Raw genomic sequence first — 72,089 nt, forward strand, 5'->3', positions numbered from 1 at the left:
CTTAGACCTGATAAACTCGTTTGACCCGTGTTTGGCCTGTTTGGACCGTTTGACCAGATAGACTCGTTATGAGTTCGTACATGATAATTAGAACAATTTGTGTTATGATAATAAAGTGAAACAACACATGATTTACAATAATGACACACCAAGCTTGTTTTCATAAAAACGGATTATCAGGTCATCCCTATTCATACGGTTCAATCGGGCAAACCCGTTTCATACGGATAAAAATACAATATCGGTCCAAAGTGCGGTCCAGGATCTATTCTATTTTCCGAGCATTACCGAAAATGCACAGTAGCCCGAAACGGCTCGGACGTAAAAACTATCATATTATTATTATTATTATTATTATTATTATTATTATTATTATTATTATTATTATTATTATTATTATTATTATTATTATTATATTAATAGGAGAGAAAATTACTTGTTGAATGACGTGTACGTATTTTATCCCTATTTTAAATGGTTATTCTGGTTTTATGTATCTGCTCATTGGTTTGCAACACTTAGTAAGAATAGTTCGAGACTTCATTGTTTACCCTGGCGACAGGGAGAGCGGCTAAGCTTTTGTAATACCGGCAACATCCAACTGGTTGACAAACCGTACATGGCCGCTAACAACCATATGACAGTTTTACTGCTGATAAGAAAACTTGGTTTAGCTTTGAAAACCACTATAGTATTTGTTTTTAATGAAACATTTGTATATGAAATATAAACAAAACTGCTTGTGTCATTTTTCAGTAAGTCCTAAAATAAACTCGCCCCTCAGTACTAAAATGATGCAGATACACAATACCAGTGTTTTATCCAAACATGTTAAGGGGAGATTTCCTCCAAAAGCTCTAGAATCCCCCAAAAGTTTGAAGATAAAGGTTTAGAATGTTGGGGCCTTATGCAGAGTCGTTTTGACGTCTGATTAATGACCTACTACGGGTTTGATTAACGGATGGTTATCAAAAGTGTATTCAGTCTCTGATTAGAACTAGTAGTTGACGAAGTTAATCACATGTCACTAATTAATATAGAGGAGAGCGCAAGGGCGCTGATCCTGGGGGGCCAAGGGGGCCCGGCCCCCCCAAAGCTTATGTGAGCTCCCCTACTGTATTTGTGAATATACAATATTTGGCATAATTTGACTGCAATTTGTCTTAAAATCTTCATATATATAGCTTCTGCTACTGAATCCACCTACCCCCCAAATTTACAGAGAAATCGGCGTCCTTGGCAGAGGGAACCCTTTTAGCCACGGTTTAGCTTGTGCGAAACATTTCGGATTTCGAATTTTATGTATTTTCATGTTTACAGGCTACGCATGCGCATATCTTCGTTTCCGTTGTTGCCACATTTATTTTTCTCACCCGATACATTGAGGTTATATTAGTTAATCATGCCCAAATCAACTTTTTAGTTGTATTCAAAGTAGACTCTGAATACCAAATAGTATACATTCCTTAGTAAAGAGCTAGTATGCCACTAACTAGTCCATGACTAATCCATACTTACGAATTCTCTTTGAATACCGCCCTAAGTGTTTAAGATGGTCTTTCCCTGGAACTTCAGATTCCTCCAACCCCTCGGAACCAAGAAGACTAGATAAAAACACTGCTTAAAATCATTTTGTTTGCAACATATTATAGACAATTGTGATTTCAAATTTCCTTAGGGAGACATTCATAGTATGAGAGTGAAAATAGTACTGCGACTATAGTGGTGGTTTGCATTGAGTATGAATAGAGTTAGTTTCCAGGGGAAATTAATTCCCGAGTCACCCTTCAAAACCACCACTAATTGTAGCTATAGTTCGAAATATAAATAGGTATATTTTAAATACATATTTCATAATTTCGGAAATTTTTATAAATGGTATTTCAGATAATAGTTACCAGGTATATCATTAGCTTTCCGTCCTTCATTTACTTTTCCCCTGGAAAATCAAGAACATAATTTAGATCGTACGAGAGTTCAACCGAACTCATCCAATCGGGATTAAATTTGGTAAACCTTGACCTGCTATAAAAAACATCTAAACTATTATTGTGTAGGCATTCGGTTCGCTAATTAATGGGGTTTCAAATTCTAAATCTAAGCCAATAGGCCTTTTAAAGAAATGGGACTCATCTGATCGGGATCAAACTCGGCGTGATGATAGACTTTTACCTGTACATTCACGTCCAAAATAATTGTCACATATCTATAACTGTCTTATTATAAGATTACAATTTGATAATGATTTTGCAGGGTGCTTTTCATACTGATACTATGTGTATAATCGGAAAATGTATATTTGTGGTAAATTTCATAGGAAAAGAATTATAAATACCAAAATTAGAATGAGTAAAACGAAATGTTGTTCTTATTTAGGTTACTGCTCTTTTGACATGAAATTTGCCACATATATGTCTTTGCCGATTATACATGGCGAATTCGTTATCAAATTATATTCCTACAACATATTTATAGACATGCGACAATAATTTTGGATATGAGTATACGTAAACGTTTGAATAGTATGTTGTGTTCGTGTGTAGTCACCAACTGTGCCCATCTCCTCAACTGTTTGGGCTCAATCACCCAAATTTACATTTTTTCGTTCTAAAACATGGCAGAGGAGACCGGAGTTGGTTGTGCAAAACCACGATGACTTACTTTGTAGATTAAAATCTATTCAGTCCTCGTTCTGAAACATCATTATACTATAAATAATGTTCGATTGTGCCAATTTCAATGACAAATTAGTCCTCCCTTAAAAAAAAAAAAAAAAAAAAAAAAAAAATATGATGGACTAATCTACACCCTAAAATTCGCCTGTGAACACTACTGCTGGTCTAGCTCTACATCAAGTCACAGAATATAATAATAATAATAATAAAACATAATAAATATGGTTAAAATAGCAATTATGTCAGACATAGGGAAAAAATATAAATGAAGCGAAGAACGATGTTTTACTACTATGCGTAATTCATTTGTGAAGCTAAAGGTAGAATATCTTAAGTAAAAAAAAAGTCAATAGTCGTTTCAATGTTGTAGATTTTATATAAAAAAATCTGTTTAAAATCAACTATAATTCTCATAATACAAAATAAAAATGCAATAAATTTATATAAAAATACTTCTTCGTGCTATAGGGATTTTGTGAAGAAAAAAGTACGCGAAGAGTTGCAATTGCGCTCTGCATATTTGCGCACGATATTGGGAACCAAACAGATGCGAGGTGATTTCCGCCGTTTCCCTAATTCAAGTATGGCCGACAGTTCATGGAAAAAGTTGTTATTGTGACTTCAAAAACAATGTAAATATTGCTGGTTTCAAATGCAATTTTCTTAAATAACTATTGAAGCTAATAGAAAAGCTTCTATAGTTTATTGTATGGCTGTGCAACTATTAAGTTATACGTGTGTGACGAAGGGCACGGAAGATTACTGTAGCTGGAAGTGTGTACGTGCGAAAGAACATCATATTGAGAAATATATAAGTGTAAGAAGGTGAAATGAGGTAAGGCGAAGCATTTTGACAGTTCCTTTTCAGAATTTCTGTTATGTTGTACGGTTGTTAACCTCATGGAAACAATGTTCATGTTATGATTTTTGAGTAAAAACATTAACGCATATATAATATTAATAAGTTGGATCCTGTTGACATCCTTCAGGCTTACAACAGCTGGGATTGGAATGCGGAATGTGTGTAGGTTGATGTAAACAAATTATGCTTCATTGATCGACAAAAGCAAACCTGATAATTAATTGGTAAATTTAGCATGTAATACACAGTGAAACGTAAATTATAAATTGAACAGCTATATTAATGCATTTCTTGCTCATTAAATAAAGTACAGTATTGTTTATTTGGAATCAAATTTTGTTAAGACATCAGTCCACTCTGTTACAGTACTGAAAGAAATGTTTGTTAAGCGGCGATTGCCAAAATCAGTAAATTGTTTTATATATTGTGTGGAAATGGCAACAAGAAAGCTTTAAGTACATTTTTCTTAGGTAACAGAACGAATAATTAGTCATTTGTTGTTACAAAGTTTGTAGATGCATACGTGTTTCTAGCATCAGACTAAGTCACGTTTGTACTATAAAACTTGTAAAAAGATGCTCATATGTGTATGTATACAAAGCTACTTCTAATCAGTTTCTGTAATCGATATCTGCCGTCCACTAAATTGTAAAAGCATTTAGTTTCACATCTTTACTCAGCATTCACTGTTTTGCTGTGGTCCAGAATGGGCAGAAGGTTATCTCCATTTAACAGTTTATTTAATTTAATATAATGGTTATAGTTTTTTAAAGATGTACCCTTGCACTCATATTATCGTAAAACTAAGTACAGTATTTGTCTTCTAATTTTGCTATAAGATACGGAAATTAACGTTAGTGATTCACTGATAGGGCTACTGACCCCAACTAAACATAACATCTGAAAGTATAAAGGCGCATCCTATGATAGGGAAAAGGGAACGCCGTTGTATCGCCGGACCAATATTAGAAAATTTACTGGGTGAATTGGAGAATTTAATTTGGATTGTGAGGAAGGGTGAGTGAAAGTCAAGTGAGGGAATAGTTGAAATTAAGAAGGTGGTGGTTGTTGGGTGCTGGTTTACTTTTGGCACATGTGTTTTGGAAGATTTACAGTAAATTTCAGTACTTTGCATAATGTAAAAAGAACAAATTTTTGTAGGCGATAGAATTAAGTACAAAGTAATACAGCTGTATTTTAGGTTTACAAGTGCAGGGTTACTAGTGTAAAATCATTACGACGGACATATGAAAGTTACTGTATTAAATACTATTTTGCACCTGTGATGTATTTCTGCACCTTGTACAGAAGCTGTATTTTATGTTTACAAGTGGAATTCTACTATTATGAAACCATGATAAATGCTATTGAAGTTCGTATCCATGCCAAAATCCACTTGTTCTCACTACCCTCGTTCACGAGTATACTCACCGTCGCTGACGCGCCTGCTCCCTTCGGACGAACTCCGGCGCATTAGCGCCAGCTTCGCCCTGTCCTGCGTCGGTTAGATAACATTCATATTTTTTTAGTGGCTACCAAGCACATTTTGGTTTGTTTTTTGCCCTGGTCATACATTCGGACGTAGTATTTATACGCAAATTGTAAAATAATTGTAATTATTCACCAATTACTTCTGTTGGGCCCTTTGAATATTATCTATGCCAAATGAGATATTTTTATGTCGCTCAACACAAATCATTTAGGAGACAATAAGAAGTAAATTAGTGAAAGAATTATAATTTTTTATCAATTATTTCGAGGGGTGTGCCAAAACTAAACATACCAGTGTTTTTTTTTTTTTTTTTTTTTTGTTCTTTTTGATGTATGTGGAAGCGATTCTGTGGCGGAGAGGTAGCCTACACTTCTTACGATTTAGTGGCGGGAAAGACTGTGAAAATGGCGCATATATGTCAAGATTACGACATATCGTATAAATTGAGTTGTATCGAATTGTAGAAAAGTTACGAGCGTGACTTGTTGAAATAGTGTGAAAGACACAATCTACTGAACAGACGAACAGTTTGTCGTAAGTATGTTAAAAGGGTACGTGGCATTTAATGTAAGTGGCGAAACGCTGCTACGAAAGGTATTTCAGGAATATGGTGACCTAACCTAATCTAATTTAGTATGTTTTGATACTTTCTTCGATTTTCGTGTGGTCTGACGATACAGTCGAAATAGAAGGAAAAGAAAAAATGGAGATTATAAAGATATCAAAAGCAGGATTGGCTGGTTTAAACCAGGGTGGTTTCAACAAACAAACAAACAAAAAAATACGTTTATCTATTTTTCACCTTTTAATCAAGGGGTCCCGTGTTCAATTCTCGGCCGAAGCACAACCCATCTTTCAAGTGTAAACCAAGTAGCGATTCGACGTGTTCCTCTAAGTGAAAGTCTTCGTGATAACCTTGGTGTTTCATAAGGATGTTAAGCCTAAACATACGAAATGAAACCAAATTATATATTTCTACTTGAATGAATGCCTGTTGTTTTACAAAGAAGCCAAGGTTGCTTAAATATATTGATAGAAATTGGCAAAATTTATCAACTGCCTACGTAGCTTCCAACATTAGTTTGGATTTGACTTTGTTTTAATTTTATTGAATGATATCTACATACCAAATTTGTAATTTAATACCTCAGTTTTAGCGTAGTGATTATGATATGTTGACCTTAAAATTTTACATACAAATACATTTAAAGTAATAACAGGATTTTCCCAATGGCTAAGGCGGGAGTTTCCCGATTTATATATGATTCTGTATAGTGTTTTTACTTGTGAAACTTTTTATTTTTTTGTGCTTCTGAAATAACTCTTGACAATTATATTAACAAGTAGGCCTATGTAAAGATCAGTAGAACGTGTTTTTATCAGGAGTCCTTCGTGAGTGAGTCGGCAATCGCATTTATGACCAATTAGTCCCAGTTTCGTGTCCAGATGGACAATTTCTCTTGGATGTAAGTCGAGAAGCGGTTTGGGTTCCGCTTTAAGCTTATGTGACCCCTTCCAGCATAACCTTGTTGTTGCATAATAACACTAGAGCAAAGCAAACTAATTTCTGTTCATATCTAATATAAATACATAGAGTAAATTATTTAAACCAAAAAACCGGGTTTAAACAACAACAACAACAACAACAAAAAACCCTGGTGTTTTGGTTTATTCAATAAAAACCACGGTTTTTCCCAACCCTGATCAAAAGTATCCTATAAGAATCGATAGGATTCGTTTCCCGGCGAGAGCTCATGTGGTTCGGATTCCACGTTAATTAGTAGATCTCGTCTCATATAGCCTCGCTGCTGAAAGGGACGTTAAACTCAAAATTAACTCAACTCGATAGGATTCGTTGAGAAGTGATCTGTATGATCGCCTAATGTCAGTAAGTTAGGTTACTTTTAACTTACATCCAGGGCAATGTCTCTGTAAACCTGTAGCCATATTCAGAATGCAAATGCTCGTCACTTTGTCACAGTCCAACCATGCGGTAACCTTGTGCCACGTAGTTCCCTCCACTTGTGAAATAGTTCCTTATTTTATAACAGCTTATGAATATATACACACAGAACTTCTGGTTTCTGTATATTATCAAGCACATAAACAAGCAAATTATCCATTTTTCTTGGTAAATTTTCAAATTTTTGCTAGAAATGGACGAGCAACTTCGGAATTTAATCCCAAATAAAAATACAATGCTACCAGAATCTACAATACTGTGAATAAAATATGTTAAAGGGCGTTTGCATGTACATATGTTTCTGTATATGCATCATTCACAGTATGACACGTTCAGTCCCTGTTGAGCATGAGAATGTAGCAGTACCAATTGCCTCGTTGGGTTCTTACTTTATCAGTTTAACACGATACATGTAATGCCTTTGATAGAATCTCACAAGAAAAATTCCAATGGTGTGTTGTCGAGGCACCGTGACGTTAATCCATTGATCTCAGAAACTAACACCCAAAACATATGAAACAATACGAGCAAAGTGAGTGGATGCCCCATCATGCTGGAAGATAGTTTTAAAGGTAGACGTTTTCATGGCTTTGATTGGTGAGAAAACACAGTTTCAACATGCCAGTGACATATTTGAAGTACTAGTCTGTTAGGTGAAGAAAAACGGTCCAAAGATAGAATGTTTCATTAGACCACCCAGACGTTGGCCTTAGGGGAGAGAGTACTGTGTTTATGACATATGGTTCTCAGACCCCCCACATGCGATCGTTTTTACTGCTAACATACCATTGACGAGGAAGGTAGTGTGAGACAAAAATTGATCACTGGCATTAGTTCTCTAAAGGATGTTCACAAAATATTCATGTCTTCGCTGTTTATCTTCTGCTTTCACTTTCTGTAATAGTTCGATATTTTCCTCAATTCCATATATTGTAATGATTTTGGTAGAGTCAATGATGGACCGAGATTTATCCCCTTCACCAATTTATTATAAAATTTGTTAAATGCAAAACATCTTTGATTACAAAGATTACAATACTGTTTTCTCGTTAATGTCCAAGTAAGAGGAGAATAGGTGTTTTGCACGGTGCCCCTTCTCTCAAGGCAGTCTCCAAGGCACCTGCTGGTTCCGGTGAGTCTTGAAGGATAGCCCCCTCAGCTCAAGGCAGCTTCGCAAGGCTTTGTTGTAGAAAGGACCCCTACTCCAGTGCGACCTCGGGAAAGGATAGGTGTACTCCTAGTCCAGTGCGACCTCAGGGCGGTGTAGGTGATTTGATCAGTTGGACGACTGACGCTGGGTCCCTCGGTGGTCCACCTTTTATTTGTCCTCCTCGGGTCCTTCCGTGAGGTCCGTCTGTTTTCGGCGTTCCTCGGTGTCCTTCGTGTCGGCTTCTTGTCTGCTAGGTTGTTTATAAATAATAGCACGTGTTGAGTTGACCCGTGCGTCTGTCGTGATGTGGGGATCCTTACAATATCTATAATATTCAAGGAAAAGTACGAGGGAAGTTCAGAAACTAAGGTTACAAGGCTGAAATTTTTTGGAGTTTCGTCTGTTATAGAGTAATGCGGAGTGTGCGGTAACTGTAATACATGGAGTTGGCAACTATGCAGAGTTTCGGCCACCCGCCACCTACAGTGCTAGTTATAGGTAAACACAAATGTCTTCTCGTGTAGAAAGCTGGTCTGTCGAAGAAGTCTGCTTAGTTACTCGATTTTTGTGGGCACAGAGACTGTCGACCGTTACAATTGCACGAAACAATATGGCAGAAACGACCTAGGACTTCTTACCGAAGGCGTCATTTTCTTTCACGACAACGTGCGCCCGCATATACCCCACAAGACCACCACACCATTGAATCAGTTTCGCTGGGTCATTATCGACCACCTCCCCTACAGGCCGGACCTTGCTCCAAACGACTTTTACCTGTTTCTGCACTTGAAGGAACACCCAGGTGACTGTCGCTTCGCTTCAGACGAGGAAGTGAAACACTTCGTGACAATGTGGCTGAACACATAAGGACTTGATTTTTACCAGCAGAAAATCTTCAAACTCATCCCACGATACGACAAGTGCCTCAACCAACATGGAGACAAAAATAACCTAATGTTTGTACTATCTGTTGGCTGTATAGGTTGTATGAAATAATATATACACGTTTCACTGCAGGCTTTGTAACCTTACTTTCCGATCACCCCTCGTATGTACTTTCTGTTGGCTGTATAGGTTGTATGAAATAATATATACACGTTTCACTGCAGGCTTTGTAACCTTACTTTCTGATCACCCCTCGTATGTACTTTCTGTTGGCTGTATAGGTTGTATGAAATAATATATACACGTTTCACTGCAGGCTTTGTAACCTTACTTTCTGATCACCCCTCGTATGTACTTTCTGTTGGCTGTATAGGTTGTATGAAATAATATATACACGTTTCACAGCAGGCTTTGTAACCTTACTTTCCGAACACCCGTCATACTTTTAAAGGTATTTGTAAAGTAAGAAATATTCCATGGTAGACTTGAAACACGTTTGCTTTAATTTTAATGTTAAAACTATCAATTTTGTTGTAGTAACATTACAGAATTTATGGCTAATATTCATAATTAATTAGTTGTGTTCTGTAAGTTCTTGTTGATAACAAATTGTTGACGTGTTTTCACTTGTTTAGTTCATGTGCTTCGTTTGTTTTTCAGTTGCCCAAAATCTCAGATGCAGAATTTGAACGGAAAGAGGATGAGTAGCCAAAGAATGCAGCAGGAGGCGCCACATCCACAACATGAAGAAATCATTAAATATATTTATGATTGTACGTAGAACATCTTTCAAAATTGATATTGTTTAGTATTAGTCGCAGATATAGTTACAGTTATTTTAAACCTGTAATTTTGCAACTCCTTACTATCTGTATCGAACACATTCCTATTTAGTGTGTGGCGTTAAGCGGTTGTATTGTAAGGACTGGGTGTTCGGCACAGTGTTCTATAATACGTAGCTCTCAGAGAAGGTTTCGGAGTGCCTAACGACGATTGTAATCTTTTTGAAGTTAACACTGCTTTTCGTGCCAGAATCCTAACTTTTATTCATACCATGGGATTAGTTTCGGTTTGCTGAGACTTTTTTTTTTTTTTCATGCCCCTATTTCATTTAGTTGCTAATTATTATTTTTTTGTTATTATTTCTGTATTAAGTATTCTGCCTTTCGGCAGGTCTTCGGACTAATGAGTTTTTCCTTTGTTTGTTTGTTTCGTTTCAATTTTAGATTTAGACTTGGGAATGTTTCTTCCACGTTTTCCGGTCTTCAGCTTCTTCTTTTAACTCCCAGTATTTTCTCCTTTTTCCAAATCATTGATCAGTTGTATTCTTCTTCTTCCTATTCCTCGCTTTCCTTCCATCATTTCCTAATATAACGGTATGAAGAAGACAGTTTCTTCACAAGACGTGTCCAATCCGATTGGCCTTTCTACAAAGGATGCTGGCTAGAAGTGTCCTCTTCTCTCCTATCCGTTTGTTACTCTCTCAGTTCATTTTGTCTTCATTTTCCTCCAACAGCACATTTCAAAGCTGTCTTACTTCCGTAATGTCCAAGTCTCTGAACCATACAGTCCAGTTCTATGTATATAGGACTTGACCAACTTCTTCCTAAGTCCAATATTGAGCCTGCTAGTTAAGAGTGATCTTTTCTTGTTGGATGCTTCTTTAGCAGTGAACAGTGTTATTAAGTATTCTGCCTTTTAGGCAGGTCTTGGGACTAATGAGGATCATTTTCTCTATTTTAAATTTGGGCCTGGAAATGTTTGTTCCACTTTTGTCGATCTTCAGCTTCCTCTTTTAACTCCCAATATTTTCTCCTATCTTTCAAATCATCGATCAGCTGCGTCCTTCTTCCTATTCCTCGCTTCCCTTCCATCTTTCCTTCTATGACGGTGTGAAAAAGACAATTTCTTCGCAAAATTGTCCAATCCAATTGGCCTTTCTACGAAGGTTGGTGGCCAGAAGTAACCTCTTCTCTCCAATCCGTTTTAAAACATCTTTGTTTCTTGCTCTCTCTGTCCATTTTATCTTCTCCATCTTCCTCCAACACCACATTTCGAGGCTCTCCAAATATTTCTTCTCTAACTTCCGTAGTGTCCAAGTCTCTGAACCATACAGTCCAATGCTCCATATATAGCACTTGACCAGCTTCTTCTTAAGTCCAATATTAAACCTTCATGTTAAGAGTGATCTTTTCTTGTTGAATGCTTCTTTAGCTATACCAATTTTTGACCTGATCTCTTTGGTGCAGTAAGCGTCTTTTGTCAAAATACTTCCTAGATATTTGAAATGGTCAACCTCTTCAAGTTCTCTTTGTTCTACTCTGACACGTCAGAGCGCGTTTCCTCGAATATTCTCATGACTTTGGATTTTACGATGTTAATTTCCATTCCATAAAGTTTTTCTAGTGTCAGCTATTTTGTCAATCATCTTCTGTAGTCATTCTTCGGTTCTAGCTAGAATAACCGTTATCATCTAAATACCTGCTCTTGTTAATGATCTGCCCTTCAATCTTGAAATCTCCAATTCTTATTAATGCTTTCTTCATTAAACATTTACTGTAAATGTTGAATAATTGGGGCAGCATACTACATTTTTGTCTGACTCCTCTTTCAATCTCCATACTATTGGTTTTCTCCTTCATTCAAGCGCAACTTTATTGTTATGTATTGTTTTAACTTGTTTCGTAACTCAGTTTGTTTCTATTTTTTGATTGTTTTGTGTATTTTAGTATTTATTACCGTTTATTGTTAAAAGGAATGTTTTCATTCAAATTATTAAAGACACTTGTTTTGTTGGCGTCTATGAAAGAGTTCCTGAATAGTTTGTTCTACTTTTTCTGTCGTCTTATTCACTAGGTAAAGTTAGTCATATGAAAATGGAATCAGTTTACAAACGTATTTTGCACTTTTTGTGCAAGGCTTCCAAAATTGAAACAAAATCTCTTGATAAACTTTTTTTTTTTTTCGGCGATATCTTCATGTACGAACTGGAGATATAAAAATTCTTCTGTATATACTAATGATGTCAAATTCGTGATGATCAATTTAACCCCTTTTTGACGACTGTCACGAATTCGCGACATACTACTAATGCGTCCTTCTGCGAGCCAATGCAACGGTGGTCGCAGATACCGACTGCAGCGAATTTGAGATTACCCACTCAACGCATCTTCGCTCTTTGTGATCCATTGACGATTTTGTCTACTTCCGTAAGCATAAGAATTTTGGCGGCAACAGAAAATGTGTTTCTGTTTTTATGCTGATTTCATATACAGTTTTATTGGAAATCAGTGCTTAGCATACTTAAGAAACAAACAAACAAACAAAAAAAAAAAAAAGTTTGACACAATTGTTGCTAGAATTCTGGAACGCAAAGCTGCTCATTTTGGACTTTTCGATCCTCGAGAAAGTATAGCAGTATGGTGAGACACTTTCGCAACATAATGGGAATACATAATAATAATATATCTTTCAGATTTTTTCAGTTAATACAACTTTAGTCACTTTTATTCATGTATAATGCATAACTGAATATTGTTTTCAAACTATTTTGAGAAATTCTATATTAAGGAGTTAAATGCTTAGAGATAAGATGGAAATATCGTCATACGTATGTTTGTGGTGAACATTTACCCCAAAACGATATGTGTCATTCCCATTATTCTCTGCCTATGAAAAATTTTGGATCTGTATCCAAGATGGTGGACTTCAAGATATCCGCCATGGGAGTAGTATACAGTTCTACCTCCGTTATCCCTATTTAAGATGCCGTTTCGATTCCCGGCGGGAGCTCATGTGGTTCGGATTCCACGTTAACCAGTAGGTCCACGTCTCATATAGCCTCGCTGCTGAACGGGACGCTAAACTAAAATCAAATCAAATTAAGATGCCGTATCACTCTCTCTAGCAATTCCAAACTTACAAGGTAGCTTTGCCTCGTATTGTATCCTGTAAAAGAATTCAAAACTTGGGGCACTATTTACAGGATTCCCACATTCTGGCAAATCAAGGAATGTCAGGGAAATCATGTATTTTGCGTAAAATGTCATGGAAAGTCAGGGAACTTAAATGTGCAAGGCAATTTATGAAGTGTAAATTTTGTTTCTTCAAAACTGTCACAGCAGAGTGTGAACCACTTTAAAGGAAATTCCAGAGTCTTAAGCCATTTGTTTGTTTCCTGTATTCAATACTTCCATTTCTTGTTTAAAAATGTAAATATGAGGATTAACATATCTGGGTTGGTAATATTAGGACTGATAGTATTAGGCACAGGGAGAGTTGGCAATATATTCTTGACTGTGTTTTGTTTTTCCAAGCAAAAGAGGGGGCTCGGTGGCTCAGTGGTAGAGCGTTCTCCTCCGGTGCTTGGGGTCCCTGGTTCGATCCCAGTTCGCGCCGCGTGGACTTTGTGGTGGACAAACACCATGCTCGTGGGTTTTCTCGGGGTTCTCCTGTTTCCTCTCGCTTTCTTCATTTCACTCATCTCTCATCGTCACCGTCTCCTTTAGCCTAACCGGCATATGCGTGGAACGTAAGACTTAAAGATTTCATTTCATTTTTCCAAGCAAAAGAAAAAAGAAAAAAAGAAGTCTAATTTGCAATGTCAAGGTATGTGTTACTGTATCATACACATATTATATACTTACATATTAAATTTTGTGTAAATAACAATTATTCATATTGAGCATAACAAGTATGTAAATGGTAATTAAAGGTGAGTGTTGGATAGCTATTAAAAAAGTGTATGATGGAAGTTACTCCATATCTTCCTATTTATATTCAAGAATTTATGTCAGGGAAAACAAGAATTTGTGTCAGGGAAATCGATCTTCACCTTTATTATGGGAACCCTGTATTTAATACCTAGTTATATCATAAATACTGTCACAAAGTTTGGAATGGCGCTGTAGGCATCCGGAGTGGCACAGTGCTGCCATCTGTGTATAAAGCGGAAGATGCATGTAGTGTGTGTCATGACATACGTTGATATTGTACTGAGTTCTGATGGAGTGGAGCGATTACGAAAATCATTTAGCAGAAATTGCACTACACAAGGTCGGGTAGACAGCAGGTGAGATTTTCAACCTCCTGAAACTCCTGCAAATCAGCAAGAGATTCGTGTATCGCACCATACAGCGATACACCGAGACTGGAACGGCAGCTGACCACGCAAGGAATGGCAGACCACGAACGGTACGAACCCCGCAGGTCCAAAAAGCAGTCGCAGCAAGAATTCGAAGAAATCCTGTTCGAACACAAAGTGTGATGGCTGCTGAGATTAACATTAGCAGAAATTCCATGTGTCGTGTGCTCAGGAGTGACCTACATCTACGGGCGTATAAGAGGCGGACTGGTCATTTTCTGACCCAAACATTAATGTCACAGAGGGTCCTTAAATCAAAGAGACTTGCAGGCGTTACGCCAACAATCTGCACAGAAAGATTCTGTTCACTGACGAAAAATTGAGCAGGCCTACAACGCCTAAAATGACCGTGTGTATGCCACGTCATCTACTGCAGCTGCTGAGGCAGCTCCAAGGGTTCAGAGGGCACATTATCCTGCCTCAGTGATGGTTTGGTGGGGAGTGAGCTAGTCAGGCACAACCCAGCTGCATTTTTGCTAACAAGGTATCTGTCAAGGTGTACCAGGACAGTGCTAACACCTATAGTGAAACCGCTGTCTGCTACCATGTTCCCTGGAGAAAAGTGGACCTTCCAGCAGGATTGCACTCTAGGCCACAAAGCGAAAACAACCGCCAGGACTGGCTCTCACGGAACGTCCCCGACTTCAAGCATCCCGGACCTTAACCCGTTGGATTACAAACTTTGGGCAGTCCTTCAGGCAAAGGTCTGCCATAAACGGGATCCATTTGTCGACAGTCTGAAACAATCCTTGACCCGAAAAGTGAACAATTTTCCCATGGACGTGGTGCGTAAGGCCATTGACCAGTGGCCGGACAGAGTTCGTGCCTGCATCAAGGCCAAGGGGGAACATTTCGAAAGATGATTCGTGCGTCAGGTGTACAACATATCGATGTGAAACGTGACCAAAATAAATTGCCTTGGTGTTAATACTCTCTGTGTTATTCACATTTAAACTTGTGACAGTATTTATGATATAACTAGGTATATCTCAATTGAGGTAATTTTTCTCATGGATTACTTTGATCTGATATGGACTCATTTTAGGGGTGAGACTCTGAAGTCGAGAAGTAAGGACCACCACAATATATATTTCATAATACCTTGATAATGACAGATTTTGCTTGGCGACAATTCGACGAAAAGAAGTGGTAAAAACATCAGAGACACGTAATCTTCATCATAAATTCTCATGTTTTTCTATGTTTCACCAAACGGCTTCTTTTTTCACTTCACTTTTTCTTTTCTTTCTTTATCTTGCACCTTTTACCGTTTTTCACTTCTTTCCACTCGTCAAACAACTTCTTTTCCACTTCAGTGTTTTTCATCTTGCGCCTTTTATTGTCTTTCACTTTTTTCCATTTCCGGGTACTGTTTAATTTCTCCCCCAAATCACTTGTTAGGGGCTCTGACTCACTTGGTAGTGATTACGGTTTGATATTTGTAATTGTGATAAGTATAAATAGCCATGTGAACACATGGCATAAAAGCCACAGTGTATAAAACACGAACCTACTTGTGCTAGGTGGCCACTAGAAAGCAGAATGTTATCCAGCCGAGTCAGGGCAGGAGCGCAGCAAAGGGACCAGAGCAGTAGCGAGAGCGTGCGTCTGTAGGGATCTGGCGCGTCAGCGATGATGAGCATACGTATGAACGATATCGTTTACAACGGCTCACTATAAGTCACAGTACCGGTTCCGGAACTGTCGATGGATTTGGAAGAGAAATACTAAATGCCATCCCCACTTCATTTCGTGTTTCCGCCTGACAGTTGTGCCTGAGTCTTCCCTTTACATGCTTTACTGTCAATTTTACTTTGTAGATGCTGCTTACGTAATCGTTCTAATGCCATTCTTTCTAAATTTTCCTACTCTTGAGGTGAGGTAGGCAGTTAGCTAAAATGTGAGACTACGTTGGTGTTACTATCTATAAGTTGGAGGCCGAAGTGACTCAGTGCTAGAGCGTTTACTTTTGGTGTGCTTGGGGACCCTGGTTCCGCCTTGGCTCTCTCCAGCTGGGATTTGTGGTAGATAAACACCGTGTACGTGAGTTTTCTCGGGGTTCTCCCACTTTCTTCGTTCCATTATGTTATCCGTTCTCATCATCATCGCCTCCCTTAGCCTCGATGCATTATCGTGGGACTTAAATATGAAAATTTCATTTAATTTCACTATTCATATGTTGTTAATCTTTACTTAGGTAGCCGATCCTTAGATGGATAATCAGTGTCAACAGGTTAATAATTTCTGTGTTTCGGCATTCAGTTTTGTTCTTGCTGGTTATTACAAGAATTTTAGGTCAGTCGAGACATGTTATATTTTATGTAGTGTGTATAATTTGTTTTAAATGTGAGGAATTTAAGGTGCCTCAGGTGTTCTGTACGTGCAGATGGAAGTTTTGGTAACTCAAGCTTAGCATTGAGCTTCTTCGTGGCTAAGCGGTTAACGTACGCGCCTTTGGCGTGGGAGACCCGGCTTCGATTCCCGGCGAGAGCTCATGTGGTTCGGATTCCACGTTAATCAGTGGGTCCACGTCTCATATAGCCTCGCTGTTGAACGGGACGTTAAACTCAAAATCAACTCAACTCAAGCTTAGCATCGTATTCTTGATGTATCATAGTGCAGCTTTACTTCAAGGAAATATGCTTATAACTTATGTGTGGCTATAAGATAGTACGTTTTTAAATGAAATTTACCTCTGTGATGTCTGTGACGTTACGTGAAGTTCTCGGATGTTGACTGCAGGGTGTAGATGTTGTAGAAGCACACTAACCAAGAACACGACAATATACTTGACATCCTGTTTCGAAATTAATCACATGGCTAACACAACACATACTAACATAGCCTAGGCTGGATTCTTAAGATACTTTTAGTTGAGAATACTCCTACTAATTTCATATCTTTTCTCGCGTTTTCGAGAATGTTTCTTGAAAATCTCGTATTCGTTCTGCGGATTTCACCGCATCATTATCCAGTCTTTCGCAGCGAAGATAAATGTGTCTCAAGTGTTGTTGTACTAGTAGCATTTTGAGTTTTGTAGGTATGTGCTTGTTCTGTCCCGTATCATATTTAATGCAATGAGGTACGTGATAATGATAAACCAAAATTAGTGATTTACTTCATACTCAGAGTACTATTTTCTGTAAAATGCTCTAATATGTGCATTTCTTATATGCTTTTATGAAACTGCATCATAACCAAATACGTCATGACTGCAGAATTTTGAATGTATTTGTCTAACAAAATCTTTTCAGTAGGGTATTATCACAAGACAGTGATTGATACATGTAGTAACGTGTCATTCTAATTCTGTTGGAATTTCTGAAATACGTTAAGGTTTTCATGTTTACACAAATTATGTATAATAAAGAAAATAAAAGTTTTTTATGTACTGTGTGTCTTATTTAACACTTTAAGCGCCATGTGCGTTGTTTTATGGACACTTGTCCTATTACTGGGGCCATATGCATGCTAGCTACTATATACACATTTTACGTATTACTCAATAGGGCAGTGAACGCTGCTGGCCCCAGAGGAAACATCTAATTTTGGTTACTTGGCGTCTAAAGTCTTAAGCTTCCTGATAATTCACTTGCTAGCTGCTGCGAGCATCTTCTGAGGATATAGTTTAATGAAGATGTAATCAAATCAGAATTCACATGTGCGTGTTAACTTTTGCACGGTCTCACATACTGCATGCTCCTACGTAAACAATATCTGAAATTTTTAACTGCAATAATTATAGGTCCTTGGTTCGATCCCAGCTCTCACCAAGTGAGCTTTGTGGTGGACAAACACCGTGTGCGTGGGTTTTCTCTGGGTTCTCCCGTTTCCTCCCACTTTCTTCATTCCACCATTTCATTCATTTCTCATCTTCAGCCTTTGCTTTAGCCTCACCCGCATAATCGTGGGACGTAAGATTTTTTTTGCAATATTTATACATAAACACAATTATAAAAATGAATTTAAAAGCACTTCCAATTTTTATGTAGAAATCCTTAATCTAGATATAATTTCGAACCCAGTCTCTGTACGTTATTGACGGTGGGTTTAGTGGTAGCGAAATGTTGAAATAGGGATGAAAATGTGAAATCTTGGTACTTTGAGTCTCTTATATGCTCTTCTACGCATGTTTTCACATTTCTTTTTCTCATACCAAGAAGTGTTTGATTACAATTACACTTCACTAAATATATAGAGCTCCTTCGTGGCTAAGCAGTTAGCGTAAGCGCCTTTGGCGTGGGAGACCAAGGTTCGATTCCCGGAGGGAGCTCATGCGGTTCGGATTCCACGTTAATCAGTAGGTGCACGTCTCATATAGCCTCGCTGCTGAAAGGGACTTTAAACTTAAAATCAATTCACAATTCACTAAATATATACCCGAAGCGCTGAGATTATCCACATAGTAGCTAGCGAGTGAAATATCAGGAAGTTTAAATGAAAAATAAGACACAAGATACATAATTTTTATTTATTTATATATTTTTTAAAAAAAATAGAATTCCTAAAGGTTTTTCTTTTGTTGCAGCGTGGAATAAAGTCTTCAAGGAGGTGGAAAACTCCAACCAGAATGGAGCTGAAAGTAGTAAAGGTATGTCAGATACTGTTCTCAATTTTAGGAGTAATTGTAAGAACATTCCATGAAAGGAGTTACTTTAAATAATTCAATTCTAGTATCGTACTGTTCTGTGACATTACGTATTGTTATTTAAAAATCTCTTTCTATTTGTATTATCCCATTACAAATTATCACAGCTTCCAGCTTCCAACGACTTTTTAGAGTTTCATTTTTTTTTTTTTTTTTTAAATTATATAGAACATGAACTAAACACACACACACACACACACATGTACATGTCTTTAATTCTTAGTTTACCAACATACTCAAAAGATCATACAAACTCAATCGAAGTTTATTTCTGTTTCTAATTTGTGGAAACTATTCACATTCACTTGACACACAAAAGAAGTACGTTTGATATTCCACACCATAGATGTAACACTATGCAAAATAGCTATATCCTGAACCATGTGTTTAGAATACTTTGAAATGGCTTCTTTGTACTTCCTAGATTCCTTAATATTCTTCTTCACTCTCGTGTGAGTATTTATTTTACTAGTGACAGTAAACAATTCGTCACACACGCAAACTATCTGATAAATGCCGCTTAATGAAAGTTCGTCAACAAAATGTGGTGAAGCCTACTGAAGTGGAAACGTTGCCCTTTCATTTAACATAGAGAACAACATCTTTCAATGTGGAGCCCAGACGGCTGGTACAGTTGAAAAAGAAATTCTCCATTTTAGATTATAAACCACTCATTCCCGTATGCTTTTCTAACGGAGGAAGCCTATGGCTCCGGACTTTCGTTACACGCGGTTTATATCCATTCGTAAATCATGCATGAACGGAAGTTGTAACATATAGCAACTTCAATAGAAGAAAATAACTCGTAAATCAACAGCGTGAAACTTGTTAAAATGACAATGTACGTTGGATTGAGAGCTACTAGTTTTCAAGTATACCATAACATGATAGACTTTCGTGAAGTGATTACGTCATTATCTTCAAATATAACTGTTTAGATTTTGCTATCACACCTGACATCAAAGAGGCAAAAGATCCGAGAAAAAAATGAGTTACTTAACTTTACTTAATAATTTTAGCTGGATTCATTACGACAGAAAACTATTTTTTTTTTTTTAAATCAAATACTTAATTCTTATGTCGAAGAACAATATCGTTCTCATTAACTAGTTTCGAATATTTCTTACTCCGATATAACTTAGAGGATCGTCAACTAAATTAACTGTTTTTTTTTTCTCCGTCCAATTGTTATAAAAAGAAAACAAAAAGTTCGTTACTGAATACTCCATTCCTCTCTCTCTCTTTCTGTCTGTCTCTCTCTCTCTCTCTGTCTCTGTCTCTGTGTATGTTATTTTTCGAATTTTTCAATTTTGAGCCCTTCATTCGAGAACTTCAAAAAACTATCAGAAAGAAGTGATGGAATATTTCTCGTCACTCTTACAGTTCTCGAGATATTGGCCAAAAAAGTTTGAATTTTGAGAGATTTAAGGAGCCATATTTTGCGAATTTTTCAATTTTGAGGCCTCCATTTTGAACTTGTGTCTTTGTAAAACAACTTATCGTAGAACGTTTTAACAGAACTTTTAAACAAAACATGTGGAAAAAATTTAGTACTGAAGGAAATTATAAATGGATAGATATATTCCAAGAATTGTTTAATGAGTATAATAATAAAGTACATAGAACAATTGATATAAAGCCTGTAGAAGTTAATAAGAAAAATTAATTCTTTTTAAGTTCGTTCTGGCATTGTTCTTGGAGTATTCTTAACTGGCTTTTATACTATAAATGGATAGATATATTACAAGAATTGTTTAATGAGTATAATAATAAAGTACATAGAACAATTGGTATAAAGCCTATAGAAGTAAATAAGAAAAATTAATTCTTTTAAAGTTCGTTCTGGCAATGCTCTTGGAGTATTCTCAACTTATTTTTAAGTTAAAATGCCTAAAAAGAACAAAAGTCAATAAGTTAATAAGGCAAATACTCTAGTACCGAACAAATAGTAGTTCGTGACAGTAGTTGTTGCTGGTAATATCAAGTTCCTTTGTATTAGGTTCTGTATACATTATACGTTTTCCGTGTTCCTCCATTTCCTTTCTCGTTGTACAGCTGACACAGGTTGCCGAATATTCCTCATCCACTTCGCATTTTCTAGTTCACAGCAGCTGTAGTTTTTACACCATTACACGTCGTCGATAACCAAACTCTTCAATACAAGATAACAGAAGAAAGGAAGCACTGTGTGAAAAATAGAAAACGAATCATTATTATTATTATTATTATTATTATTATTATTATTATTATTATTATTATGCCATTATTGGCAGGTCACTTGCTGCAACTGAGAAGTTTCCATCTCCACGCTCTTCCGCTAACCACTTTATCTTCAAGTACGATGTTTCTGTTTTGATATCGTGAATTGTAATCTTTTCCCTCTCTTTCCTGCCACCATACCCTCCAGCACATCTCTCATGATATAGTTCGTTCTTAGTCAATATTCCAACCAGTTTCTCTTCTTAATAATACCTAGAATTGTTCATTTCTCCCCTCCATTTGTAACACCCTCTCATTTGTTTTCCGCTCGACCGAGCTAAACGACTAGTGTTGTTCATTTTCCTTCAATTATATTGTAATGAAATTTCTTATCTTGTGTAGAAAGGAAGTTTTACTGTAACTATTGAACAGTAGTTTTGAAAAAAAATATTTTCGATTTATAAAAGCGACAAAAATCAGCTTATGTTAAAAGAAAGAAATGACATCATATTCATACAATATTCATATGTAGAGAAATTAATATATTTTTTTTTTTTTTTAGAAAGCAAGTTTTATGAATTCTTTATAAAATTATGTATGTTATTCAGTGAGATCATTAACGGCAAAGTTTTCATTAATCTTCTTTGTTACAAAATATGCTTCTTATATATATATATATATATATATATATATATATACAGGGTGCGGCACGTAAATCCGGCTTAAAATCTACCTTCCTACCAAGAGATGGCGTGTTGAGGTCGGGTCGATTTACGTGACCTGCAGCAGTCACGTGCAGCCGCAGCCAGTGAAACTTGTCGAAACCAGTTGAGAAAAAGGAATCGTTGTGTTAAGCCGGGTGAGTGTCAGTGTGTGATAATGCCGTATTTGATACCCGAGCGTGTTGCCATTGTTGAAGGGTTCATTCTCACTGGATCTTTTGTGAAAACAAAGAATTTGTTTCGGGAGAAATTTCCAGGACGTTCTGTGCCAGCAAAAAGCACCATTCAGGAATTGATTGAAAAATGGCGGCGTACAGGATCGGTTCAAAATGACCCCAGGAACAGACGACCATCTGTCTGCACACCTGAATTAAAGATGCAGGTGGAGGAGATAATGACAAGAAGTCCTCGAAAGTCAACCAGGAGATTGAGTCAACAGGTTCATGCGAGTGAGAGAAGTTGCAGACGTGTTTTAAGGGGACTGAAGTTAAAACCGTACCAGATAAGTGTTGTGCAAGAACTGAAGGAGCCTGACCTGCAGAAGAGGGTGCATTTCTGTTCATGGCTGTTGAGCAATGTTGCCAGTGGTTTCTTGGATCCACTAATGCTCATCATGAGTGACGAGGCGTGGTTCCACCTGTCTGGGTACGTTAATTCCCAAAACAACCGGTATTGGTCGACAGAAAATCCACACGCAATCCACCAGGTACCCTTGCATGATGAGAAGATTGGTGTTTGATGTGCCATTTCCGCCACACGCGTTATTGGGCGTTATTCTTTGAGACGACAGTGAACAGTGACGTGTATATGAGAATCCTGGAGGAGTTTTATACACACTTGACCGAAGAGGAGCGTCAGTTATGTTACTTTCAGCAGGACGGTGCAACATGCCACACATCAGCTGCATCATTGTCCCTTGTGCATGAGATGTTTACACCAGAGAGGACAATCAGCAAAGGCTTGTGGCCTCCTCGGTCACCAGACTTGTCCACGTGTGACTTTTACTTATGGGGACTGTTAAAGGGAAGAGTATACGAAACAAATCCATACACAATTGAAGAACTCAAGACCAGGATCCAGGATGTCACCAATAGCATTACAACACAAGAACTGACAAGGGTATATATGAATCTCCTCAATCGTGCTCACATGTGTGTTGAAGTGGGCGGAGGACACTTTCAGCACCTGCTGTGAAGGCTGCTGTGAAGGCGAGTAGTCATATTCAATACATTACATTTCATTTATGTGTTGTAGTTAATCATATTCAATACATTACATTTCATTTTATGTGTTCACTTTACGGGCCGGTTTTACGTGCCGCACCCTGTATAAATTTTGGCATTTGCGATGCAATCACAATGAATATTGTACGATATGGTTTTTAGGTTGCGTAATTATGAATCTAACAAGTGTCAACACGTCTTAACAGGCAGTGTACGAATACAATGTAGCTGAACAGAGAAGTGCAATTTCACTGATCGAGCACCGCTCAAGCATCAAGTCCATGTGCAAATGGGGGAAAATTGGCTTCAGAGACTCTGATAGCGTTAAAAATAGTTTAGCATCAAGGGATGTTTGGCTCTTCCTAAAGCTAAAAATGAGCCTCAAAGGCAGGGTTGGCAAAAACCATGGTTTTTATTGAAAAAAAATTTAAAAAAACGTTTCTTTGGTTTAAACCAGCTTTTTTTGGTTTAAATAATTTGCTCTATGTATTCATATCATATATGGACAGAAATAAGTTTGTTTCGCCTTGGTGTTATTATGCAATAACCGGGATATGCTGGAAGGGGTCACATAAGCTTAAAACTGAATACAAACCGCTTCTCAACTTACATCCGAGAGAAATTGTCCTCCATTTGAACTCGGAACCAGGACTAATTGGCTACAAATGCGATACGTCCGCCGACTCACTCACGAAGGACTCCTGATAAAAATTCGTTGTATTGATCTTTACATACTTGTTAATATAATTGTCACGACTAATTTCAAAAGGACAAAAAGATAAACAGTTGCACAAGTGAAACCATTATACAGAATTACATATGGACAATTTCAAAATATTGCAGAGTACAGAAGAACTAATTTAGTGCAAGTTAGTTTATTACAACTTTTATTAGTCCAAGTTAGAGAAATACAACGACTTAATTTGCATATCAGTATGAAAAGTGAATAAAGATACGAATTATTTGAGTGCACTTTGGCTCAGACTGATTTATACATAAATAGGTACCAAATATACTTCTGATTTCAATAAATGCCTCTCGTAGGGTTTTATGACCCCCCCTCCTACACACACACACACAAAAGTACGGCATTTCGATGTATTTTATCAATAGTAAACATTATTGAAACGAAACAATATTTAGAATTTTTCTTTGAATGCAATTACATAACAATAATAACAAACTATAAAAAAATCACAAAACAAACATTCATAAACTTATTAAAAGAAAGGTTGCTTTTGTAGTATAATTTTTTTGAGTAATGAATGGGGAATTTAGGTTTGAATATAATATGAATAACATACGGGACTGAAACGTGATAACCCACAAATGTGTGTTCATGAAGATTTTACAAACACTTACACTTTTACGAACATTTTTCGTTTTTGATTTAAACCAGTTGGTTATTATTAAAAAAAAAAAAAAAAAAAAAAAAAAAAAAAAAAAAAAAAAAAAAAAAAAAAAAAAGCTGCTGTAAAGCAAGGTTTAAACCATGGTTTAACCACCTTGGCTTAAACGAGCCAACCCTGCTCAAGGGTAGCCGTCAAAGAAGAGATCAAAACGAACGGGACGCCTGAACTTCGGAAGATACCAAAAGAGGACTTTCGCCGGTGTTTCCACCAATCAGAGGATCGCTGAAACAAGTGTGTGTGTGTTCCGAAGGTACCTCATTTGAACGCGAATAAGTAAATGTGTATTTATATTGTGGTGATAAAGAGCTACAACAGAATTCCGCGAACTTTTCGACTGTTCCTCGCATATATATACAGGGTGGTGGGTAACTCCACCGACAAACTTTGGGAGGCGATTCCTTATACGAAGTGAAAGAAAAAAGATCTAATAAACATGGGCCGAAAAATGCCTCTTTTCAGAGTTATGATCCATTGAAAATTCGAAAAATCATTTTTAAAACTCCCTAATTTAGAAACTATAGAACCTATCCCAAGCGGTTTAAGGAATTACACAGGAACTAGTATGTTCTCTATCTAAATATCAATGTTTTACCATCTTCCGTTATCGGTGAAAGGAACTGTGGAAAGGAAGTTGAAGTATAGGGATACTCTTTAAGTACTAATGGTGCGTTCGTTTCGCTGGTACCGGTGAATTCTGAAACATGGATATTTAGATAGAGCGTATACCAGTTCCTGTGTAATTCCTTAAACCGCTTGCGATAGGCCCTATATTTTCTAAGCCAGGATGTTTTGAAACGTAATATTTCGAATTTTCGGTAGTTCATAACTCTGAAAGGAGACGTTTTTCGACCCATGTTTATTAGAACTTTTTCTTTCATTTCATATAAGGAATCGTCTCCCAAAGTTTGTCGATGGAGTTACCTACCACCCTGTATATATATATATATATATATATATATATATATATATATATATACAGATGGTGATCAGAAAAATGGAAACACCTGTAGTTGGCAACACGTCAAATGTATGGGTTGGCAGTGGTGTCGTGGCGCCCGCACCGCCGGACCGCTGGTGGTGGTGTGTTAGGTCGGTCTCCATACTACGTCAGGCGCAGTGGAACAGCAGTGTCCAGTGGCTGCAGCAGACGGAGGTAGTGTAAAATGGGAGACCTCTCAGATTTTCAAAGAGGGCAAATTGTTGGTGCGCGGTTATGTGGAGTGAGTGTGACGGCAGTGACTACTGTGTTAGGTGAGTCGCGTGGGACAGTGTCGAAGGTGATGACGGACGGGAAAACCACATCGGGGAAGCGGAACAGTGGGCGGAAGAAAATCATGAGTGACAGGTCACGCCGGGTATTAAAGCGCATTGTAACGCAGAACCGTCGTGCCACTGCGGAGCAAGTGACGGAGGAATTCAATCAGCACCTCCCCCACCCTGTTTCGACAATCACAGTCCGCCGCGAATTACATGACATGAACTTACGGGGTCGTGTTGCACGGGCCAAACCGCTCATCAGGGACCATAACGCTTTCGCACGCGGCAAATGGTGCCGCGACCATGCAACTTGGACCGTTGAGGACTGGAAACGTGTAATATGGTCGGATGAGTCATCCTTCATCCTATTCCCAACCACGGGCCGTGTTTATGTGTGGAGAACGCCCAAAGAAGCTTATGATCTGCAGTGTCTCCGCCCAACTGTGAAACATGGCGGCGGCTCGGTGATGCTGTGGGTCGCCATATCATGATTTTCATTGGGTCCTATGGTCACACTTAGCGGACGAATCACTGCCAACGATTATGTCGCAATTTTAGGAGACCACTTGCATCCTATGGTCCGGATGTTGTTCCCGGACAATGACGCCATCTTCCAGGATGATAATGCACCCATTCACACAGCTGGCGTTGTTGCAGCGTGGTTTGAGGAACATCGGGATGAAGTTCAACACCTCCCCTGGCCCGCCCAATCCCCAGATCTCAACATAATTGAACATCTGTGGTCCGTCTTGGAAACACGACTCCGGCGACGATTTCCACCTCCATTCTCTCTCACAGAACTGGCCGATGCCCTGCACGAGGAATGGTGTAAAATTCCACTTGCTACCATTCACGACCTCTATGCCTCCACCCCACGTCGCATCAAGGCTGTTCTGAAGGCGAAAGGTGGCCGGACACCATATTAATCTGGTAAGTTGCAATCTCGTTCAGGTGTTTCCATTTTTCTGATCACCATCTGTATATATATATATATATATATATATGTGTACCTATCTTTTGCTTTTAAGTTGGTGAACTTCTAGTAAAACCAATAGTGGCACACATAGACAAGAATCATTATAAAATATTTTTTCATTCTTTTCAGGGGTCCCTCATGTGAGATACTACCAGGGTCAAGGACCAAACCCATTAAAAGGTACTTTTCTTTGTTTTTAAACTCTACATTCTTAAGATAAATCAATTAAAAACCTTATGTTGTAAGAGCTTTCTACGTCTAGCAAGTCTCAATCTTGCTTAACTTGTGAAGTAAGAAATATGGTTTATTCTTATATCACAAGATTGACAATTCCGTGTGTTTTTATTTATATCTTGTTCTTTTCTTTGTAACATTTTTATAGGGTTTCTACTGGTCAGGAAAGTCAGGGAAAATGGTGAAGGTCAGGGGAACTCAGGGAAAAAGACTGGAAATCTGGGAAAGTCAGGGAAATTTTATAAAACATATTTTTTTGTAACATTAATTGTACATGAATTTCAGCTTAGCCAACCATTAATGTACAAAGTATGGAACGTTGCTCAGATTTTTATGGGTGATACGTGGAATGTACGTATGAGCAATTGATTATTATTATGTGTCTCTATAGAATAAATGTTTTCATATATAAATATTCACCGTTATTTATTCCTTATTTAACCGGTCTAGGAATTAATTCGTGCGGGTTTTAATAAAAAAAATTGAAGCTTCATTTCAAAAACAAAATAAATGAATACGTTAACAAAAATATTGTCCATCGCTAGCCACTACTTTCACCCATCTTTCAGACAATTTACGGATTCCGTGTCGAACGAATTCCTCATCTTTTGAAGCAGTCCAATCAGAGATCCATTTTTCGATATTTTCTGAAGAAGTGAACCGCTGTTCAATCAAATCGTTACTCATGCAATCGAACAAGTAGTAGTCAGACGGAGCAATGTCTGGTGAATACGGCGGGTGGGGTAACACTTCCCATCCGACATTTTCCAAATAGGTTTTGACCGGTTTTGCGACATGGGGTCGAGCATTATCATGTTGAAAAATAAGTTTATTATGTCTGTTATTCCTTTCTGGTCGTTTTCGGGCCAGAGCTTGCTTCAAAGGCATTAATTGTTGTCGATAACGTTGTCCATTAATAGTTTCATCAGGTTCCAAAAGTTCATAGTACACCACACCTTTCATATCCCACCATATACACAACATAACCTTTTCATAGTGAATATCTCGTTTCGGTTGTGATGAACCTGGTTCACCTGGCTTTACCCAGGCCTTTTTTCGTTTAGGATTCTCGTAATGAATCCACTTCTCATCACCAGTAACAATTCGATGCAAAAATCCCTTTCTTTTCTGTCTTTGAAGCAGCAGTTTACAAACGGTTTTTCTTCTTTCAACGTCTCTTGTTTCAGTTCATGTGGAACCTAATGTGATATCTTTTGAATCATTCCCATGGCTTTGAGGCGTTTGGAAACTGTTGTTTGCTGAACTCCTAATGCTTCTGCAAGTTCGGGTCGCTCTTGGTCTTCCAAGCCGAAATCACCACTTTTAAACCGTGCAAACCACTTCTGATACATTCGCTCAGCTAGAGCATGGTCACCAAAATACGATGACTTTCGGTAGCACTTTTCTTCATGTTAAAGTAATGAATAAGAATTCCCCGCAAAAAATATTTTATCAGGCACAAAATGCGCCATTTTCAGTTGAATAAAAAAATGTTATTGTTTCTGCTTCAGTCAACTGACACATACTAAACAAGATGCGCAATGACAATAGTTTTCAACGTATGTTTGGATCAACGAAACTATGGGACAATAAGTTAGTTACGCTACTTACGAACTACTTCCTAGACCAAATATATGTCAACGTCATCCGACACCTTTCATGAAGATCAGGAGAAGTCAGGGAAATAGATTTTTCCAGATTAGTAGAAACCCTGCTTTAAAAGTTTCCTTCCTGGTGACATGATTTGCTAATATAATCTACATTTTAAGTTTATTCATATCAGATGAGGAGAGTTAGAAGAAATCAGTAAGAAATATTCTAGATTAAAAAAAAATCTTTCTTTCTTTCTTGGTTTTTGATTGTTATAAGCAGTATACGAATTAACATGAGAGGGGGATGCCAGGGATATCCTCCCTGACAAAAATGAACCACCCCTGGAGAAGAACATTCTCATTCCTAGCAGGGATAATTTTTGCACCTTTAGAATTTTTATCGAATGGTCATGAAGATAGAAACAAGAAACAGCTTTTATGTAGAAAAAAGTGTGTGTAATGGCGGGGGTGTATGTTAGTGAAATTGATCACATCCTGGAAAAAAAATTTTGAATTCTCACGCTGGTTATAAGAACTAACTCTTATGTATTACCGTGAAAAAATATAGCATAGGAAATACAGTGGGGTTCCTCAGAGACTCCAATTAAAAATAAGTAATTATTGGTGTTTTCTGCAGAAATTTTATACATATACATTTTAAAACAATGCTTTATTGCATTGCACTCTAACTGAGACTGTAATCTTCGACATCACTAATATCAACATCAAAATAGAAGAGAAATAGTTGATAATCTCGTCACCAGATAACAGGCGGAACTACAACCCAGAATAGTCATGTCATATCATCATCTTGGAATTGTTTCATGAAGTAGCGTGCTTTAGCCGTTTGAAACTAGTTTTTTAAAACCGCAATTTCATTCCCATCCGAAGATGGACGGGGCACAGAAGGTAAAGCCTTTTCTGAAGCCATGAACATTCATTTATTCGTAGTTTTATTGTTAGATGGGTATCGGGAGTTTATTTATTATTGATAGAGACTATTATTTGTTATTCACAAGCTATTCAAAAATGTAAGCTGATTTCAAGCACAGGCGTCTCTGACGGGGCGAACAAGAGGGACGCGTCCCCCCAATATTTTATATACAAAATATTCAGAATTGTATTTGAATTTAACTTATTTACTAACGACAGAATAACATATAATAATAATAATAATATTTATTTGTATTTCAATACTCAGGCTCTGAAACGATTATAACAGAGTTGTTGATATATCTCAGGGGGTCTGTGTAAAACCGAGGTATTCGTCGGGATTCGGATTACCTGTGAACATAAATACAACACTCACTTTTATTTTCTCTCTTTCTCTCTCTCTCTTTTCCCCAGCTGTGCCGCGACGAATAACGGATTCTCCAATACCTACATTCTTGTCAAACCGAAGCTGGGAAACGGCGGAACAAGAACATAAGTACCGTAAAGTGAAAATATGTGTACGTTACTAAACTAGGCACAAGTAATGAGTTAGAGATTAACTTTATGAACAAATAATAAAACATATAATACATGTAATAACACTTAGCACGAATTATTCCACATTCAGAATAATAAACAAACAAATGAACTTTCTGTTTTACAACGTTTACGGCCGTTTTAATTTATGTGTCTGTATCTAGGTGGCTGGGTGGTGCAGTTAATAGATTAAATGTTATTCTACTCACAATAGTCTTCGACCGGTCAACTCGTTCGGGATCGTTGTGATCCTAATGGCTTCTGTGTCCCATGTTGAACAATTCCACGAGTCTGCTGTCGTACTCCGTAAACAGTATCTGACAATCGTCCAAGGTGATGCAATGGCCTCTTCCCATTCGGTGATCTGGGGGGGCGCGGTGGCTCAGTGGTAGAGCGTTCACCTCTGGTGCTTGGGGTCCCGGGTTCGATCCCAGCCCCCGCCAAGTGAACTTTGTGGTGGACAAACACCGTGCTCGTGGGTTTTCTCGGGGTTCTCCTGTTTCCTCCCACTTTCTTCATTCCACCATTTCACTCATCTCTCATAATCACCGTCTCCTTTAGCCTAACCGGCATAACCGTGGGACGTAAAACTCAAAGATTTCATTTCATTTCCCATTCGGTGATCTGGAGTTAACTGACAAATGTATTTAATCGAACTTTGTCACTTAAAAAATTGAGAGTACAAATGAGTTTTGAGGTGCCAACAAATATCAAGTAGCACAGTGCCTATAGTGCGTTGTTAATCTCTACACTGCAAACAATTTTCACGGTTTCTCTCATATTTAAGGATAATTACGGAATCTCAAACAATACTTCGAGTTTTGACTCTCAACCCTGCCAAGGCGAGCTGCTCTGCGCACTCTTAAAAGAAAGAACTTCGAAGAGCACGGACGTCGAAGGTCCAGCACCAAACAGCACAAGCGCGCGAATGATCCTCTTGTCCAACTAGCTTTTAGATACAACCCAGCGTGGGCGAAGGGTAAGAGTCCCGAAAATCAGACACAAAGAAACAGTCACCAAGCATGTAGATGTCACGTGATCAGGGTCCCTATTTTTTGACCATATATGGCTAGAGGATTGGAGCTATACCCACCAACAAATATACAATACATACCAAACCGATGAGAGAATGCTTCGAGATCTTTCTTCCATAAGTTCAAAAACTAACGTTGTCTTTTCCATTTTACTTAAATGCGGTAAATAAGCTTGGGGGTCAGTGATATGTAAAGGTAAGCAGAAAGGTAACAAATGGAATCGAAGATAATAAACAGGTTGGGCTAGGTAATACCACTTTTTTTGATGTCCCCCAAATCTTACATGCCAGAGACGCCAGTGATTTCAAGTTGTCTGTTCCTTCAAATAGTAGCCTTAGGAAGAAAGAAACACGATCGCAAACAATATAGCATAATGCAAAGATGTTCTTTTTGCTACACACCCAACTTACTTTATTAAGTCAATAATGAAATAATTTTCGGGAACAATATATTAGTAATCCCTGCCATCTATTGAGCATTATGTAAACTACTAATTTTGCTCATTTGGTAAGAAGAAACAAAAAAAGAGGGAATTATTGATTACTTACATGGGTATTAACTTGATATCCTATTACGACCCCAGTGATAAACAATCATTTTTTTTTTTTTTTTTTTTTTTTTTACATAAAAGCAAAACAAGAGAAAACGATATTCTCTGATCAATATATTAAACAGACACAGGGGAGATAATACAGGAACAGATTTCTAGATACGTTCATTTAAGGGATACACTACAGTAAATATCGATTTCACTTTGTAGTACACAAGGGTTAATAATAACTCTAGCGTTACATCTCGAACTTTATGAAATAAGTAGTCATTCGCAGCAAGTTAGAAGTTAAAGTTAACGTTTTTATGTTATGTACTCGTTATAAAGTTTTATGTCTGTTTTATGTTATATAACAACTTAAAGTTTAATACCCGTATTCTATGTTATGCACTGTGTCAAAAGACAATACCAGTACGTTGTGTACTCCGCCAACTTTAACGCTTGGATACGATCATAGGGTGCTGGGTGTTATGCTGGGAAATTATGTTTCACACTACTTCTATCTAGTGACGCAGTTGGTCAGGGTTCATCGCTGGAGTTCGAGATTTTCGAGATTGCATCAGGCACCGATCTGGCAATCGTACAGGCCAACGGAGGTGATGGGGGCCCTGGAGAGCGCGTTGGTTAAGCGGGCATTACCATGTTGAAAGAACACATTTTTCGTATATGTTGCAGGAATGGCAGCATAAAAGGTTTTTGATGTTCTGAATGTATTGCTGCATTAAACAACGTTTACTGTACGAACTCCGAAAGCGAACGGTCATTGTGGATAATGGTTCCTCAAAGCACTTTGCTCTGCATTGGTCTGATGAAGTTGCCGCTCATCTAGTGATGCAGAACTGGCTTTGATTGTAGATAATGGTTCCTCAAAACACTTTGCTCTGCATTGGTCTGATGAAGTTGCCGCTCATTTAGTGATGCAGAACTGGCTTTCATTGCCAGGCGCAGTGACGTTCAAACTCCGTTCATCACACGAGCTGAGCTTATGCGGCATATCTCTAACGTTCCAAAGCAATTTGACTCAGTACGATGTGGGAGACATTCAGTCACACCATTTGTGCTACTAACTGCGGCTGTGAGCTCGGAGCTTCACGGCTGGTATTCGTTTTGTAGTGCATTCACGGTGTGGCGCTGTTGATAATTGCATGTAGCGCTCTCTACAAGTAACTCACGCAGGACGAAGTGTTTTGTACGTAACTTCCTTTGAGATATATATTTTTACTTTTCTGCCAAAGTGTTTGAAGAAAAAAAATGTGTAATGAAAATTGTCAAAACTTGATTAAAGATTACCTTCCGATTTTCGCAAAAACTTAGGATTAAAATTTGAACTACTTCTTGCTAAGATAACATTATTTATCACTTTTTTTTTTTGTTTGTTTTAAACTGTGAAATTGTGTCCTTACATCATTAAGAAGGTACTTACTGATTTATGTGGTCGTGCAGCTTTTAAATAATGTGAGCACGATTATGTTAACGCTCGCGGATTTATACGATCTTGTACTTTGTCAGCATAGGGGTGGGGAGTAATAGCTGCTTTCCTTCCTCCTCTTGTTGAAGTTGCGCTCGGGTACGTGGGTACTCTCTCGAATATCAGCTCAGTTGGGCATGTATAGCAAACGTCCGGTTGACTGGCAGTGAGGAGTAAATCCCAAATTTGACTTATTGTCGCCATTACGAAGATTTCACAACTTGGTTGGATACAAAGTACTCATTGCTCGTAACTTTGAGCCATCTTAGCAAAAATTCCACTTGGCGTTAATAAATAACTGCAGCCGATTTAACTTCGCGACTTACAACAAACTTTACTTTCGTACAAAGTCTAACGAGGTTTCTAACTAAAGCACTCGTATACTACACGCATATGTTAATCCTGCCTATCAAAAGCTTGTTGAGGTAACAATTAAAAAGTTGCAACGAGATGGTTGCGAAAGTGGCCCCGGCAGAACTGATTCGTAGAGTTTAGCCATGATGGATTAGCAGAAACAGTATGCTGTGATTGGTTAAATTATTCATGTGATAGTTAGCGTACTCCAAAATTGTCCAATGATTGAAGTTCATTCCCATGAGCTAACTTGGGCCAAGACTGAAATGCTTGAGAATTCCACCTTTCTCAAAAGTGTAGAACAAAGATTCCTTTGTTCCCAAATGCGTAGGTTGCAACATTATCAAATATCGTGGCGACAGAAAGTCTGTATTGAAAGTTCTAGAACGCAAAATCTTAATATTTGGTCCACAAGGAAATGTAGTTTCTAAAGAATATAACTTATATAAAATTTTATATATATATATATATATATATATATATATATATATATATATATATATATATATATATATATATATATATATATTTATTTATTTCTGAGCCTAAATATCTTTTCCATGCTCAAAGACATGCATTTTTGATCATACTACTTTTTATGGTCATTTATCTTGTATTAAAATAAAGCTATCTGTATTAAAATTTAAAGTATTCCAGGTGTATAACCTAAAATTATTTATTTTTGGTAAACCTTAGCTGCAGTTATTGTACTTTGTGAACGTTGTATTATTGGTGTTATTCTTATATTCTAGTTATATGCAAATTCCTGAATCTTTTCCGTACTTAGAAAACACTTTTTGGATCAAAAGATCCAATATATTTCAGGCAAAAATTTTCTTGTAGGCATTACATCTGGAGAACTACATACATAGTGTAGCCAAACCCAAACTATCACTTAACTCAGTATGATGTGCTTATTCCGTAAAAAATACAAAAACTAGATTTAGGGACCGTTCAAAAATTTGTGCCTCTGTACCAAAAACTAATTATTGGTCAAGATCGCAATCTTTAGATGCATTTTTTTTTTGTTCATTCGTGAAATTCTTGGCCAGAATCGCAAGTTTTTGATCCATTTTTTCTTTCTTTCTTTTACAGATTTCGAACCTTTTGATTTAGAAGCCTTCTCAGGGAAGCGGATGGTTCAGAATTTGAGAACGCAGTCTGTTTAAGCTCCTTTTTATATTTTCTCTGTTATTATCACCTATTTATACTTACTTTCGTAGGAGAAAGAATCCATTTAACCTATAAAAAGTAAGGGACAAAAAAAAAAAAAGTTTTAGAAATGGATCCGAATGTTGAAGAGGATTAAAAACGTGAGTTCCTGTACAGAAAACAAAAACGGATTTTGGAATGCTTTGTAAGTTTCTTTTTTTTTTTTTTTAAGAAAAAATATGTTTAAGGAAGGAATTCTATAAGAAGTGTTAAGTATGCTTTATTTTAGTATTTACAGAATCAGAGGTAAAAAGAAAAGTTCGTTTTTTCTTTGTTATATTTTATTTTGTAGGATTTAAACGTGATGTAAGACATAAAGAAAAAGAATCATTTTGTACTAAACCTGAAGATTTTATAGAAAAGAATCAGAGCGTTATTTCATATGTATGTATACATGTTTTAATTTTATTATATGTATATTTGTTGGCGCAGAGAATCCATCACTGTTTTTATGTAAAGGAGCATGATTTTTTTGTTTTAAAGTTCATATTATTTGATTCAAACGTTTTAAGAATATTCAGTACAGTGTTTAATTTAGAAAAAAAAAAAGTTTATTTCATGAAGACAAGAGAAATTATGATAAAACTTTATGTTTATGATTTTAGATGAATATGCATAAACAGTTCTGTTTCGGACAGGCAAAAAATTTATTTGATATTTTTAAAAAAATGTACCAGTATTTAATTAGTAATAAGAAATGTATGTAATGGCTTTACATACTTCTTCATAATATATATATAGAGAGAGGCATCTGTATATATAAGTAGTTCTTATAGGAACTAATTTCCCTATCAGCGTTAGATACATTGCCACTAGAACGTGTGTTGAGACATAATTAGGATTTGTACATTCCATGTAGAGAGGTTTAAGCAAACCTTAAAAAGAAGAAGCAAAATGATTACGAAATATGTAAAGATTTTTCAGAAGGGTTGGTTTTCCGCATGTGTTCTTCAATGCAATACATGAATATTTTCCATAAAGAAAGAAACACTTATGTACAACTCAAATTTGCTCATTCAAAAAAATAATTTGTCATATTTTTTTCCCTCTATTTGTATTAATGTAAAGATAACAAATTTGTGTCCTTTTTAATATATTGTAATGTTTGTATCTGCTTGAATTTAAAGTATTCCGAAGATTTGGTTTGTAAAGCGAACAGATTTTTGTATGCAAATACTGTATTTTTGAATGCGAGTGAGAATGACAAATTTTGATGATGTATGGTAGAATGTGTTAAGAAATATATATATACGGGCTTGTGCCTTGAGGTGATACAAGCTACAACATGTTTATATGGAAAGATTATTGACAGTACTAGAGATAAGGGGTGAAAAAAAAAGTATTAGAGGTCCCATTCTATTGGGTACTAAGAGAATTGCATTTAAAAAGGTTACCAGTTTTCGAAATTTTATTATTTTATGATTTTGTTGTAAAGGAGATCCAGTTAGTATTCTTCACTTTCGAAACGAGAAAATGGAGGGTGGGATCTTTTTTATTTTTACAATAAAAATATTACTTCAGTATCATTTTTTTTTGTTTAGTGTGTAATATAGGCCGGAAATAATAATAGCGCATTTAAGAAAGGTATTTTGAGTTTTTTTTTTCTTTTTAAAATTTATTATTAGTAGGTTTCGAGTGGTTGATAGAAGAATACGTGATTTCTTAATAGTTGAAAAGCTTTTCGGTCATAAATTTATAATGAAGGTGACGTTATGGAAGAGAAAGTGCTACGAGTAGCTGAACTCTGATGAAGCTTTAATTAATATAGATGCATTGCGAAAGGAGGCAGATGAATGATCCGTGTATGCCACAGGCGGATGAACGCGGTGGCGTACGTGGTGGGCAGACTTTATTAAAACAAGGAACATGCATGAAGTTCGAGTCATAAACACGAATTAGAACTCAACAAGTATCTAGTAAAGGAAGAAAAAATCTCAGCATAGCGAGTGTAGATAAGTACAATCTTGTTTGATAAACAAATGATCTTACGTTAATCTCCCTTAATGTGGTAGTTGCGCTGTTATTGGCACTTCGTCGTACTTCTCATGAGTAAAAAACAGTTTTGAAACAATACAGGTAAGATAATATATAATTATAATAATAAACATTCGACTTCGTAGCACGTAAACATAATTGCCTAAGGAACTGAGGTTTCTTTGTAATGGGTGTCATTAACTGGAGTGTCAGTAGGCAAAACCGAAGTTTCTTTGTCATGGATATATTAACTTAGGTAAAACTGAAGTTTCTTTACAATGGATATGTTATTAACTGGAGTGTCAGTAAGCAAAGCTGAAGTTTCGTTGTCATGGATATGTTATTAATTTAGGTTTGTCATAGATATGTTATTAACTGGAGTGTCAATAGGCAAAACAGGTTTCTTTGCCATGGGTATGTCATTCACTGGAATGTGAGTAGGCAAAGTAAGGTTTCTTTGCCAAGGATATGTCATATGTCATTAACTGGAGTGTTAACAGTAGGCTAAACCGAGGTTCCTTTGTCATGGATATGTCATTAACTGAAGTGTCAGTAGGCAAAATTGAGGTTTCTTTGTCATGGATATGTCATTAACTGGGGTATCAGTAGGCAAAACCAACTGAAACCTGTTGTGTGCTACCATTTAGATGTTTGTAATGTCTGTTACGTTGAACGAAATTGTCGATGAACGCGTATAGTACATGCAAGTTCCAACTTAGGAAACGCAACGCACATTACAAACATTTTGGTAGCAGAATACTTCAATGTGCATAATATTGTAACTTGGATTCTGTTCCATGGTTATGAGTGAATTCCATGTGAATTCTTTAGCTCCCAAAACAAGTATGCTTTCATGTTACACACTAAGCGTTACTATTGTTTGTATCATATTTTATCCTAACCTGTTCTATTTTACATCTATTAGGTTGAAAAGCTTTAGAATGGAGGAAACACAGATAGCTATGAAACAAGCTTGTTGAGTGTAGTTAAGGCAAGATGGTTTATTTATTGTATTTAATATCATCTACGCGCTTCCAGCCTGCGAATTAAGTTGCTTCATATCTTAGTTTCACGTGTCGATCGAGTGTAAAGAGCACTGAAGTTTCAGAGCAGTGTATACATTGGCGGTATTGGTTCAGAAGCGTTGCAAACAGCCATTTTCGTGCGTCTATGATAGCTAATTTTTAGTCATACAAATGCTAATGCTGTGAAAATATCGTCCTTCCAGGCTGCACAAGGATTTTTTTTATTCAACCGGAGTGTGTGGCATATCATCTAGGAAGAAAACCCAATAAAAAATAATATAAATCCGCATTAAGTTGCAGGAGATAGTACGATCGTAGAAAATTGTATAATAAGGGAATTGCTTGAGGGAATATATTTAGCAGATGACTGCAAATGGAAAAGATGTGGAAGATGAAAATTGAAATATTTATGACAAACAACAAACAGATGGGTGCATATGTAAACACTGCCATTGTCTTCCGTTGTAGAAGACTTAAGTGCAATACGGTGTTCAGTTGTTTCATGCGTAAGAGTACAAGTAGAAGATAAATAATGGAACTGATTCATTCACTTAAGGTTGGTGTAAAGGGACAAGTTTTGCCAATAGATGTCAGTACAGTCTTGGTATCTCTCTCATGTATTTTTTACCTTTCACGAAAATTTACAATTTCTCTTACAAATTTTAACGTACAGACTTCAAATTTTTGGAGAAGGAACTTCATAACCTATCGAAGGCAACAATCCGTGCTGATTTCTTATTTAGAATTTTCTTCATTGTTGAAACAGTTATATTTTTAAAGGTTTGGGTATCCCTTTCAACAAACAAGCCATTTCAACACTGAAGAAAATTCTAAATAAAAAATCGGTACGGATTGTTGCCTTCGATAGGTTATGAAGTTCCTTCTCTAAAAAAATTGAAATCTCTAGGTAAGGGAAATCGTGAATTTTCGTGAAAGGTAAAAAATGAGAGACATACGAAGACTGTAGTGACATCTATCGGTAAAACTTGTCCCTTTAAACTAACCTTAATTTGTGGGCTTATATAGCAAAAACGGTCTATGATTTGTATGTACGAGGCGTGGGAGAACCCGGGTTCGATTCCCGGCTGAAGCTCATGTGGTTCGGATCCCACATTAAGCTGTAAGTCCACGTCTCATATAGCCTCGTTGCTGAACGGGACGCTAAACTAAAAATAAAATCAATCATTTAAGTTTGCGAGATTTCAAAGGAGCATTATAAAAGTACCATATGGCATAATTAAAAATATATATTGTATCTACTTCTACATTGGGTAACAGTATGAGGAATTTCGTATTTATTATACTTTCTTGCATATTATATCACAAAAGGGGTTAAACTTCAAGATAAATTTAGAAAAGCGAGTCATACACAAAGACCACAAAGTACTTATTTATTTGGGCTGAATGCGTTTTTTTTTTTTTTGAAATGAAATACATATTTAGACATACTAAGAAAGAGGTTTGCTACTTGTTCAGGTAGTTATACGTGTATAGTCATTGCAATATAGTGTCTCTAACTAAGCATAAATAACTTGTCACAATGGTACAGTCATTGTAATTTATATTCACACACTGTGTGCAGCCTTCTTTTGTCAATGACTGTACAAGGATTGATCAAATTAAAAGATAACGAGAATCTTTGTTGTCTGTGTACAGTCGTCAGCAAAAAATAGCATTCAATTTTGTAATTAGTTCAGATTATTGAGAAAATCGGTGGTTATCATGGGCGCACGAAGGGGAGGGCAGGGTGGGGCCCGGGCCCCACCCCCCTTGGCTCTCGAAAATGTATATGTAATATAGCAAACTACGTATATTAAATACCAAAAATACCAGACGTAATATGGGCTCCCCCTCTAGAAAATTTTCTTCAGGCGCCCCTGGTGGTTATCCTTTGTTCTGGCAACTGCACCAGTTTGAAAGACCTGCTTAAGTCAAGGAGGGTAGAGGGGATTGCAGTTCTACGTGCGATGTTTTGCACCTACCTTACTGGAAGAAGGCCTGAGTTATGAGAGGTGGCAGTCCATTACAGAAGAAGTCAGTGCAACTCGCTGTTTGATTGAAAACGAGAAGCTTTAAAAAGATCCTTGATGGGGCGAAAATGTCGGAAATTGATACTTTTTATGAAGTGGATATTCCAGGCTAAGATAGGCGAAAAAGAACAGTTGTTTTCTGAGACATGTGGAGCCAGGAACTCACCACTGTAACATAACGGGTATCTTCCCCGCTGGTCAAGTGACTAAAGTACTCCCCTTTGATGTATGTAGTCGGGTTCATTGAACCGCAGTGGGAGTTCATTGAACGCATTACAATAGTTTGGATTCTACCTTAACGTGTAGAGCAGCGTTTCCCAACCGGTGTGCCGTGAATGGGCCGCTGGTGTGCCGCGAGGAATCGAAACAAAATTATTAATTTTATAGCAATCAAGTTGCAAAACGTAGGGAAAAATGTATATTTGTATTTCACATTACCATGAACCTCTACTATGAATCTACAATTTTAAGTTTCATACCGTGTTCTTGTTCTGTACATTTCTAATGTTGAAAAAAAAAGTTATTATTGTTATGGCCATTATTGCTTCTTTATTGCAGACTATTTCGTAACTTGAAAATTTAAAATATCATTCAATCATTTCGACAAATTACCTACATTTGTGTTTTAAAAGTAAAAGAGATTTGTTTGTTCGTTCGTTATTTAGTGATCATCTTCTTAGTAAAAGGTTGGATAAAGTTTTTTTTTTTATAGAGAAAGCGTATTTTTAAAAAGCTGAGTCCAATATTTCATTGCAATTGTTTTCTATTTTTAAATTACAATGAAAGATAAACATAATGATTTACCACAGGGAAAAACAGTGATAGAGCTTTCTTCTCCGTGAGAAGGAGATCAATAATCACAGAAAAAAATACCACTGTGTTTTATATTTACAAATAATATCTATAAATGTGCCGCGAGAATCCATGTAACACCCGTAGTGTGCCGCAAGTTGAAAAGGGTTGGGAAACGCTGGTGTAGATCCTCGTCTCATGAAACTTCAGTGTTGAAAAGGAACTGCCAAACAAAAAAACCACCATACCAGTCAACATTGCTGTCCTTATGTGTTTCATCGTTGCATTTTGAAAAATACGATGTCGCACTCGCGAGAAACTTGATCGACAGTGAACGATACCACTGAACCATAATGCAACAGCCTTCCGCTTACTGCTTCTTTTTAATACAATTAGCAGTTCTCGTACCTTGTCGGGAGTTTACAGAGCTCGTTATATTTTATTTGATCAATCCTTTTATACGCCCTTTGATTAATGGTATAAGTTGATATTACATTTGGAGAAGGGCAAGGAAAGATCATCATGTAATATAGATTATACAAGATGTCTCATTAATATATAGGCTCTTAAACAGAATATTTTACTAATTAAAGTAGATAGGCTATACAATTTTTCTGATATTCCGTACCTTAAGGACGTAAGAGTTTCAAAAGGAATATGTTCCGCCGCAATACATCGTTGAAAAATACTTTGAACAAAGGGACATACAGGCTGTATCATTTCTAATAGTATAGCATGACAAGTTTCCTCAATTTGCTCCTTCAGATCTTCCTTGTTTTTGGTAGCTTTTTGGCGTACAGTGTTCTCAAAGAAACAAGTCTAGGGAAGGAGTAAATTCGGAAATTGAGGTGGTTACTTCGCAGCAGCACTTTATCTTTGTGCTATTAATTTCTCAGGAAATGTGCGATCGAGGAAATCCCTCATATCGAGTTGAAACTGGGGTGGCGGCCCCATCCTCTTGAAGGTAGAACCCATCTTGATTGTCATAAAACATTCATATCATTAAAGTACATAAGACCACAAAAATTGTATACCCATTTGCTTTAATTGTTGGAATAATGTTTTTTAAGATTGCATATATATAAATTTGAGATACGTTGCAGTTCGGAAGTCGATGAAGTGTTTGAGTTACGTAGATTCAATGGTTTGCAGATATGCGTATGTGAAAGTATGTTTTTAGTATTCTGTATGTTAGTTGATTCGAAGCTATGTCAATTGCAGAATTGTTTTGGAGAGGTGTGTGACATCGTTTCATAAAGGTATTTCTTACATGGAAAAAATAATAAATGTTGTAGTTGAGTTGGAAAAGATTTTTTTTTTCTTTTTTTGTAATTAGATCGTAGAAAACATGTACCTGGAGTACATCGGTTTGTTGGAGCCTGTTTTGTTAATTATTGAAATGAAACAGATAGATACTTATGAGGTAAACAGGAGAGCCCTGCATTTTTTTTTTTAACGTTTATTTTTATTTGTTTACTATTGAAAACACGATGTGTATTAAGGTAACTTCGAGTGTTTCGGTTTCGATTTTGGGAGTATCTCATTTTGAACACCTCCTTTACTGAGGAACTGATTTACAACATTTAGTACTGGTACGGAGTGTTACAGACCTTCTAAGGAAAATAAATTTTTAAATTTTAATTTGTAACTATGATTGTTCATTGTTTTTATAGTTAAAATGAATCTTTTTCATTTACATTAATTTCGTTTCCAAAAAAACTTGTACAAATTTTCAGTACGTAAAACATTCACTGCAAAAAAATAAGATATATTGTCTCTCTAAATAGAAAACTTTTTTTTTTTCACTTATACAATCGTACATGAAAATTAACTTGTAAAGTAGCTTGAAAAGCGTTGTCAGTGAAAATAATTCTGAACAACAATGAATCAGAACAGTCTAAATGGAAAAACATCAACCATGTACATGGATATAAGAAAATAACCATCAACCATCCAAAAGCCACTTGGCGTAACATGCCTTCTTGTGGACCTGAGCTGCTCCAACGCCATCTATTAGCTGGTCGAGCACGTGGTCAGCGCGCTGCGTTGCTCTATCTCTTAACAGGCGAATCAGGAGCTTTCTAGACGTAATGGCCGTCACGTCTTTTATTCACTTGACTCCCCAGTTTGGCCCACGACGCTGGGTCGACGCCGAAAATTGGGGTAAGCACCGAAGACCATGCGGTATGCGGACGAGAGTGACATCGCTCGAACCACTAGGCTACAGTGTACCCCATACAAGAAAATAACACCAATTTTTAATCAGGTGTCAATGACCAACATTACTATTGGTGCTGGATTTTAGGAACACTTCACGTATTAATTACATAGTAATTCAAGAATAATAATTGAAATATAATGCTTTCCAGATTTGATATTTTGGTAAAAGGTAAAGAAAGGTAGTCAAGATACCGAGTGGTTAACTAAAATTAATCAGTTTGGAGAGTTATATTTCACAATGTGGAGTGGTCATAACACTTCGTGCCAGTTCTACAAAGGTTAACATTATATATATATATATATATATATATATATATATATATATATAGGGTGTCACAAAAAATGTGTTACAGTATTTTCGGAACAGATTTTTCACATCCAAATAAGAAAAGTTCATATGGACTGGTGCTCAAAAGGGGTTAGTTTCGGAGTTAAGAGGGTGCCGAAATTTTTCAAATTTTTATTTTGATGTAAGAAATTTATTCCCAAAATATTGACAAATTTTTGTAACACCCTGTATGTATATATATATATATATATATATATATATATATATATATAATGCATATTCAGATAAGAAAATATATAATTATGTGTAATGGTCTTGATAATTAGAAAACGAATCTGTATTAGCTGAGAACTTTTGGTGAAGTAAATTGTAATATTTTGTTTGTAAGTTTGCTCTTGTTATCATTAAAATACAAATTCGTAAAACATATTTTAGTAATTACTCTATGGTAGAAAATAAATATTTATGAGATGAACAAGTGTAGCCAGTGTTACTTATACAGGACAGGATGGGCCACAAGGATGTTGCCACTTTATTTAATATGTCGATTAGTACATATTAATTTTCAGTGTAAGTCACATATCTATATATGTAGATATCACAATGAAACGTGTTGATAATGTCACACTAGTTGTGCTAACATTATTTCGTCTACAACAAATAACTTCCAAAGTATAGAAAATATATTACTAAGGCTTCGTTTAAATTGCCATTTACATTAAGTGGTAACTCCCGTTTGTGCTCCACCTTGTGTAAGTGTGAATGGTAAGAAAAACATCTTTATATTTATATAAACGATGATAAGCAAAGTCGTGCATTTATTCTTCTTTTTATTAATACGAGGGGCATCTAGAAAGTAACTTTCCGATGCGTCCCGTAGCTAGGAAACCGTATGTTGCGCGAAGCGATAGCGTGTACGTGAGAGAGTAAGGTACTAGCATGGCTCATGCGCCAGCATAACTTTCCTAGTGCTCTCAGTAGCGTCGTGGCAGTGGTTGAAGATGGACGTTCCTATTCCAGCTCCCGCCGCATGTGAAGTGCGAGCAGTTGAATACATAGGACATAGCGCCGATTGAAATCCATCGTCAGCTGTATCGTTGCAAAAATGTCAATGCTGACCTCATGGGCCTTGCTTTGTGTTCTGGAGTTAGTTGCTTCGGCATCTACTTGGCAAACAACTTCTTGAAAAACAGGCACTCCGTGACAACGGTGTGGGATAAGGAGCGAGTAATCTGTGGGAACTGCTTGCTCACGACGTTAGGCGCATAAACCTGGCACAGCTGACTGGGATAGATTTCAATCGGCGCTATGCACTGTACATTCAAAAACTTGAACACTGCTCCCATTTCACACGCGACGGGAGCTGGAGTAGGAACGTCCATCTTCAACCACTGCCACGACGCTACTGAGAACACTAGGGAAGTTTCGCTGGCGCATGCGCCATGCTAGGACCTTACTCTCTCACGTGCACGCAGTCGCTTCACGCAACATACGGTTTCCTATCTATGGGACGCGTGGGAAACTTACTTTCTGGATGCGCCTCATAATTACATACAGTACCTTTTCATGTTAATAATTTTCTCTTGTATCGTTTTATTTTTTAAGAGCGACATATTTTAAATTTTATAATCACGGAAAACTGCTGATTAAGTAAATAAATAGAAAAAGTTCATAAATTTTGACATTTATCAACCAGTTCGAAATTAAAAGAAATTATAAATGACAACATACTTTGTGAGGTAAATGTAAGGAAATTTTATAATGCAGGGCTCGATTTATACAAAAGTAATCTGAAGTCTGTTTACAGCTAGGGAAACGGCATGTAATTGATACTTAAATTGTAAAAAAATTACCCGATAAGGTAAATTTTTTATGATTTGTATTATTTATGTTTACAAGTGAGAAAACAATTGTGTAATCTAAGTGTATACGCGCAAATGCGTATATGTGAATGAATGTATGTATATATATGTGTGTGTGTGAGAGAAAGATAGAGAAAAAAACTATATGTGCAGTCTTGTTCAAAGAAATCTGGCCACCCATCTCTCTCTGAAAACGCCTATATTCTTGCCAACAATCTGAATTAAATAAATAAAAAAAGAAAAAAAAAAGTATATTTTCTTTGGCCAGTCAAGATCTTAATCTGGAGCCATCCTACGTAATGTTGCCAGAATATGACCTTGTGGTCCTAGATTTTTTTTTTTTTTTTTTTTTTTTTTTATACAAGACTGTACATCTCTGTTATCTGTACGGAAGCAGGTACTGTGACAGATACTTCGTTATATTTTATAAGTTTAACTTTGCAATCGGTTTCAAAATTATAACACAAAAATTCAATTCATGACGTTCATAGGAGAAACGGTCTGTACTAGGGGTTTTATCCGTTCCGTGTTATTAAGGTGATTGCTAATTCCTTTATTTATTTTATATAATTGTATCTGGCAATCGGATCTAGTCGATTTAAGTATAGTGCTTTAGTTAACACAAATTACCCAACGAAATGTTAAGACAGTAATACATTTCGTGGTGATGTGCTAATGAATTAGAATTTGTTTTCTTAAATTCCGTAGGAGCTATAGTTACATAATTAACAAAAACTGTACCAAAGAAACTAGTACAACAGAAATTTAGTAAACTATGGTATACGTAGGAAATCGATTCTCTTAGTAAGATTTTATCGTGAACCATTGTATACAGAGTGGTAGATAATTCATGTTACAGGCCTGTAGGGTATGTAGTGAGTGGTTCCTGAGTAGAATACATTTAGAACAGGTAAACATGTTCGGTAATCTACAATTTTTTTAAAATACAGAAAACAAAAGCAAAGCAAGTGTGACAATTACGTGCGTCGGCTGAGAGAAAAAGCTCAGTGCTGCCGATACCATTGCTGCCAATGACGCTTGTGAATAGGGTTGACCACGAGATACGAGGGGGAACATGGTTGCTCAGTGGTAGTGTGTTCATTTTTGGTGCGTGGGGTCCCTGGTTTGATTCCAGCTGGTGCCAAGTGGATTTTGTGGTGGGCAAACACCGTGTCTGTAGGTTTTCTCTTGAGTTCTTCCGTTTCTTCGTACTTTAGTCATTCCACCATTGCATTCATATCTCATCATCACTGTCTCCTTTAGCCTTTTCTTTTTTTGCGGACAGAAACGTGGGACGTAAAACAGGGATTTCATTTCATTTTTTCATGAGATATGAGGCGAGACAGTTCTTATGAGACAAGACGGCACTTTCACATCATCTTTTCCAGACTAGAACCTCAAATCTGCATAACATCAGGTTGTCTATCGGTCACGAAAGTCAAGAAAAAGTCACGAAATTTAGCTTTTGGGTCGCGATTTTTTTTTATCTGTACAAATATTAGTATATACTGGAAAATTTTGTTCTATAAAACGTCAAAATTCACCACCAGAAATGTTTATGGTCGGCTTTAGACACTACCAAATCAAAAGCAAAGCACACTTCTATCGCATGCATGAAAATTCCACCCAATTCGCACCCAAATTGAAGAGCTCCTTTCCAAATACCACTTAAGTCATATGTTTAAAATTTACAGCAAACACCAAAAACCAGGAAACACCAATGACTAAGGTGGACTTTGCAAAAAAACGTAGTTTTTGAGCCATTACACCAGTGAGACTTGAGTGAGTTTTACAGTTTATTCAACATTAATATGTGCATCTCATCCACAATATCATAATAAACATAAAAAGTTTAAAATTGAGAAAAACTGACTTAAGTGGTATTTGGAAAGGAGCTCTTGAGAATTACTAAATTATATGGTTTGGTAAAGAAAAGGTCACGAAAAAGTCTCAAAATTTCATTTTGGAATTTTGGTAGACACCCTGAACATGTTCTGGTTTCTTAATTTTGAACATCCATGGTATTGGCGCTGCGGGCATCACACATACAATATCTCCTGCGGACTCAATGAAGGGTGGGAGGGGTCTCGCAAATTAGACTCTTCTTGTGGCCTCTCAGGGGGGAAAAAAAGCTCGACTGCAGTTGAATCAGGCCAGGATGAAATTGGGCCACATTGAACTTGGTATCTGCTCGGAAACGTTGGTTGAGATGGTCACCTGCAGCATGTGCTGCATGTGGTTATGTTTCACCACATTTGTCGGCGAATGTTTCACACTAACTTCATAGCAGGTAACAACACGAATAAGCATAGTACACAGCGGCAACTAGAAGAGGTAGGAGACACACGGCATAAGGTAGTTTACGTCGCATGATGTGAGTTTTTGCTCTTTTGCAACGTAGGGTGCATACTACATACAGCATATATTTTCCAGGCTTGTTGCTTATTTATTTTCCGTGTAACAGACAAACGCTACTTTTTCGGACATGGGTTCCTATTTTAAGTGTACTTTACTCAGGAACAAGCTCTAAGAGTCTGTAATTCAAATTACGTACCATAGTATGTAATGTATCAACATTTTCACGCATTTATTCCGAACAAAATACTGATATTTTTTGACTATTAGGTTCTGACATGCGGCATTAAAATATGCAGTGAAGTTGATTTTACCGTCTTGAAGAAATTCTCATTATCGTACATACATAAGCATGACTATTTGATGGTAGAGCAGGCATGTCAAACTCATTATTTTAACTGGGCCAGGTTATCATCAGTGTGTAATAGTGTGAGCCAAAATAAAAGTAAAAAGTTTTTCTTAATGAGTACTTAAAAAAGTAAGTAAACAAATAAAATTGACCTAATACTATAGCTTTTTGTAAAAATAAATAAATAAATAAAAGGTCCATAAGGAAATTCAGGTAATAGTAGATTTTTCTTGTTACTTTCCCGAAATTTTGTGTTTTTTCCCTGCAAACAGCTTTATATCTGGAGACATGCTGCTCGGACTAATGATTTTCAGAAAGAGGTCAGATGAATGGTTAACGTAGATCTCTCTCGGGAGACTTGTTGCGAGTGATACGCACTACAGAATATAGAAATCACTTATGATCTACATTTTTAGAATTTCTGGAAATTGCAGGAAAAAGTCATTAAAAATATCCTTATAACAATTATATAAGTATTAGTATATATATATATATATATATATATATATATATATATATATATATATATATATATATATATATATATATATATATATATAGGACGTTCTAAAAATGGCGCCCACGGACAACAGCCCAGTTCTACAGGTCAAATTAAAGCGAAAATGTTGTATGATGGTATGCTCTCCGGGGCCTCTTTCAGGAATTATGGGGAATCAAAATTTCACGATGTAGCAACGTTGCAGTTTAACTTGGAGCCATTACCATTACTCTACGAATACAACAAGCAGTTGAATCGATTGCTACACTAATAAGTCATGCTAGTGTCAATCAATATCGTCTTTAGCTGCCATCTAGAAAGAATCGATATAACTATTTGGTAGATTAGTGGATCTATTCTATTGTTCTCTCTTTGCGACGTTGCCAGATAGTGCAGTTTGTCTCTCCAGACAAGGACTCGAAAGGTACGATATACAAATTATATATATATATATATATATATATATATATATATATATATATATATATATATATATATGCTTTATTTTGACTTGTAGAATAATGCTTTGTGTTTCGTGGGCTTGATTTCTAAAAATGGCGAACCCCCGATATATATTCAAAGGCGAATTGAGAACCACAAAAAAATGAATCAAGGGCAGGGAGTTTGACATGCCTGGTTTAAAGACAAGAAGTTCCGGCGTATTTCTTTTTTTAGTTTGTTGTACAAGTTTTATTTATGAGGGAAATTCCATGACAACTACCTATAATGAGATCAAAACTCTTTAAAAATATGAAATCAAAACTCTTGTAATTTCAAACGTGGTCGAAAAGGCTTCCGTACAGATAATCACTGTCTTACCTTTGTAAAATACTATGAGATATTCTCGTTTGAAATCCAAATCTACTTTCGTACCTACCTGTAATAAATATTATGTGAAAGATTTTAAAAATGTTTCTTTATACTTGAATTGTGTTTTATTGTTACTTTCTGTTTTTTTACACTGATTTTTTCTATTTATAAAAGCTACGAATATACATTTTGATCCGTAATGTATATAAAACAGTTACAATTCTCCTTTTTGTTACGAAAAAAAAGTAACTATTTTGCCGTGAAGTTGCATTGTAAGAACATTTTTTTTTGTAATTTGTATATTTAATGCACAGAAGAGTACGTAATAAATGATATAATACAGTAATTTCTTCTGTATCTTTTATTTATTCTTAATTTTGGAAGAAATACATAATCCCTCCTATTGATTATTGTTTAGTCTAATCAATTCTAAAAAACGTAAACTTTATCATTATTTTTGAGAATGATATGAATAAATTGAAAGAATGCATAAAACTTTCCTGAGTGAACACCTCCATAATACGCACAGTTTTTTGTCCTTGCAAAAATATATGTATTATTACGACACAGCAGTGGCGTAGCCTTCTTCCTTAGTGCAGTGATATTGAAAGTTGATTCTGCTTACATGAAATATGTTCTATTTGTGATCCCGATGTTTTGATTTTTTTTAGTCTATAGACTGAAATAGTGTGACGTCACATCCTTTTCGTTGCCATGGTGATGGCCATTTTATTTTCTCAAGAACAAGTAGCTTAAATTTGCAAAGAACCTAAATGCAAAGTGAAAACAGTGATGAAATATTTCGGAATTGCAAATATTAAGAGTGAATGATTTTTTTTTTAATATTTCTAATCAATGAAACTAAAAAAAAAAAAAAAAAAAAAAGATATAGAAATTAAAAAAAGAGGAAACAAATGTACTCATCTTCTTCATAATCAGGTATTAACATTAAATAATTCTGGAAAATTTTTGATTCATTAATATAAGTATCATAACATTGCATACGTGAACAGGATTAATGTTTAACAGTTGTTTAGAATATATGCTGAACCATTCATAATTGGATGTTTTCTTATTGTACTGTTTCTAAATGCTTTTTTTTTTTTTTCGCTTCACGCGTTTGTATAGCGTAACGGAAAAGAAATGACGACATCACTATTTCAGTCTCTTGTCAAAGAAATAAAGACTGCTGAGTGGAGAATGGCCAAAGGATTTTCTTGATGTTACAATGATTGCATTACTGAAGATAAATCAAGCAAGGAAGTGCAGCGATCACACAATCATTAGCTTTATTTCCCACACTGTAAAGATTATTGCGCGTATACTGAACAGCTGGCTGGAGAGTAAGATAGAACAGATGTTTGAGAAAAATCAGTTTGGATTTCGGAAACGAGGTTGTTGAGAATTATATCAAAACGAGTTCTTGATGTAAAGGAAGAGTTGTGTTTGTGCTTCATCGACTGGCAAAAAGTTCTTGACCGGGTCAATTGGACGAAAATTCTAAAATACTTAAAGAAATGGGGGTCAGCTGGAGAGACCGACGACTCATTTGCAACCTGTACCGGTACATAGGACAACAAGTGAAGTTGCGTTTGAATGAAGGAGAAACCAATAGTGTGGAGATTAGAAGTGGAGTCAGACAAGGATGTAGTATGTCGCCCTAATTATTCAACATTTACAATGAATCTTTATTAACGGAAGCTTTAATGGGAATTGGGGATTCAAGATTGGAGGCAGATCATTAACAAGATCAGGTATTCAGATGATACGGCGCGGTGGCTCAGTGGTAGTGTTCATCTCCGGTGCTTGGGGTTCCTGGTTCGATCCCAGCTCGCATCGTGTGGACTTTGTGGTGGACAAACACCGTGTTCGTGGGTTTCCCGGGGTTCTCCCGTTTTATCCCACTTTCTTCATTCTACCATTTCATTCATATCTTATCATCACCGTCTCCTTTAGCCTAACCGGCATAATTGTGGGACGTAAAACGTAAAGATTTCATTTCATTTTCAGATGATACGGTTATTATAGGTAGAACCGAAGAATGACTACAGGAGATGATTGACAAAATAGTTGACACCGGAAAGCTATATGGAATGGAAATCAACATCGAAAAGTCGAAAATCATGAGAATATCCCGAGGAAATACGCCCTTACGGATCAGAGTAGAAGAGAACTTGAACAGGTCGATGATTTCAAGTATCTGGGAGGTATTTTGACGAGAGACGCTTACTGAACCAGAGATCAGATCGAGAATTGCCATAGCCAAAGAAGCATTCAACAAGAAAAGATCAGTCTTAACTAGCAGCCTTAATATTGCACTAAGAAAGAATTGCTCAAATACTACATCTAGTATTGGACTGTATGGTTCAGAGACTTGGACACTACGGAAGTTAGAGAAGATAAAATGGACGGAGAGAGTAATAAACGAAGATGTTTTAAAATGGATACCAGAGAAGAGGATGCTTTTAGCCAGCAACCGTCGTAGAAAGGCCAATTGGATTGGACACATCTCACGAAGAAGTTGTCTTCTTCATAGCGCCAGCGAAGGAAAGATGGAAGGAAAACAAGGAATGGGAAAAAAATACAACTGATTGATGATTTGAACAATACAAGAAAACGTTGGAAGTTAAAAAAAAAAAAAAGGAAGATGAAGATTGAAAAATGCGGAGGAAACATTTCCAGGTCCAAACAAAAAAAAAAAAAAAAAAAAGGAAGACCTGCTAAAGGGCAGAATACTTGTGAGATATGGAGTTGTGCATTTAAATTTTCATTTCTACTCAGCGAAGCGGGTAATATATACTAGTATTTAATAATATTTGATAACTGAGCTCGCCAGGGACAGTCTCAGGTCGCTTCGCATGTTCTACTTCATATGTCGCAATAACTATTGGCCAGATCTGAACGAAATTTGGTGGACAAGTGGCCCATCGTCTAAGCAATGAAGATCACTATATTTGGTGGCCGAGATGGGATAGGCTTGGCTCAGTAGCAGAAGCTATGTTCCACGCTTGTGTATTCCAGAAGTTTCTAAGGTTGGTACACCGTTCATATTCCGTTTGTTATACTGGTAATTTATCACTAAGAAAAGGATTGTATAGTCATGCTATAAATAACTTGCTTCCCGCATGCTCTATATCTAACCCTACATACGATTTGAATATATTAGTTATATGCAGTAGTCAGGACCGTTGGACTCAGTTGAACTCAGGCCCGGCTCTACCATATGTGCAACACATGTATTTGCACAGTGCGGCAAGTTTAGAGGAACGGCAAAATCTGTCATAATTATATTAATTAAAATAAATGTTTCTGGTTGGAAAGAGTATTGAACACTACATCCATAAATCATGTTTTGATCCTATGGTCAATGAGCAGTGCTAAAGTAAATGATCAAACAAATCCTAACATGAATTGCTTGTTTGTCGTCAAATTACAAGAACTCAATTCTCGAACAGTAGCCAACACCTGTTCCATTTATATCACACTTTTGATATGAAAACTAGTATTGTCTTTGTCAAAAACAAGTGCCTTATCATTGAAGCTGGCAATAAGTTTTTTTTTTTTTAATTTGTAACACATGTAGGGAAAATCAAGAAATCAAGGTAAAAGAACTAGGTGCTCTGGAATTACAAACTGATATATTGAGATTGAAACTCGATATTGAATTCTATAAAAAGGATCGCCATCTCGATATTGAATTCTATAAAAAGGATCGCCATCTTTCCTACTCAGGTGTATTTGCTTTATCTTTCAGTAATATAATAGATTATTATTTAAAGAAAAAAAAACACAACGAGATTGTAGTGTTTAGACCTTTCTGAGTGCGAGTGCTCTTTCCCTCGCAATCGACGTTCATGATAAGTTAGGAACGTGGCTTTTACGATTTGTACTTTCTGTAGAAAGCGGAGTGGTAAATGATGTATTGCACGGGGCGGCAAATTCCTTAGGACTGGCCTTGGTAAGGGATCTTATATTTCCTATTCGTCGAAAACAATAATCCAGTGTGACACTTTACTGGGATTTTCATTACCGTTAGAAGAGACGTCAGAAATATTTACTAGGTTGACTATGGGTGCACTGCTCAACAACACCATCTTCTGTGATGTCCATCTCCCAAGAAACTACCCGTTTATAGAGCGTTTTCCGGACATACAAAACCGTCTCTCAAAACAATCTTCACAAACTTTCAGGAGTACCTTTTCGTTCTAAGAGTATGACCAATGATTTACTGTGAGCGTGACTCTCAAGAATTGAGCACAATTTTCGGCAGAATGCAGGTTGCTTGAGTAAATACGTGTTACGTGCTATTCTTCCTTGAAGCTTCTGCCCCTTCTCATTACCGTTCTGTTTATAACAAGTATTTGTTCTTGAAAAGAAACGGAAATCACTCAAATTCTTTGCAAACTCTTTCCGAGCACATCTCCTCCTCATCATCATTCAAGACATCCTCTTCCGTAAGCTCCTTTCTTTCGGCACAATGGTTGAAAGCACAGAGATACAGCAGAACATGCTTGAATGGTAGTCATTACCTGGATCTAGGTCAGAGTTTTATGAGGGAAGATATGTCTCATCAGGAACAGTTTAGAATTGATTCTCGAAGAATAAAATTTGGATATGAAGCACTTTCTAATATCTATTTAAGCTTCCTTACTATATTTCAATAATTATCCCGTATTTCTTCATTTCTATTTTCTTTTATCTTCACTTGTCTATCTTCTTCTGTAATAACCATAGACTATCCAATATTCCTTTCCTGCAACATTCTTCTTATGATCTCTCCCTATCGCCTACATAATAGATTTCTTCAAAAGACCTTTCTAACCCTTTTCCTTTCTTCTATGCTCGTTCTCTCTCTCTCTCTTCTACTTCCCTCTTGACTTTCATATATATATATATATATATCTTTCTCAATCTTTTCCTATTTCAAAATAAAACTCCCAGTCACGACTTCCTTTCAAGCATTATTGTTAGTGCTTTCAAACATTGTGCCGGAAGAAAGGAGCTTACGGAAGAGGATGTCTTGAATGATGATGATGAGGAGGTGTGCTCGGAAAGAGTTCCCCTGCATTTGACAGATGAAAATAAAATGTAAGTAATGTTTCTGTATATGTATATATATGTTTACATGTGTGTGTATGTTTCTGTTTATATGGTGCACTTCTTTTGATTCGTTGCGTATATGAACTGATTCCGTTCCGTATAGTACAAATATTCGAGCGCTCGTAAGTTAAATGACGTGAAAAATTACGTTCCCAGATTTGTAGTTTGATAAATTCGGTCAAGGACAGTAAAAAGAGAATCACGCTAGTTCCAATTTCCTCCGGTAGATGTCACCCGCTTCGAGATATTTGCTGCCATCTAACGGCGAGATGTATAACTTCTACTACTTTTTGTTTCAATAGTAGAGAAATGGGATATGGATAACCACCGTTAAAGTCTCCGTTACCCATAAAGATGTTAGTGGATTGACTTCATTAGCGAACTCGGCGGAAATAATTGTTCTTCCTATCTATTGCATGAAACAAAATTTAAAAATTCCTTTTCGTTTAACATTTATCGTGTGGATAACGAGCGGGCAGACAAACATTACATTTATCATTTCTCTTTGACAGTGTAGCTTAAGGGAGAGGGAGAGGAAAGATATTAGAAATGATCGAAACTAAGCAATATTAGTGTTGAATCCAAAGTTTTCGGCATTACTGAGACGAACAGTGACACTTCCGATGCCGTTTAAATTCAAATTCATCCCTATATGACCAAAATGAAACGTATTCTCCTCATGCGAAGAACGGTTATTTGCTAGTAAAATAAATAAATAAAAGAAATTAAAATATTAACTCCGGTGATTGAAAACTGTTTGCTGCTACATAGTATACAAATCACAAATTTTCTTCTCCTGTGGTTGTTGGTTACAATGGAGGTTTTAGTGGTGTTATTCAAACTTCTGACAAGAGTACCCAAGTGAAAAGGTAATTTTGATTACTTCGCTCGCATGAAGAAGGTCTTTGTGCCTGTCTTTTTATGAATCATGATATATAGGAGGAATGATCAATAAAGAGTGATGATAAATGAATAAAACAATTAAAAAATAAATCAATTAAAACAATTGTCATTACTAAAACTCCAACCCTTGGAAACTAAAATAAAGAAGAAAGAAAGAATTAAAAATGTCCCATTGTAATAAAAGCTGAAGTTTTCCCATTGATATGAAAACTTCACCCAGAGCCCAACTTGTCCTCTGCAGAGAAGTATATATACACAATTCCACTGCCTGGTGTCTTCATACTGACCCTGAATATGAAAACAGTGTCTGTTCTCGAAACATCGGACAACAAACACTATCCCTGGTTGATATCTCGAAAACATATTACATGTTTCGTTGTGTTTAAAGATTTTAAAAAAGAATTTTTTCTTATTTTTTTAAAAGAAACTCTTAGATATTATGTATAGTGATCTGGGCTTAGTTTTTGACAATTCCGTACTTTACCTTTCTGTCGATGTATGCTTGAGATGTGAAGCGTGCCTGCTGATACTTTCGTTTCCGAAATTTATTTTTCCTTATCTTGTAAAAACATGGCAACTATTAGTTTTCAAGAAAGTATAAATGCTTAATACTAGTTTTTCTATTTACAAATTCACATTTATTTGTGTCACAGCCCTGGTGAAAGAAATCACAACACAGTGGGTAATACTATTAATTAATAGAAATGAAACATGCTGCCAACTGTAATTTTTAGTGTATTGTATTTTTGTTCTATCATTACAAAAATATGATACAAAATCTCAGTTGTAGGTCTTACAAGCCAAGGACAGAATATTTATTAGAAGTTAGAGCTGGTTCTTTTTCACACTCTTTCTAAAAAATCTAATACCTGCAAGTCTGGTGAAAGAGTATACAAATAAGATTTTATAACAAGTTATAATTTTGTTACTCTTTTACTAAATCTCAACATCAAAATTTAATATACCAAATTAACAAAAAAAAAAAAAAAAAAAAAAAAGAAGAACTTATTTTTGATAATCTTGTAAAAAATCTGCCACTGTAAGTTAATTTAAACTTTAATATTTAAAAGTTTAATATTAAAATCTCAAACAAGCATACTATATATTAAGAATATGGTGTTTGAGAACGTACTCTATTTGCACATCTATACATTAATTTCAATGCTTTTCTTTTCCTAAATGCTATAAACTAAAGATAGACTCCAAAACGTAATATCTTCTTCCATCTCATGGAGTACTTTTAGAAAATTATAGAGTACCTGCTCTGGATGCCAGATAAAAATCTGGGATCCTGAGGGGAATGCTCGGTTTTGACCAGTTGAGCAAATCAAGAGTTTATCTACCCAGCTTTTAGTGTGATAGATTATGCCCAGTCAACCATATTCCCTTTTAGCAAACAGGTGAGATCATCACATCTCAAGCGTGCCTGTTAATATTTTTGTATATATTAAATTTACTTATTTCTCCTAATCTTGTAAAATAAATGGCAACTATTAATTTTTAAGAAAGTAAAGCTAAAGCTAAAGTATAAATGCTTAAAGAAGTTGTTTTTATTCAAATTTTCACATTTTGTTTGTGTCACACCCCAGGTGAAACGAACCCACATTACACAGTAGGGAATGCAATTAATGAGAAATAAAACATACTCCTAAATGTCACTTTCAGAGAATTGTATTTTTGTTCTATCATTATAAAAAAATGATACAAAATCTCAGTTGTAGGTCTTAAAAGCCAAGTGCAGAATATTTATTAGAAGTTAAAATTGGTTCGTTTTCACACTCTTTCTAAGCAATCTAGTACCTGAGAGCACACAAATAATATTTTATAATAAATTATAATTTTGTTTGTCTTTCGTTAAATCTCGACATAAAAATTTACTTATTTTTCTAATATTGTAAAAAAAATCTGCAACTGTTAGTTTATCTAAATTTTAATATTTAAAACTTTAATATTTAAATCTAAAAACAAGCATACCATACATTGAGAATATGATTTTTGTGAACGTGCTCTATTTGCACATCTACAAGTTAATCTCTTTGCCTTTTAATTTCGTAAAAGCAATAATGTAAAAATAGGTTCGAAAACGTAATATATTCTTCAATCTTGTTTATTACCTTTAGTAAATTATAGAACACTTGCCATGGATAGCAGATACAAAACCTGTTATCCAGAGGGGAAGTTCAGTTTTGACCAGTTGAGCTGATCAAGACAGTTTATCTACTCACCGTTTAGTACGATAGATTATAAAAAGTCAACTAAATTCCGATTTAGCAAAGTGGTTAGGTCTTCATATCTCAAGTGTGACTGTTATTTTTTCGTTTCCGAATTTTACTTACCTTTCCTAACTATTAGTTTTTGAAAAAGTATAAATACTTAATAAAAGTTGTTTTTAATTCATAATTTCACATTTTATTTGTGTCACAGCCCTGGTGAAAGGAACCAATATTTCACAGTGGGTAATTCAATTAATGAATATAAATGAAATATATTTCCAAATGCCATTTTTAGTGTGTTGTATTTTTGTTATATCATTACAAAAATATGATACAAAATTTCAATTGTAGGTCTTACAAGCCAAGGGCAGAATGTTTATTAGAAGTTAGAGCTGATTCTTTTTCACACTCTTTCTCAACAATCTAATACCTCCACTTGTGGTGAAAGAGCCTACAAATAAAATTTTGTAACAAATTATAATTTTTGTCTTTTATTAAATCTCGATATCAAAATTTACTTATTTTTCTAATCTTGTTACAAAATCTGTAACTGTTAGTTTATTTAAATTTTAATATTTAAAATTTTAGTATACAAATCTCAAAACAAGCAGACAATATATTGAGACTATGATATTTGTGAACATGCTCTATTAGCCCATCTTCAAGTTGATCTCATTGCCGTTTCCTTTCGTAAAAGCAATAAAGTAAAGATAGGTTCGAAAACGTAATATCTTCCTCAATCTTGTTTATTACCTTTAGTAAATTATAGAACACCTGCCATGGATACCAGATACAGAACCTGTTATCCAGAGGGGAAGCTCAGTTTTGACCAGTTGAGCTGATCAAGACAGTTTATCTACTCACCGTTTAGTATGATAGATTATGGAAAGTCAACTAAATTCCGATTTAGCAAAGTGGTTAGGTCTTCATATCTCAAGTGTGACTGTTATTTTTTCGTTTCCGAATTTTACTTACCTTTCCTAACTATTAGTTTTTGAAAAAGTATAAATACTTAATAAAAGTTGTTTTTAATTCATAATTTCACATTTTATTTGTGTCACAGCCCTGGTGAAAGGAACCAATATTTCACAGTGGGTAATTCAATTAATGAATATAAATGAAATATATTCCCAAATGCCATTTTTAGTGTGTTGTATTTTTGTTCTATCATTACAAAAATATGATACAAAATTTCAATTGTAGGTCTTACAAGCCAAGGGCAGAATGTTTATTAGAAGTTAGAGCTGATTCTTTTTCACACTCTTTCTCAACAATCTAATACCTCCACTTGTGGTGAAAGAGCCTACAAATAAAATTTTGTAACAAATTATAATTTTTGTCTTTTATTAAATCTCGATATCAAAATTTACTTATTTTTCTAATCTTGTTAAAAAATCTGTAACTGTTAGTTTATTTAAATTTTAATATTTAAAATTTTAGTATACAAATCTCAAAACAAGCAGACAATATATTGAGAATATGATATTTGTGAACATGCTCTATTAGCCCATCTTCAAGTTGATCTCATTGCCGTTTCCTTTCGTAAAAGCAATAAAGTAAAGATAGATTCGAAAACGTAATATCTTCCTCAGTCTTGTTTATTACCTTTAGTAAATTATAGAACACCTGCCATGGATACCAGATACAGAACCTGTTATCCAGAGGGGAAGCTCAGTTTTGACCAGTTGAGCTGATCAAGACAGTTTATCTACTCACCGTTTAGTATGATAGATTATGGAAAGTCAACTAAATTCCGATTTAGCAAAGTGGTTAGGTCTTCATATCTCAAGTGTGACTTAATATTTTCGTTTCCGAATTTTACTTACTCCTCCTAACTATTAATTTATAATTTCACATTTTATTTGTGTCATAGGCCTGGTGAAAGGAACCCATATTACACAGTAGCTAATTCAATTAATGAATAAAAATGAAATATACTCCTAAATGCCATTTTAGCGTGTTGTATTAGTGTTCTACCATTACAAAAATATGATACAAAATCTCAATTGTAGGTCTTACAAGCCAAGGGCAGAATGTTTATTAGAAGTTAGAGTTGGTTCTTTTTCACACTCTTTCTCAACAATTTAATACCTCCACTTGTGGTGAAAGATCGTATAAATAAGATTTTGTAACAAATAAAAATTTTGTTTGTTTTTATTAAATCTCGATATCACAATTTACTTATTTTTCTAATCTTGTTGAAAAATCTGCAACTGTTAGTTTATTTAAATTTTAATATTTAAAATTTTAATATTGAAATCTCAAAACTGCATAGCATATATTGAGAATTATTTGTACATATATTAACTATTTGTACATCTATACCTTAATTCTATTGCCTTTTCTTTTCCGATAAAGTAAAGATTGATTAATTCAGTGTATGGTTTGTATGTACGTACAGCAAGTTTGTTAAAAGTGATATTACTCCTTTATAGAAGAGAGAACAAAATATATTGTTGTGCTGAAAAAATGATTCTTTGGAATTAATTATTACAAATTAAGGAAAGTATAAATCATGTTGCTTAGCAATGTGTTCTATTATTCAAAGGGATAATTGTTGTAATGCGTGTGGGCAATATAACAATATCTCGATTGTTGCGACAATAGAATTCAAGTATAAAAAACATAATTTTTATTATTTCGTTCTTTATATTGTAATAACTTGCATTCTCGAGAGTGATGAATATATTGTTGATATCGTACAGTCTACTGATGGATCTTGATCCAATGCAATACCATAGAAAAAAATTGAAGGGACACGAGGTATTATGTGTCATAAAAAATCCATTTCTTGCGAGATAGTATCTCTTGCCCCTTGAAGATATGAGAAAACGAGTTCGCTTAATGTGATTGACCTTAAAACATTTTAAACCTGTGGAATGTAGTAAAAGCAACAAAAATACTACGTTTGTAAATGAAATTTACACAACAAATTACACGAACAGTGTGACAAGCAAGCGATGCAGAAAAACTGTTATATGGTGTAAAACAGAAGCAAAAATAAAAAAAAAACTGAATGTTTAAAGTATATAGCAAGAAAACAAGCACCTGACTATGTGGCATAGTGGATAACGTTCTGAAAACAGCTGCTCCATTTTCGAATCTTCAAGTACACGTTTTTCTTTTCATCGAAGGAACAGCCATTACTTGTAGTATTTACATATTTTCTTTTCGTGAAAACAACATCCATCACTTGTAGTATTAGACTTTTATATATGGTTTCATTCTGTTCTTTTTTTTCTTATTTTTGTCTAAGGTAATAATGTACGGCTGCAAGTATGATTCTACCCAGGTGAATCAAAAGCAAGTGTGTTCTAAATTTCTTTCCATTAATAAAATATAAAAATAAGCGTTCATTCGAAACTAAATGTACAAGTAATTACAATGAGAGTAGCAAATAGGTGAGTTACCACTGGGAAGAAGAGGAAAGCAACATAACCTGAGGTGATTTAAAGTACCTGTCTTATTTCTGTCTTAACTGTGAACTGAACACACCTTTTTTAAAAAACACACAATGTTATCAATGAAATACTGGTCTGTGTGAAAACAAAGAGAAGAGAAAAGTATAATATTAATATATTTTGATTTTATTATTAGATGTTTCAGTATGTTGAAAAAAGAAATCATGTTCACTATTTAATGAGAATGTGTTTAATTAACTAGTGTTCATACCGAGTGGAAAGACGGTATGTATTTTGGAAGGTCATATTCTATTTGGGAATACTCACGTGAGAATGAAAAGAATGTAACATTTGTGGAATCAACCCTATCAAGATATTGATTTCTGATGGGCGTTTATTTAGTTTAGGATCCCAAGTTAAGTTGTAGAACCATGTCTCATATAGTCTCGGTGCTGAAAGAGAAGTTACACTCTCAATGAACCAACTAATCAGTCTTAGAGCTATTAGTTTGAGAAAAGATTATTGGTTTGTGAAATGTGAAATGTCTATTAATCTACAAGCAATGCATTGCACGGAACCCAAAATAGATTAAAGTTACAAAGCTCCGTATAAAAGTTGATCGTTTGCTTTTGATCTATAAACTTGATTTTTCGCTTCCTAAAATTGAACTTCTAGGATCCGAATACAGGTTCAAAAGATCAGTAGAAATATTCTAAAAAAAAAAAAAAAAAAAAAAAATGAATACACAATTCGTTTAAAAATATAGGCTGAAACAATCCTTAAAAGTCAGACACGAACTAGTTGAAATGCTCATTCTTCGAAAGAGAAGAATAAATTTTATGGAAATATTATTTGCGAAATATTCAAATGGCATATCTATCGTAGTGAAATGAAAAAGAGCCAAGTAAGATCAATTCCTAAATATCTTCTAGATTTAGTTTAAACAGCTAAAACTCTTACTCACTTTGGTCAGTTTATGAACACAAAATGGGAAAATAAGATGGTATAACAGTTGCCTTGCTTTTCTTGGTAGACGTGGAATGGTATACGATGGACCACGTGGTCACGGAGTTGTAAGTTGGAGTTGAAATGTAGAGTTTTTTTTGTGATGAGAGATTGGTCAGAAACTCTTTTTCTGGAATATACTTTAATACATCTTTTCCTTTCTTGCATGTATGAAAGTAACGTGAAAAAAGCCTGCCGAGTGTTAACCAGCAAGGGAAAAGCAAACTTTGGTGAATGAACTTTCCGGCCATCCTTCGCGAGTCAGTAGTGCAGATTAAAGTGTTAATATTACAAACTGGAGGAGCGCAGAAACCAGAAATAGTGCAGAAAAAAATCGCACCCACAGGTGTCCGAGCAAATTTATTCAATTTTGCGATGAGAATCCTAGCCGCCTGGCCGTTGAAGGGTTAAAAACATCGAGTCCGAAGCCTTACACAAAAGGTCTTCAATTTTGGAAAACCCTGTACATTGATGTCCATTATGAAGAGAGTCTACTTTATAAGAACTGGTATGATGGAGTTTACTGTATAATTGGGAAACACTGTACGGTAACTTCTATTTAGGATTCATTGTATTTCAAATATTCACCTTATCATTTTTTAAATGGTTAATTCACCTGGTGTGCGTAAATAAAACCATCAGTTATTTTATTTACTCAAATATTATTCTTTTCGTCGGAAGGCCATCAGAGATATTCTTATTTCTTTTACTTAAAGTCATCTTTTAATTTTTTTAGTTTTAAGACTGCACAAAAACATTGGTTTATTCACCTATTTATTCACCTATTTATATTTTCATATACATAAAACAAAGCTTATATAAAACAATAACCAAAAACTAAACGAAATATAATAAAATATTATTGATGTACGATCTTAGTGTGAGAAGTACGATAATTCATTTGTTAACTATACAGACGAAAGGTTCAAAAATACACGAAACGTGAGGATATGTGTATTTTGAGTGTAATGTAACGAAAGTGTGTTTGCACTTTTACAAATAAGATTATGCAACTAAATCTTGTTCTTTTTTACTACAAGATTTCAACCAAACACATGTATATATATTTTAAATGACATTTGAAAACATGAAACAAAACATCATTTTGAAATTAACCTTTTAACAAAACTAAATAAAATAGTTTTAAAACATATCAATTGTTTTGGTTCCAAACATACAACATATTTAAACATTCAAAATTTCCACTTTTTTCAGCCTCAAATTTCTTATGATTTAAAGTAATATTCACTTTATATTACCTTTAACACTGTATCTTGGTGTTCAAACAACACATAACTAACATTTCAACTTAAAATGATAAATTTAACATTTAACCTTACTATAGCAATTGGTTAACAACATAATGATGGACATTTAATGGCAATTAACTGGGTTACGGGCACTTATAAAATTGGGCTAAAATAATTCGTACTCTGGTTGTCTTTAAAAAGACAATTTACACAACGTGAAAGAGGGATAAGTTCATCTCAAAACATGGGCGTTTTTCACCAACGTTTTCCAAACACACATATCAACCTCATGGACCATTGTCATTTAATAGCATAAATGTGCAAAAATGTAGGTTTCTTGCCTCGTCCAACACCCTTAGCTAGGAACTTAACAACAACGAGGGAAAAATCGACCTCAAGCAAAACAGATGCGGCCTTTCCATTGCCTTTTGCATCGTGCACATTTAGCAATGTATTACTCATGGTCCTTAGTACAGCGTTTGCCTCTCTATAGGCCTTACTCGCTATGATCGTCCTATATGCAAATATTTTTTGCTAATATCCTAAAACTCAACATCAGTGTCGCTCTTCAGTCAGCCTTTTGACACCGGCATTACCCAGTAACATGGAAACTGTTTACTAGCCCTTTTTAATCCGTTCTTCCCAATCATTGCCCTTTAAATTACAACTGGCCTTTTGTATTACATATCTCAGTTATTTATTACTACTATACGTTCTTTTCTTTCTTTCTTTTTTCTTCCAAAAGCATATCAAACTTAACAAGATCAGTGTTAACTACAAACATTTAGCAGTGTTTTATTTGGAACCTAAACAAATCAATATTACTACTTATTAAATTCATATTCACGACATTGGGACAAAAGCTGATTGCGAAAACGTTTCGTGAGGTTTAAATAGTTTTCTGAAATGAAATGAAATGAAATTTTTGAGTTTTACGTCCCACGCTTATGGCGGTTAGGCTAAAGGAGACGGTTACGATGAGAGATGAATGAAATGGTGGAATGAAGAAAGTGGGAGGAAACGGGAGAATCCCGAGAAAACCCACGCACACGGTGTTTGTCCACCACAAAGTTCACTTGGCGGGAGGAAGGTTTGAACTCAGGACTCCAAGCACCAGAGGTGAACTCTCTACCACTGAGCCACCGAGGCCCCCTTAAATACTTTTCTGTTGAAAACAATATTAAATAACGAAAATACTACGTTACTAAGTTTCTTACAATGCGAAAAACTTGATTAATAATATATCAATTAACAATTATTTAAGCATTTCAAATTCTGCACACTTCACAAAATATTTTCCTTTCATATAAGTTTTATCCTATGCTAATAAACGCAATGTTTAAAATAAGACGAAAATGAAAATACTTTCGATAATTGTACTTTATGAGTGTAGGCTGGGTTACCTTATGTCCCTGTTTGGGATAAGCCACTTTATGACAGTAGCGTGGTTCGATTCTGGTTTGGTTCCCGGATGGGAGTAACCATATATCGTTATTCTAACTTCCCGCATTGAATGGTTAAGTAATAGTGAAATAGAACACCAGTTAATATAGAGAAAGATCCACACTCACAGTCGTTAGATTCGGGTTGTTCAAAGACTGAGTCGTGTACCCACCATCACTAGCGAGTCCTTCATAACACGGATGCATCGAAAACGTCAAAAGAACACTTGAGGTGAGCACAACTAGCATATGTAACACCGGATGGTTGCAGAGAGACAAAAATATGCCTTTATACTACGCTACTTTCGATTTACTTTAGCTGTAACCTGATGATGAACTAAGTTATACACATAGTACGGTATGATACTTCTCTTTCACATACTAAAAGAACCACATTATATATCATACACAATAGCACTATTATATATTATCTCATGGTTAATCAAAATAGCTTATGCACCAAATATTTTGATATTTGTATATATTTCGGCCTTTAAGAAAATAAGAACATACTGAACAAACACTAACACAATATATATTGATCAAATAAAATTTGATAATAGCCCTTAGAAATCGATTCGGACGCGCACGAATACGACACTACGAAACACGAACGGATATTATAATTTCGATAGTTTACCGCAAAACAATATCTTTCTTGAAGAGAGAACCACTATTCTTGTTTGGTGGCCATATGATGAATTATTTTCCCCCAAAGGGATCCTTGGCTGTTTTTTCCATTTTCCCAAAATATATAACGTCGCTTTTATAAATCCCTTAATTTGTAGGTAATTTAATTAAAACACATTGTATTAGTACTGACTTTTAAAATTTAGGAACCTTTTTCAATGTATATTCTCGTACTTTGCACATTTAGTCGTAGTATTCGCACAATCAGATAAACGCGTGTTCTAGCTTTGGAGTCTTGGAGAGCACTCTCCGCGCCTCTTTCGCGCATTACTTTTCTTGATTCCTCTCAGAGCGTATGAATATACCAGTGGAATAAAAAATAGTTCACATAAAACATTTGGTTTTTATGTCACTGCTCCAATAATAAGAGATAATGGATTAACTACCACTTGACTGAAAGTACATTAGTTATACTGACGTACATAATAGTGTAAAAAATTAGTAATTATTCACAAAAATTCACATTACGACTCATGATCCAGTGCTGTTGCTTTGGAATCAACTCTGCGTGGGTGTGGGTGAGTGGACGAACGAATAGTTTTCTAAATATGGACTGGCGAGAGGTGCTGAAATGTCTTTAGGAATGAGGCACCTTTTGGGTAGAAAATTCCACTGTTTCGCTCTTCTGCGAATTCCGAATGGCTAAACATTATTTCCAAGAACTAGCATTGGAAATTTGAGGGTTGGTTAAAAAGTATATATAACAATATCGTTATATCTGGCGCGTGGCGGGAATGTCCACTGATGGTACTTGGCAAGTGGGCAAGAACCCTGGAATCCAATTCTCGATGATCGCACTTCACCATGATAACACAATCACAACACTTATTGGGTTGCCTATACCAGTAGTCCACTAAGGATTAAAGTTATTTAGAGTTTGTTCACACTAAAGTATAACAGTTCACATGATCACTCGGACACACGAGATTACGAAAATTCGAACGATAACGAACGCGTGGGCTATTTGCGGTTACGCGTGGGCCATTTTATAAATATTTTAAAGTCCTTTTTATTATTATTATTATTAATTCGTATTTTCTTTTTATTTTAGTCATCTCCTAGGATGTGTATGCAAACACAATTTCAATGTTCAAATATAAGTCAATAGTTACTATGACTTAACATATTATTCAACATACATAAAAATTTAATATGGACATTATATTCCATAATATGTTTCAAAATTTAAACTAAGTTACACAAGTACATTAGCATATTCAAAAGAAATATTATATTCAATAAAATACTATATTCAATAAAAATATTACATTCAATGGGAATCTGATATTCGGTGAAAATATTATATTCAATGCCATTTCTAACAATACACAATAAAATATAGGTAACACAAACCAAATGTATTGTGATAAGTTTAAAAACAATAATAATTAATTCAACGTCATATACTGCAATAATATTTGTTTATTCTAAAATAAAACATGCAGCACTATTTGACAACAGCTGATCCTTCAATAAATGATTCAAATTACCGTAATTTTACTTTTCATGAAAGTGAAAATACTCCTTGCTATTGAATACACAAACATTTATTACTTTCAATGTAAACAAAATGTTTCAAATATTGACAATATTTATAAAGATTCAAAATTATATATTCCCTTACACTCTAACATGATACATTTATCAAAAACATTCAAATAATTCAATACAACTAAAACATAACACTAGGAGAAGTAATATTTCATTCATTTGTAATGAAATATAACTAAGCAGATGCGAGCTCGTCACACTCGAAGTACATATAAATATACCGCTTGCATTAAATATACAAGACCCTACCCCAATTATTTATTTCTGTGATTCCATGCCCGAAGCAAAGTGGAAAAGATAGAAAATAAGGTTATAAAATCAAAATAATATAGAGGGGACAAATAAGAAAATTGCGTTACAAACGCGTTAAATAATATGATTAACCCACAATCTGGGAGGAACGTTTGCTTCCGTAAAATCAACTTGAAGTGTTTTTCGTATTAAACGAAAAGATTATCACAAAATATACATATAGTAAAAATTGCTAACAACTAGCATATAAATGTCTTACTGTATTATTGGTTATATCAAAAATATTTCCTCTTTAGCTATAGAACTAAGTAACGCGCCTTGAAGGTGTGTACAAATATTAAGTATAGCTACAATAGCTTACTACACCAAAAACTAAAGTATCCTCAGCTGATGTACAAAATTCCAGAAGCATACTAATTACATAAAGCAACTAACTCAATGAGACATATCATTAGTATACATTACTATCAATTGGTGCATAATTGTTATTTAAAAATTGAAAAAGTTAACTCATTAATTTAGGATGTAATCATTTAGGTTTATAACCGAACGGTTTCCCACCAAAATATTTGATTTTATGATTCAAAATATTTTTAATTTTGTAAAATTGCAACACCATAATGAAATATTCTGTATGCAGATTATCCACATCTTCACAATTTAAATTTATTATTTCATTTTATTTTATTCCACCAAATTCGATCTTATTTTCACTGTAAAAATTTACTTTTGAACTTCATAAAACCACTATATTTTTCGTAATTTGAAAAAAAATAAAATTTCACTGTGGATAAATCAATAAGAAAAATGGTATTTAATTACAAGCCAATTACGTAACACATATGCTTGAAATAACAAAATTTGAAAATGATATTTCTAATTTTGCATTATTAATGTATCATAAGGTGCAATAATATATAGAGCGGAAAAAATAATATTCAAAAAATTTTCGAGAATTTATAGGCTATAGACACCAACATGGACATACGGTAAAAATACTGTATATTTTTAACTAAAATCCATTTTATTTTGATATTCAAAATTTTCTAAAATACTAACAATATTACACAATATTTATAATATGAAAAATAATTACTAACACTAAATGAAAAATTTCGAGGAATAAATTTTGCAATGTATCCAAAGCATTTTATTTTTTATTGCCAGGTTAAAAATATGGGAAATGGGTAAACCGGTTATATAATAATATCGTTTACCGAATTGCTTTTCGTATTGGATTTATTACAACATCGTAAGCCAAAATTTTCATGTGATCATGAACTTTACATTTCATTTCCGAACTTGGTGTCTTGATTCTTGTTGGTGCAAAATTGCAATATTCTATGAGTACTTGTTTTTCATGTTGTATAAAAATCAGCATGTACCTTGCAGCTGGTTTGTATACTTGAAACATTTATCATCTGAACGTGGCAGCGAAAAGCCTATACTTTCTGCGTACATATGAAACCTAACCTGTCTTGCGCAATACTTTACGAATTTTCAACTTAATTTTCGTTTTCAGACGGTGTAAAAACCTTTTCTTATCTTTTTTGGTTACCACGCTGAAATCGCTACTTCTAAATTTCTTATTAGCATCTTCGAAAGAATGCGAAATAATGGTCGGTACATAGTCAATCTGAACATTCTGATTTAATTTACCACCATTTTGCTTACCTTTACTAGGTTTAAATTTTGGTGATTTGCAATTAACATGATGTGTAACAGTCGTGCATGAAATGACTTTATTGTTATTAAAGCACACAGTTGCAGGTGTACAAATTGTACATTTTAACCACACTAAAAGCCAATCAACGATTTGTAGAAATAAAACGTCATAACGTGGTATAAAATGGCTGATATAATAGAAATTTAATTATATGTGAATATTTGAATTAAAATTATTTTTAATGTATTTTCCATTGTGTACATGAGGCGTTTTTTCATCACAGCGATTCATTCCCGAGATGCTTGCTTTTTTCCTTTTCATTATTTCTACTGAACATGAAGTATTATTTCTTTCCATTTTTCAAGGGGATGACCGTAACTTCAGGCAGCATAACGATTAAGAAAGATAACACGAATTTGATCAAAATTAGCATTGGGGTGAAACACCTCTGTGTCCCTGTCTCTGTATAGTGCAGATACATTTATTTACTTATTACCTTTAATTTCATAAAATCCTATTCATTATTTCATATGTAATGTCTGTGATACTACATTCGAAAATAATTTGAAATTTACACATTTTCTTTTACAGTAAACAAAACTGTTAGTAAACTTACTTTGTAATTCTGTATCGTAGTTAAGTTTTAGCTAACATGTTAAACAACATATTAAAGACATATGTAAAAAATGTTTTGTGGGGATACAGTGGATGTAAATTGTGTCTGTGTTTGTAACATCATATTTCTTGAACCACCAGACTGATCTCGATCAAATTTTCAACATAGAAGAGGTTTGTGCCTGTAATGGTTTTTATCATTTCTCTTTGACAGTGCATCTTAAGGGAGAGAGAGAGGAAATATATTAGAAACGATCAAAAGTAATCGATATTAGTGTTGAATCCATAGTTTTCGTGATTACTGTACGAACAGTGACACTTCCGATGCCGTTTAAATTCAAATTTAGCTTTATATTACCAAAATGAAACGTATTCTCCTCGTGCGAAGAACGGTTATTTTGCTAGTAAAATAAATAACTAAATAAATAAAAGAAATGATAACTATAACTAAGGTGATTAAAAACTGTTTGCTGCTACACAGTATCTCAAATTTTCTTCTCCTGTGGTTGTTGGTTACAATGGAGGTCTTAGTGGTGTTATTCTAACATCTGACCAGAGTACCCAAGTGAAAATGTAATTTAGATTCCTTCGCTCGCATGAAGAAGGTCTTTGTGCCTGTCTTTCTATGAATCGTGATACTGTATATGGGAGGGATGATCAATAAAGAGTGATGATAAATGAATAAAACAATTAAAAAATAAAACAATTGTCATTACTAAAACTCCAACCCTTGTAAAATAAAATGAAGAAGAAAGAGAGAATTAAAAATGTCCCATTGTAATAAAAGGTGAAGCTTTCCTATTGACATGAAGTAAATATATGTCTTGGTATATCAACCAGGTGAAGTATTCCTTGTCCAATGTTTCGAGAGCAGACTTTGTTCTCATCTTCAAGGTCAGTATGAAGCACCAGACAGAGGAATTATGTATATATACTCATCTCCAGCGGAAAAGGTGGTCTCTGATTGGCTGGTTAATTATCAGTCATCAGAGAGCAACCAATCACAGCCAGTCGTCGGGCCAACAACTGATTGGACAATCCACCAACTAATCAGAAAGCATCAATCACCAACCAATTACTGCCAACCTTCAGGCCGACAACTGATTGAACAATCCACCAGTCAATCAGAAATCACAAGCCACCGACCAATCAGAGAAAACCTTCAGGCTCACAGTTGACTGGACAATCCACCAGCCACCCAGAGCCCAACTTGTCCTCTGCAGATAAGTATATATACACAATTCCACTGCCTGGTGTCTTAATACTGACCCTGAATATGAAAACAGTGTCTGTTCTCGAAACATTGGTCAACAAACACTTCCCCTGGTTGATATCCCGAGAACATATTACATGTTTTGTTGTGTTTAGAGATTTTGAAAAAGGATTTTTCTATTTTTTAAAAAGAAACTCTTAGATATTATGTATAGTGATCTGGGCTTAGTTTTTGACAATTCCGTACTTTACCTTTCTGTCGATATAGGCTTGAGATGTGAAGCGTGCCTGCTGATATTTTCGTTTCCGAAATTTACTTTTCCTCATCTTGTAAAAAATGGCAACTATTAGTTTTCAAGAAAGTGTAAATGCTTAATACTAGTTTTTCTACTTATAAATTCACATTTTATTTGTGTCACAGACTTGGTGAAAGAAATTACAACACAGTGGGTAATACTATTAATGAATAAAAATGAAACATACTGCCAAGTGCAATTTTTAGTGTATTGTATTTTTGTTCTATCATTACAAAAATATGATACAAAATTTCAATTGTAGGTCTTACAAGCCAAGGGCAGAATGTTTATTAGAAGTTAGAGCTGGTTCTTTTTCACACTCTTTCTCAACAATCTAATACCTCCACTTGTGGTGAAAGAGCCTACAAATAAAATTTTATAACAAATTAAAAATTTGTTTTTTTATTAAATCTCGATATCAAAATTTACTTGTTTCTAATCTTGTTAAAAAATCTGCAACTGTTAGTTTATTTAAATTTTAATATTTAAAATTTTAATATACAAATCTCAAAACAAGCATACCATATATTGAGAATATGATTTTTGTGAACGTGCTCTATTTCCACATCTACAAGTTAATCTCTTTGCCTTTTCCTTTCGTAAAAGCAATAAAGTAAAGATAGGTTCGAAAACGTAATATCTTCTTCAATCTTGTTTATTACATTTAGTAAATTATAGAACACCTGCCATGGACGCCAGATACAAAACCTGTTATCCAGAGGGGAAGCTCAGTTTTGACCAGTTGAGCTGATCAAGACAGTTTATGTACTCACCGTTTAGTATGATAGATTATGGAAAGTAAACTAAATTCCGATTTAGCAAAGTAGTTAGGTCTTCATATCTCAAGTGTGACTGTTAATATTTTCGTTTCCGAATTTTACTTACCTTTCCTAACTATTAGTTTTTAAGAAAGTATAAACACTTAATAAAAGTTGTTATTAATTCATAATTTCACATTTTATTTGTCACAGCCCTGGTGAAAGGAACCCATATTACACAGTAGGTAGTTCAATTAATGAATAAAAATGAAATATACTCCCAAATGATATTTTTAGTGTGTTGTATTTTTGTTATATCATTACAAAATTATGATACAAAATTTCAATTGTAGGTCTTACAAGGCAAGGGCAGAATGTTTATTAGAAGTTAGAGCTGGTTCTTTTTCACACTCTTTCTCAACAATCTAATACCTCCACTTGTGGTGTAAGAGCCTACAAATAAAATTTTATAACAAATTAAAATTTTGTTTTTTATTAAATCTTGATATCAAAATTTACTTATTTTTCTAATCTTGTTAAAAAATCTGCTACTGTTAGTTTATTTAAATTTTAATATTTAAAATTTTGATATACAAATCTCAAAACAAGCATACCATATATTGAGAATATGATTTTTGTGAACGTGCTCTATTTGCACATCTACAAGTTAATCTCTCTGCCTTTTCCTTTCGTAAAAGCAATAAATTAAAGATGGGTTCGAAAACGTAATATCTTCTTCAATCTTGTTTATTACCTTTAGTAAATTATAGAACACCTGCCATGGACGCCAGATACAAAACCTGTTATCCAGAGGGGAAGCTCAGTTTTGACCAGTTGAGCTGATCAAGACAGTTTATCTACTCACCGTTTAGTATGATTGATTATGGAAAGTCAACTAAATTCCGATTAAGCAAAGTGGTTAGGTCTTCACATCTCAAGTGTGACTGTTAATATTTTCGTTTCCGAATTTTACTTAATTTTCCTAACTTAGTTTTTAAGAAACTATAAA

The 72,089-nt window shown here is 35.2% G+C and overlaps 1 protein-coding gene across 1 annotated transcript; it reads left to right on the forward strand.

The window, feature by feature from the left end:
- The first annotated feature begins 3,190 nt into the window (after window positions 1–3,190).
- On the forward strand, window positions 3,191–34,682 carry LOC145682416 (uncharacterized). The gene is made up of 5 exons (XM_081754038.1): window positions 3,191–3,510; window positions 9,688–9,800; window positions 18,699–18,761; window positions 26,737–26,787; window positions 34,405–34,682. The coding sequence occupies exons 1-5, from the start codon at window positions 3,506–3,508 to the stop codon at window positions 34,476–34,478; spliced, it is 306 nt and encodes a 101-aa protein (XP_081610164.1). The 5' UTR covers window positions 3,191–3,505; the 3' UTR covers window positions 34,479–34,682.
- Window positions 34,683–72,089: the final 37,407 nt, after the last annotated feature.

Source organism: Thermobia domestica, chromosome 3 (genome assembly GCF_964235325.1).
Source record: "Thermobia domestica chromosome 3, izTheDome1.hap1.1, whole genome shotgun sequence".
Lineage (NCBI taxonomy): Eukaryota > Metazoa > Arthropoda > Insecta > Zygentoma > Lepismatidae > Thermobia > Thermobia domestica.

What these genes read in the sequence shown, in the direction of transcription:
- LOC145682416 (XM_081754038.1), top strand. An exon ending in CATTAAATATATTTATGATT is followed by an intron (nt 9,801 to 18,698) that starts GTACGTAGAACA and finishes CTTTTGTTGCAG; the next exon opens with CGTGGAATAAAGTCTTCAAG. An exon ending in TGGAGCTGAAAGTAGTAAAG is followed by an intron (nt 18,762 to 26,736) that starts GTATGTCAGATA and finishes CATTCTTTTCAG; the next exon opens with GGGTCCCTCATGTGAGATAC.